The 55,555-nt window shown below is 46.9% G+C and overlaps 3 protein-coding genes and 1 non-coding gene across 5 annotated transcripts; 1 reads left to right on the forward strand and 3 right to left on the reverse strand.

The window, feature by feature from the left end:
- Positions 1–6,369: 6,369 nt before the first annotated feature.
- On the reverse strand, positions 6,370–6,442 carry TRNAR-CCG (transfer RNA arginine (anticodon CCG)). Its single transcript has one exon. It is a non-coding gene; the product is annotated as a tRNA-Arg (tRNA).
- Positions 6,443–17,459: 11,017 nt separating this feature from the next.
- ERP27 (endoplasmic reticulum protein 27) lies at positions 17,460–23,286 on the reverse strand. Its single transcript, XM_075286760.1, has 7 exons — positions 23,190–23,286; positions 20,111–20,202; positions 19,891–20,028; positions 19,423–19,539; positions 18,954–19,079; positions 17,694–17,885; positions 17,460–17,492 (listed from the first exon to the last, which is right to left on the reverse strand). Exons 1-7 carry the CDS (start codon positions 23,284–23,286, stop codon positions 17,460–17,462), a joined length of 795 nt encoding a protein of 264 aa, XP_075142861.1.
- Positions 23,287–27,607: 4,321 nt separating this feature from the next.
- On the reverse strand, positions 27,608–43,454 carry ARHGDIB (Rho GDP dissociation inhibitor beta). Of its 2 annotated transcripts, XM_075287243.1 has the most exons (7): positions 43,364–43,454; positions 37,184–37,367; positions 35,896–35,979; positions 35,650–35,726; positions 29,093–29,156; positions 28,363–28,578; positions 27,608–28,332 (listed from the first exon to the last, which is right to left on the reverse strand). In XM_075287243.1, exons 2-6 carry the CDS (start codon positions 37,359–37,361, stop codon positions 28,379–28,381), a joined length of 603 nt encoding a protein of 200 aa, XP_075143344.1. In that variant the 5' UTR covers positions 37,362–37,367; positions 43,364–43,454; the 3' UTR covers positions 27,608–28,332; positions 28,363–28,378. The 2 variants fall into 2 exon arrangements, with proteins under 2 accessions (XP_075143344.1, XP_075143343.1); XM_075287242.1 differs by having other exon boundaries at positions 27,608–28,578.
- Positions 43,455–53,810: 10,356 nt separating this feature from the next.
- Positions 53,811–55,234, forward strand: PDE6H (phosphodiesterase 6H). Its single transcript, XM_075287600.1, has 3 exons — positions 53,811–54,015; positions 54,375–54,415; positions 54,832–55,234. Exons 1-3 carry the CDS (start codon positions 53,867–53,869, stop codon positions 54,906–54,908), a joined length of 267 nt encoding a protein of 88 aa, XP_075143701.1. The 5' UTR covers positions 53,811–53,866; the 3' UTR covers positions 54,909–55,234.
- Positions 55,235–55,555: the final 321 nt, after the last annotated feature.

Raw genomic sequence — 55,555 nt, forward strand, 5'->3', positions numbered from 1 at the left:
AATGTATGTACACAGTGACTGCACCAGCAGAATAGTGAGCGCAGCTCTGGAGTATAATACAGGATAAGTAATGTAATGTATGTACACAGTGACTGTACCAGCAGAATAGTGAGCGCAGCTCTGGAGTATAATACAGTATAAGTAATGTAATGTATGTACACAGTGACTGTACCAGCAGAATAGTGTGCGCAGCTCTGGAGTATAATACAGGATAAGTAATGTATGTACACAGTGACTGCACCAGCAGAATAGTGAGCGCAGCTCTGGGGTATAATACAGGATAAGTAATGTAATGTATGTACACAGTGACTGCACCAGCAGAATAGTGAGCGCAGCTCTGGAGTATAATACAGGATAAGTAATGTAATGTATGTACACAGTGACTGTACCAGCAGAATAGTGAGCGCAGCTCTGGAGTATAATACAGGATAAGTAATGTATGTACACAGTGACTGCACCAGCAGAATAGTGAGCGCAGCTCTGGGGTATAATACAGGATAAGTAATGTAATGTATGTACACAGTGACTGCACCAGCAGAATAGTGAGCGCAGCTCTGGAGTATAATATAGGATAAGTAATGTAATGTATGTACACAGTGACTGCACCAGCAGAATAGTGAGCGCAGCTCTGGAGTATAATACAGGATAAGTAATGTAATGTATGTACACAGTGACTGCACCAGCAGAATAGTGAGCGCAGCTCTGGAGTATAATACAGGATAAGTAATGTAATGTATGTACACAGTGACTGCACCAGCAGAATAGTGAGCGCAGCTCTGGAGTATAATACAGGATAAGTAATGTAATGTATGTACACAGTGACTGTACCAGCAGAATAGTGAGCGCAGCTCTGGAGTATAATACAGGATAAGTAATGTATGTACACAGTGACTGCACCAGCAGAATAGTGAGCGCAGCTCTGGGGTATAATACAGGATAAGTAATGTAATGTATGTACACAGTGACTGCACCAGCAGAATAGTGAGCGCAGCTCTGGAGTATAATACAGGATAAGTAATGTATGTACACAGTGACTGCACCAGCAGAATAGTGAGCGCAGCTCTGGAGTATAATACAGGATAAGTAATGTATGTACACAGTGACTGCACCAGCAGAATAGTGAGCGCAGCTCTGGGGTATAATACAGGATAAGTAATGTAATGTATGTACACAGTGACTGCACCAGCAGAATAGTGAGCGCAGCTCTGGAGTATAATACAGGATAAGTAATGTAATGTATGTACACAGTGACTGTACCAGCAGAATAGTGAGCGCTGCTCTGGGGTATAATACAGGATAAGTAATGGAATGTATGTACACAGTGACTGTACCAGCAGAATAGTGAGTGCAGCTCTGGAGTATAATACAGGATAAGTAATGTAATGTATGTACACAGTGACTGCACCAGCAGAATAGTGAGCGCAGCTCTGGAGTATAATACAGGATAAGTAATGTAATGTATGTACACAGTGACTGCACCAGCAGAATAGTGAGCGCAGCTCTGGGGTATAATACAGGATAAGTAATGTAATGTATGTACACAGTGACTGCACCAGCAGAATAGTGAGCGCAGCTCTGGAGTATAATACAGGATAAGTAATGTAATGTATGTACACAGTGCCTGTACCAGCAGAATAGTGAGCGCAGCTCTGGAGTATAATACAGGATAAGTAATGTAATGTATGTACACAGTGACTGCACCAGCAGAATAGTGAGCGCAGCTCTGGAGTATAATACAGGATAAGTAATGTAATGTATGTACACAGTGACTGTACCAGCAGAATAGTGAGCGCAGCTCTGGAGTATAATACAGGATAAGTAATGTAATGTATGTACACAGTGACTGTACCAGCAGAATAGTGAGCGCAGCTCTGGAGTATAATACAGGATAAGTAATATAATGTATGTACACAGTGACTGCACCAGCAGAATAGTGAGCGCAGCTCTGGAGTATAATACAGGATAAGTAATGTAATGTATGTACACAGTGACTGTACCAGCAGAATAGTGTGCGCAGCTCTGGAGTATAATACAGGATAAGTAATGTATGTACACAGTGACTGCACCAGCAGAATAGTGAGCGCAGCTCTGGGGTATAATACAGGATAAGTAATGTAATGTATGTACACAGTGACTGCACCAGCAGAATAGTGAGCGCAGCTCTGGAGTATAATACAGTATAAGTAATGTAATGTATGTACACAGTGACTGTACCAGCAGAATAGTGAGCACAGCTCTGGAGTATAATACAGGATAAGTAATGTAATGTATATACACAGTGACTGTACCAGCAGAATAGTGAGCGCAGCTCTGGAGTATAATACAGGATAAGTAATGTATGTACACAGTGACTGCACCAGCAGAATAGTGAGCGCAGCTCTGGGGTATAATACAGGATAAGTAATGTAATGTATGTACACAGTGACTGCACCAGCAGAATAGTGAGCGCAGCTCTGGAGTATAATACAGGATAAGTAATGTAATGTATGTACACAGTGACTGTACCAGCAGAATAGTGAGCGCTGCTCTGGAGTATAATACAGGATAAGTAATGTAATGTATGTACACAGTGACTGCACCAGCAGAATAGTGAGCGCAGCTCTGGAGTATAATACAGGATAAGTAATGTATGTACACAGTGACTGTACCAGCAGAATAGTGAGCACAGCTCTGGAGTATAATACAGGATAAGTAATGTAATGTATGTACACAGTGACTACCAGCAGAATAGTGAGCGCAGCTCTGGAGTATAATACAGGATAAGTAATGTAATGTATGTACACAGTGACTGCACCAGCAGAATAGTGAGCGCAGCTCTGGAGTATAATACAGTATAAGTAATGTATGTACACAGTGACTGTACCAGCAGAATAGTGAGCACAGCTCTGGAGTATAATACAGGATAAGTAATGTAATGTATGTACACAGTGACTGCACCAGCAGAATAGTGAGCGCAGCTCTGGAGTATAATACAGTATAAGTAATGTATGTACACAGTGACTGTACCAGCAGAATAGTGAGCGCAGCTCTGGAGTATAATACAGGATAAGTAATGTATGTACACAGTGACTGCACCAGCAGAATAGTGAGCGCAGCTCTGGGGTATAATACAGGATAAGTAATGTAATGTATGTACACAGTGACTGCACCAGCAGAATAGTGAGCGCAGCTCTGGAGTATAATACAGGATAAGTAATGTAATGTATGTACACAGTGACTGCACCAGCAGAATAGTGAGCGCAGCTCTGGAGTATAATACAGGATAAGTAATGTAATGTATGTACACAGTGACTGCACCAGCAGAATAGTGAGCGCAGCTCTGGAGTATAATACAGGATAAGTAATGTAATGTATGTACACAGTGACTGTACCAGCAGAATAGTGAGCGCAGCTCTGGAGTATAATACAGGATAAGTAATGTAATGTATGTACACAGTGACTGTACCAGCAGAATAGTGAGCGCAGCTCTGGAGTATAATACAGGATAAGTAATGTATGTACACAGTGACTGCACCAGCAGAATAGTGAGCGCAGCTCTGGGGTATAATACAGGATAAGTAATGTAATGTATGTACACAGTGACTGCACCAGCAGAATAGTGAGCGCAGCTCTGGAGTATAATACAGGATAAGTAATGTATGTACACAGTGACTGCACCAGCAGAATAGTGAGCGCAGCTCTGGGGTATAATACAGGATAAGTAATGTAATGTATGTACACAGTGACTGCACCAGCAGAATAGTGAGCGCAGCTCTGGAGTATAATACAGGATAAGTAATGTAATGTATGTACACAGTTACTGTACCAGCAGAATAGTGAGCGCTGCTCTGGGGTATAATACAGGATAAGTAATGGAATGTATGTACACAGTGACTGTACCAGCAGAATAGTGAGTGCAGCTCTGGAGTATAATACAGGATAAGTAATGTAATGTATGTACACAGTGACTGCACCAGCAGAATAGTGAGCGCAGCTCTGGAGTATAATACAGGATAAGTAATGTAATGTATGTACACAGTGACTGCACCAGCAGAATAGTGAGCGCAGCTCTGGGGTATAATACAGGATAAGTAATGTAATGTATGTACACAGTGACTGCACCAGCAGAATAGTGAGCGCAGCTCTGGAGTATAATACAGGATAAGTAATGTAATGTATGTACACAGTGCCTGTACCAGCAGAATAGTGAGTGCAGCTCTGGAGTATAATACAGGATAAGTAATGTAATGTATGTACACAGTGACTGCACCAGCAGAATAGTGAGCGCAGCTCTGGAGTATAATACAGGATAAGTAATGTAATGTATGTACACAGTGACTGCACCAGCAGAATAGTGAGCGCAGCTCTGGGGTATAATACAGGATAAGTAATGTAATGTATGTACACAGTGACTGCACCAGCAGAATAGTGAGCGCAGCTCTGGAGTATAATACAGGATAAGTAATGTAATGTATGTACACAGTGCCTGTACCAGCAGAATAGTGAGCGCAGCTCTGGAGTATAATACAGGATAAGTAATGTAATGTATGTACACAGTGACTGTACCAGCAGAATAGTGAGCGCAGCTCTGGAGTATAATACAGGATAAGTAATGTAATGTATGTACACAGTGACTGTACCAGCAGAATAGTGAGCGCAGCTCTGGAGTATAATACAGGATAAGTAATATAATGTATGTACACAGTGACTGCACCAGCAGAATAGTGAGCGCAGCTCTGGAGTATAATACAGGATAAGTAATGTAATGTATGTACACAGTGACCAGCAGAATAGTGAGCGCAGCTCTGGAGTATAATACAGGATAAGTAATGTAATGTATGTACACAGTGACTGCACCAGCAGAATAGTGAGCGCAGCTCTGGAGTATATTGCCTCATTAAGGCACTAGCGAGGCTGGCTGTAATGATCACATGTATTGCTATGATGTTATCGCCGCTTCCTTGCGGGTTGATTCAGTTCTGTGACGTTGGATCTAATAAGTTGGTAATTTTTTATTTCTGACTTTTCCTCCATTGCCTTATATCTGATTTCTGGGCCGGTGATCGGGGGTCAGTGAGGAGACTTTGGGGTTCAGGTTATTCTGGTCACTGCAGTATTTGCTCTGGTTTCAGTATAAATAATAATATTCCACTCTGTTTCCCGCTGTGCGGCGGCTGCGGATGGTGGGAGTGATACCATTAATAACCTGCACATTTCCTCTGGGGTCCTGTTCTTGGCACCGCTCGTCCACCACCCACTTTGGGGAGAAGCGTTGCCCCCGGCTCTAGGCTGTGAGTCAAACATCCGTGTGCGCGCTGGCATCCTCTCCGGTTCCTTCAGGTCACTCACACAGAACGCTGTTTATGTCTTATTTATTCGCTCCTCCACCTTGAGCAGATCTTGGACCAGGACGCCGCAGATGGAAGGAATTAAAGGCGAGGAGAAAATATCTGGAGACAGGTCGATGGCGAGGCCGATGATACAGGAACATAATGGACTCTTATATAAATGGGAAAACTCGGGGGAGGGGATAGCAACCGGCCGTGAAGACCCCAGACCAAGAAATAGCTGAAAGGGTTAATAACAAGGAGAACTGAAGGAAGTTACAAATAAAGAATCTCCTCTAAAATGGATTGTCACTTTTTGGTAAATCTGACAAGTAAATGAGCAGATATACAGCGGGGGAGGGGAATCACTGTCTATGTACACAGATTAACCACTCAGTAGTCTAGGAAAGCTGAGTGACAACCCTTAAAAACGCTGTATTGGCAGCCATATTGGTTGTTAGACCGGGGTTTCAATTGCAGACGCAACTAGCACAGTGTCCGAAGACGGCGCCAAAACTGACTGGGGTGAGTTATAGATTTCAAGGGTAGGTCAGCACAGTCTCCTGAAATCCTCTGTACAGCTGTGACCCTGCTCCTTCACTATGTAACACTCACCCTGTGACCTCCTCTATAAGATGAGCACACTCCTCCCCTGACATACTCTGTGCTGCTGTGACCCTGCTCCTCTCACACTCCTCTCCTGTGACCATAGAGCAGGCAGTGTATATTCATTCTATATACTACTACTCCTATCATCCAGTAAGGTCACATGACACCCTTGTAGTAGGCGGGACTATGCAGATAAAATAAATCCAATATCCTAATTTTTGCCCTTACAGTCATTTCCCATGATGCCTCATGTCCGTCCTCCTCTGTCCAGTCTCTCCTGCCCTGGGTGGGGCTTGTGGTGGGTGTGTCTTCCTAGGGGGGGAGGGGCACTAAACCTTTGTATTATTAAATGACACATCAGACAGGTCACATCTATTATCAGTTATTAATGACACAAGAATTCTCCGGAATGTTCCTTATTTATTGTTTATATTTTACAAATTATTAAAACTTGCGACCCAGGTGGGACTTGAACCCACAATCTCCAGCTCCGGAGGCTGGCGCCTTATCCATTAGGCCACTGGGCCAGCTGCATGTGAGGGAGGGTCTGCACTGTGTGACACTCACCAGGAACCATAGTGAGCGAAATAATTGATACTGTAATGTAAAATAGTCTGCTACTACCCCAGATTTACCACAGTGACTGATAATACTCCAGATTTATCACAGTGACTGATACTACACCAGATTTATCACAGTGACTGATACTACACCAGATTTATCAGAGTGACTGACAGGGCCGCCGATAGGCCAGTACTACTGCTACTGGCGTCAGGGGCCCGGCCAAATTTTAAAATGGGGGGGGGGGGGGGGGGGGGGGCGGGCCCCCTGGCGCCGGCAGCAGTCATTATATGTCCTGTTTCAACTCAGATCTGCGTCCAGAGGACGCAGATCTGAGTTGAGCACATAACGCGGCTGAAGCGAGGAGCTGACACAGGTCAGCTCCTCGCTTCGCCGCTGCCGCCTGTCTCGCTGACACATATGCGGCTGAAGCGAGGAGCTGACCTGTGTCAGCTCCTCACTTCGCCGCTGCCGCCTCTCTCGGTGACACATATGAGGCTGAGCCGGAACCTGGCTCAGCCGCATATGTGTCAGCGAGAGAGGCGGCAGCGGCGAAGCGAGGAGCTGACACAGGTCAGCTCCTCGCTTCAGCCGCATATGTGTCAGCGAGAGAGACACCCAGCGGCGAAGCGTGGAGCTGACCCGTGTCAGCTCCTTCCTTCAGCCGCATGTGTCAGCGAGAGAGACGCGCAGAGAGCGGCGAGGGAGCGGAGGAGAAGGTAAGTTTAATGTGGAGGTGGAACGTGAATCTGGGAGCAGATGAAGGAGAGGACGGCATGACACTGGGGCAGATGAAGGGACGGCATGACACTGTGGGGACATGAATCTGGGGGCAGAGATGGAGAGGACATGAATCTGGGGGCAGAGATGGAGGGGGGACATGAATCTGGGGGCAGAGATGGAGGGGGGACATGAATCTGGGGGCAGAGATGGAGGGGGGACATGAATCTGGGGGCAGAGATGGAGGGGGGACATGAATCTGGGGGCAGAGATGGAGGGGGGACATGAATCTGGGGGCAGAGATGGAGGGGGGACATGAATCTGGGGGCAGAGATGGAGGGGGGACATGAATCTGGGGGCAGAGATGGAGGGGGGACATGAATCTGGGGGCAGAGATGTGGGGACATGAATCTGGGGGCAGAGATGGAGGGGGGACATGAATCTGGGGGCAGAGATGGAGGGGGGACATGAATCTGGGGGCAGAGATGGAGGGGGGACATGAATCTGGGGGCAGAGATGGAGGGGGGACATGAATCTGGGGGCAGAGATGGAGGGGACATGAAACTGGGGCAGATGAAGGGTGTATATGAAACTGGGGGAGAGATAGAGGGGGGACATATAATTTACGGGTGACTGTAGGAGGATTATACTGTGTGCGGGCACATGAAAAATTAACGAGTGGGCGGAGTCAACACAAAAGTGGGCGGGGCTAAATTTGCTGCGGCGCACTAAGCGCGCCACACATTTTGTCCATCTTTTAGTTCTTCAAAAGTTGGGAGGTATGGAGATGGGGGGACATGAATCTGGGGGCAGAGATGGAGGGACATGAATCTGTGGGCAGAAATGTGGGGACATGAATCTGGGGGCAGATGAAGGGTGTATATGAAGCTAGGGGAGAGACGGAGGGGGACATATAATTTATGGGTGACTGTAGGAGGATTATACAGTGCGCGGGCAAATAGAAAATTAATGAGTGGGCGGAGTCACCATAACAGTGGGTGGGGCTAAATTTCCCGCGGCGCGCAAAGCGAAAATGGCAGGGGAGGGGGGGGGGGGCCCAGACACTTAGGCTGTATGGGGCCCCAAAATTCCTGATGGCGGCCCTGGTGACTGATACTACAACAGATTTCTCACAGTGACTGATACTACTCCAGATGTATCACAGTGGCTGATACTACAGTAGATTTATCATAGTGACTGATACTGTGCCACATTTGTCAAAGTGACTAACGCTACACCAAATTCATCATAGTGACTAAAACCACACCAGATTTATCACAGTGACTGACACTACACCAGATATATCACAGTGACTTTTACTACACCAGCTTTAGCTCAGTGATAATACTACACCAGATTTATCACAGTGATTTCTACTACACCAGATTAATCACAGTTACTGATGCTACACTAGATTTATCTCAGTGACTGATGCTGGATGATAAATCTGACATATCTTTACATTGTCTAGTCTATGTTTATGCCACCTTTTAATTGGTTCAATTTGTACCAGAATTTTTGACGCTATTTTAGCACATTTAAGCCACGCCCCAAACTACATTGTACCAAAATATTTTTGCCTCTGTCTAGTTGTAAGAGTAAATCTGGGCGATTTTGAAGGTACCTTTGTGGATTCACCTTCTTCTATATAGGGATACAAGTATACATGTATTATTATTTTCTAGCTTCCCCTCCATCCCGACCACATGTTATTTTTTTCATTACTGACAACCACACCTTTAAAGCTAGGATGACATAACACCGCATTGTCACTGTACAGCAGCGTACATAATATTGGTGAATGTGGTTGTGCGGTGACTTACAAGGCTCTGAGTGCACAACTCCGCTATGTTCATTACCATTGGCTGCATAGTGGTGCACAACCAAAAGTTGCCATTTAACCCTTGCCTAATGCCTAGTGAAACAGAGCGGGGCCCTTGTTGTCATTATGAGTCGGGCCTGTACACCAGAGATCTGGATCACTTGTCCTGTGATGTTTCTGGTCAATCCCTTTAAGTCTCCCCACGGCCGCCTCTGCTCCTGATTCCGTCTTTCGTGTTTCCCCCGTTACATGGAAATGAGATTTAGCCACATAAAAGCAAACACTGCGGCTGATTTCATTTCCATCGTCCTCCGCCCGGGAGAAGGAATTCGCTGTCCTAATGTTCCATGAAGGAATGGCTGGAACACCGCCAACGTTGAGTCCGACCGCCCCGTCTGTCTGCGCGAGCAACAGAATCATCGGCTCCAGATTGTCGTAAACGGTCTGAGCAATGTCACAATCAGGAGCAGGATCGGGGCGTTAGAGCTCTTAAAGGGACCCGGCCTAATATCAGGGCATCTGTGCAATGTCTGGGGGTACAATGTAACAAGTCGTGGAGAAATCAGACGACAAGAAAACTAAGCCCCACCCCCTGGACCTCTTACAAATAGGAATATCACATGACCACTGTGAGACGGACAAGAGGGAGGGGCATAAGGGCCACAATTCTTTCCGGCAAATTTAACTGCAGAAGCTTTTCAGTTCAGAACTCTAGGAAAGCTGGGTGGCAGCCATGTTATCTGTGTATCAGATGATTCAGATGTAGGAGGGCGCCATCAATAACAGGAAAGGAGAAGACGATATTTTTAGCTTTCCCTAATAATAATTGTCAGATGTTACAGAGTTGCGCACACGCCGCGGTGACTCACACAGCAGGGGGCAGTAAGCCGCAGTCATGGCCTCCGGGGCCAGTGGGTTTACTCCACAGGAAGGACACATGGCTTCCAGCAAATATAAATCCTCCTCTATTAGTTACATCTGTTCCTGGGAAAGCTGGGTGACTGGAAAGCAGTCTGGTCATTATCAAGCCTCAGTGTTGGTTGTCGCCCAGTCCTAAAGGTGATTCTGCAGAATTGTTTGACAATACAACCTCATAAAGACGCAAATGTGCCATTCCGAAGTATTGGAAAGCTGAGTGACAAGCAAAACTGCAACAGACGAGAGAAGTAAGACAGTTCAGTATATGACAATACAGTCCCGAATAACTAGGAGGATCTGCTGGTCAGGACTGCAGAAAAGCTGGGAGAGATGATGTCAGACTGGTAATCACTCAGCTTTCCCAAAGAGAGACAGAACATAAATGTATTAAGGTAAGTCTGTCCCAGCTTTCGTGGATTTCTGAATAACAAATCCATCTAGTTTTATATCGTGCCCCATTCCATATCGCTGCAACACGAGGCAGATTGATTATTCCATATTGGGCACCCAACTTTCCAGGATTGTAGATAATGAACAGCTGAGAATAATATTGGATAGGCAGTAGATTATATCTGGTCGCGGTCAGTGAATGGAAACATGTCTGGAAGAGCCTGGAGGCAAAGGTGACAGTGTGTGTCAGGGCAGGTAGAGGGCGCTGTGTACGGGGAGCAGAAAAATCTGAGGGGGCGCTAAAATCTGAGGGGGCGCTAAAATCTGAGGGGGCGCTAAAATCTGAGGGGGCGCTCCACTGCTAATAAGCTGCAGATGACTGGTGAATATACAGTAGACTCTGGCTTGATCCTGTTTTCTTCCAACCTGCTGCCTGTGAGACGCCTTCCCCGCTGCAGAACATTCCTCTATATTGTGACATTATTATCCCGTGTTCACACATGGCAGAGGCTCCAGATGGAATCCGTCCTGTGATATTCGAGGCTCCCGGTGACGGCTCCATGTTGTGTCTCCTCCATAAGAAGGGAACCGAGAAGACATCGGAAATTACAGCCAAGAGCACAAACCCAATATATAACACAAGTGACCAATTTGGAATTTGTCTAACTAGAATGGCCGCCGCGCATAAATTATTCTAATACAGAAGAAAAGCAGAAGGAACCGGAGAGGAGACAGAGAAAAGAGACATTTCTAATCACTGTCCATCTCATCTTCTGGGCGTCCTCACATTTGGTGATCCTCCAGGCAGACGACATCATGTATACTGGGTCACCACTGAGGCACACCATGTATTACCCTGTACTGTGACATCACTGTGTGTATTATCTCTGTACTGTGACATCACTGTGTGTATTATCCTGTACTGTGACATCACTGTGTGTATTATCTCTGTACTGTGACATCACTGTGTGTATTATCCTGTACTGTGACATCACTGTGTGTATTATCCCTGTACTGTGACATCACTGTGTGTATTATCCTGTACTGTGACATCACTGTGTGTATTATCCTGTACTGTGACATCACTGTGTGTATTACCCCTGTACTGTGACATCACTGTGTGTATTATCCTGTACTGTGACATCACTGTGTGTATTATCTCTGTACTGTGACATCACTGTGTGTATTATCCTGTACTGTGACATCACTGTGTGTATTATCTCTGTACTGTGACATCACTGTGTGTATTATCCTGTACTGTGACATCACTGTGTGTATTATCCTGTACTGTGACATCACTGTGTGTATTATCTCTGTACTGTGACGTCACTGTGTGTATTATCTCTGTACTGTGACATCACTGTGTGTATTATCTCTGTACTGTGACATCACTGTGTGTATTATCTCTGTACTGTGACATCACTGTGTGTATTATCTCTGTACTGTGACGTCACTGTGTGTATTATCCTGTACTGTGACATCACTGTGTGTATTATCTCTGTACTGTGACATCACTGTGTGTATTATCCTGTACTGTTACATCACTGTGTGTATTATCTCTGTACTGTGACATCATTGTGTGTATTATCCCTGTACTGTGACATCACTGTGTGTATTATCCTGTACTGTGACATCACTGTGTGTATTATCCCTGTACTGTGACATCACTGTGTGTATTATCCTGTACTGTGACATCACTGTGTGTATTATCTCTGTACTGTGACATCACTGTGTGTATTATCTCTGTACTGTGACATCACTGTGTGTATTATCCTGTACTGTGACATCACTGTGTGTATTATCCTGTACTGTGACATCACTGTGTGTATTATCCTGTACTGTGACATCACTGTGTGTATTATCCTGTACTGTGACATCACTGTGTGTATTATCCTGTACTGTGACATCACTGTGTGTATTATCCTGTACTGTGACATCACTGTGTGTATTATCCTGTACTGTGACATCACTGTGTGTATTATCCTGTACTGTGACATCACTGTGTGTATTATCTCTGTACTGTGACATCACTGTGTGTATTATCTCTGTACTGTGACATCACTGTGTGTATTATCCTGTACTGTGACATCACTGTGTGTATTATCTCTGTACTGTGACATCACTGTGTGTATTATCCTGTACTGTGACATCACTGTGTGTATTATCTCTGTACTGTGACATCACTGTGTGTATTATCTCTGTACTGTGACATCACTGTGTGTATTATCTCTGTACTGTGACATCACTGTGTGTATTATCCTGTACTGTGACATCACTGTGTGTATTATCCTGTACTGTGACATCACTGTGTGTATTATCTCTGTACTGTGACATCACTGTGTGTATTATCTCTGTACTGTGACATCACTGTGTGTATTATCTCTGTACTGTGACATCACTGTGTGTATTATCCTGTACTGTGACATCACTGTGTGTATTATCCTGTACTGTGACATCACTGTGTGTATTATCTCTGTACTGTGACATCACTGTGTGTATTATCCTGTACTGTGACATCACTGTGTGTATTATCCCTGTACTGTGACATCACTGTGTGTATTATCCTGTACTGTGACATCACTGTGTGTATTATCTCTGTACTGTGACATCACTGTGTGTATTATCTCTGTACTGTGACGTCACTGTGTGTATTATCCTGTACTGTGACATCACTGTGTGTATTATCTCTGTACTGTGACATCACTGTGTGTATTATCTCTGTACTGTGACATCACTGTGTGTATTATCCTGTACTGTGACATCACTGTGTGTATTATCTCTGTACTGTGACATCACTGTGTGTATTATCTCTGTACTGTGACATCACTGTGTGTATTATCTCTGTACTGTGACATCACTGTGTGTATTATCCTGTACTGTGACATCACTGTGTGTATTATCTCTGTACTGTGACATCACTGTGTGTATTATCTCTGTACTGTTGCTCCGGCCGCCTGTGACTTATCATTAGCATCAGCCATATGCCAGGCGGCTATCAGGTGAGGGGTCAGCAGGGTGCACCAAGTGGCTCCCAGAATAGTAGCCCGGCCTGCTGCCTGTGGCTCGGGGATTTGTCTGTGGTGTCTGATATTTCCGCAGTGAATATTAATAAGACGAGCGCACACAGCGCCATTGTCCACAAATACTCTGCTGTAAACCTGTGACCCTGAGAACCGCCGACCCCGGTGCTCTATAAACACTGAATATTTATCCCTGGCCCTGGAGAATCGCCCGGCTCTGCTACATCAGCAAAGCCAAAACTAACTGAGGAGCCCGGCTAGTAAGTCATAAGACCTCAGTGTTTGCTGGCAGGATTCTGTGTCTGGTTCATCCAGAGCTGCCTGGTTCATTGATATCATGCTAGGACTAGAGATGAGCAAATTGAAGCTGATGAAGTTGAATTTGATCAGATTTTCAGGAAATATTCAGTTTGCATTACACATGTTAGGACAAGAGGCAAGGAAGTCTGGGAACGCGGGATCACCCACAATGCCGTGTGCAGCCAATCAGCAGCCAGCCGGCCCTGTGATGTCACAGCCCTATAAATACCGTCCGCCATCTTGGATTCAGGTATTTCACATTGTACTTAGTGCAGGGAGAGACATCAGCAGGCGCCGGGGAAAGTGGGAGAACATGTAAGAAAACTGAAGTGTATGGAAAGGACAGGGAGGGATTCATACAGAATAGTGAAGCAGAACAGGGATCATGTGGGGAGTTACAATCCTACTGCCCCCCTGCTGCACTGACTGCAGTAATTCAGATTATTGGGGTCTTATCAGTCCTTGTGCGCTACAGTTTTATGTTGTAAAGACTCGGCGAATATTAGTGGGGAAAATATAAGGGGCTTATTCACCGTGTCGAAGGGAGAAAATTACAGGAATCTCTGTTGTGCATTAGTGGCTTAAAAAAACGATTTCTTCAGGCTCCCTGCCCCAGCTACTATAATACTGCCACATACAGATGCCAAGTCCTCCTTCTTATAGCCGCCATCATCAGCGGGAACTGTTTATGCCACCCATCCCCCCTCTCTGTCCCGGGGTCACTCTGTGGCCTCCTAAGGCTGCTGCTATCTCCCTTCTCTGTCCTGAGGTCACTCTGTGGCCTCCTCATGCTGCTGCCACCTCCCCTCTCTGTCACCGGTCACTCTGTGGCCTCCTCATGCTGCTGCCACCTCCCCTCTCTGTCCCGGGGTCACTCTGTAGCCCCCTAAGGCTGCTTCCACCTCCCCTCTCTGTCACCGGTCACTCTGTGGCCTCCTCATGCTGCTGCCACCTCCCCTCTCTGTCCCGGGGTCACTCTGTAGCCTCCTCATGCTGCTGCCACCTCCCCTCTCTGTCCCGGGGTCACTCTGTGTCCTCCTAAGGCTGCTGCCACCTCCCCTCTCTGTCACCGGGTCACTCTGTGTCCTCCTAAGGCTGCTTCCACCTCCCCTCTCTGTCACCGGGTCACTCTGTGGCCTCCTAAGGCTGCTGCTATCTCCCTTCGCTGTCCTTGGGTCACTCTGTAGCCTCCTCAGGCTGCTGCCACCTCCCCTCTCTGTCACCGGGTCACTCTGTAGCCTCCTTAGGCTGCTGCCACCTCCCCTCTCTGTCACCGGGTCACTCTGTAGCCTCCTTAGGCTGCTGCCACCTCCCCTCTCTGTCCTGGGGTCACTCTGTAGCCCCCTAAGGCTGCTTACACCTCCCCTCTCTGTCACCGGGTCACTCTGTAGCCTCCTAAGGCTGCTGCCACCTCCCCTCTCTGTCACCGGGTCACTCTGTGGCCTCCTAAGGCTGTTTTCACCTCCCCTCTCTGTCCTGGGGTCATTCTGTAGCCCCCTAAGGCTGCTTCCACCTCCCCTCTCTGTCACCGGGTCACTCTGTAGCCTCCTCAGGCTGCTGCCTCCTCCCTTCTCTGTCCTGGGGTCACTCTGTAGCCTCCTAAGGCTTCTGCCACCTCCCCTCTCTGTCACCGGGTCACTCTGTGGCCTCCTAAGGCTGCTGCCACCTCCCCTCTCTGTCCTGGGGTCATTCTGTAGCCCCCTAAGGCTGCTTCCACCTCCCCTCTCTGTCACCGGGTCACTCTGTGGCCTCCTAAGGCTGCTGCTATCTCCCTTCGCTGTCCTTGGGTCACTCTGTAGCCTCCTCAGGCTGCTGCCACCTCCCTTCGCTGTCCTTGGGTCACGCTGTAGCCTCCTCAGGCTGCTGCCACCTCCCTTCGCTGTGCTTGGGTCACTCTGTGGCCTCCTCATGCTGCTGCTATCTCCCCTCTCTGTCACCGGGTCACTCTGTAGCATCCTCAGGCTGCTGCCACCTCCCTTCGCTGTCCTTGGGTCACGCTGTAGCCTCCTAAGGCTTCTGCCACCTCCCCTCTCTGTCCCGGGGTCACTCTGTAGCCTCCTCAGGCTGCTGCCACCTCCCTTCGCTGTCCTTGGGTCACGCTGTAGCCTCCTCATGCTGCTGCCACCTCCCTTCGCTGTGCTTGGGTCACTCTGTGGCCTCCTCAGGCTGCTGCCACCTCCCCTCTCTGTCACCGGTCACTCTGTGGCCTCCTCAGGCTGCTGCCACCTCCCCTTTCTGTCACCGGTCACTCTGTGGCCTCCTCATGCTGCTGCTATCTCCCCTCCTAAGGCTGCTGCTATCTCCCTTCGCTGTCCTTGGGTCACGCTGTAGCCTCCTCATGCTGCTGCCACCTCCCTTCGCTGTGCTTGGGTCACTCTGTGGCCTCCTCAGGCTGCTGCCACCTCCCCTCTCTGTCACCGGTCACTCTGTGGCCTCCTCAGGCTGCTGCCACCTCCCCTCTCTGTCACCGGTCACTCTGTGGCCTCCTCAGGCTACTGCCACCTCCCCTCTCTGTCACCGGTCACTCTGTGGCCTCCTCATGCTGCTGCCACCTCCCCTCTCTGTCACCGGTCACTCTGTGGCCTCCTCAGGCTGCTGCCACCTCCCCTCTCTGTCACCGGTCACTCTGTGGCCTCCTCAGGCTGCTGCCACCTCCCCTCTCTGTCACCGGTCACTCTGTGGCCTCCTCAGGCTGCTGCCACCTCCCCTCTCTGTCACCGGTCACTCTGTGGCCTCCTCAGGCTGCTGCCACCTCCCCTCTCTGTCACCGGTCACTCTGTGGCCTCCTCAGGCTGCTGCCACCTCCCCTCTCTGTCACCGGTCACTCTGTGGCCTCCTCAGACTGCTGCCACCTCCCCTCTCTGTCACCGGTCACTCTGTGGCCTCCTCATGCTGCTGCCACCTCCCCTGTCTGTCACCGGTCACTCTGTGGCCTCCTCAGACTGCTGCCACCTCCCCTGTCTGTCACCGGTCACTCTGTGGCCTCCTCATGCTGCTGCCACCTCCCCTCTCTGTCACCGGTCACTCTGTGGCCTCCTCAGACTGCTGCCACCTCCCCTCTCTGTCACCGGTCACTCTGTGGCCTCCTCATGCTGCTGCCACCTCCCCTCTCTGTCACCGGTCACTCTGTGGCCTCCTCAGACTGCTGCCACCTCCCCTCTCTGTGGCCTCCTCAGGCTGCTGCCACCTCCCCTCTCTGTCACCGGTCACTCTGTGGCCTCCTCAGGCTGCTGCCACCTCCCCTCTCTGTCACCGGTCACTCTGTGGCCTCCTCAGGCTGCTGCCACCTCCCCTCTCTGTCACCGGTCACTCTGTGGCCTCCTCAGGCTGCTGCCACCTCCCCTCTCTGTCACCGGTCACTCTGTGGCCTCCTCAGGCTGCTGCCACCTCCCCTCTCTGTCACCGGTCACTCTGTGGCCTCCTCAGGCTGCTGCTATCTCCCCTCCTAAGGCTTCTGCTATCTCCCTTCTCTGTCCTGGGGACACTCTGTAGCTCTGTATCCTAAGCTGTGCTTCCCTCTAGTGTGCGCCCCTGGTACTGCAGGACACACATCACCATTATTCTTATAGCGCCATCATACTCCGCAGCGCGGTACACACATTGTCACTCACATACACGGCTCACAATCTACATTCACTATCAGGATGTCTTTGGAGTTTGGGAGAAAAACTGGAGGAACTGGCCAAGTGCAGGAGGACATACAAACGCCACACAGAACACTAGGGGTTAATGACAAAATTTTTTTCCATAAACAAAGTTTTATTTTAAAATCGTAAAAACGTAAAATGAAGGAAAAAAATAAAAGTGTAAACGTCACAATTCTGTCTTCACGTTGTCGGACTCGTCCTGGAAGAGAAGGAGATTTCTGTCAGTAGATCAGCAGGCCCCTCCCCCTCTGAGCCCCCTCAGTCACATGATCTGAGTGGTAGGAGTCCAGGGGGCGGGGCCTGTAGCCCTCTCATCTCTGAGAGCTGTCTATTGGATGAGTATTTGGGGCTCCCCTTTAAGCCTCGCTGTCACCCCCTGTACCCAGTGACTACTCACCGCCTCTCCGGACAGGAAATCTAAGCAGAACGTCTTCACGCTCTCGGCGGTTATTTCACCGGATTCCTTGAAGCGTTTCCTCTTTGTTTCGGTGTCGATTATGGAGATGAGCGGGAGGTCGCTTCTCTTCAGCCTGAAGAACCCGACAATCTTCTGGTTACTTCTCATGTCCACATCGATCTTCACAAACAGAACCTGAAATAATGGAGGTGAAGCGAGGAAGCCATTACTGATAATGTGCGCCAAGAGCAGCTAGTCATGTCTGCTCTGACATCCCATGTAATGTCTCTGGATCAACTATTCATGTCTGCTCTGTCATCACATGTAATCCCTGAATGATCGGCTAGTCATGTCTGCTCTGTCATCACATGTAGTCCTTGAATGATCGGCTAGTCATGTCTGCTCTGTGATCACATGTAGTCCTTGAATGATCAGCTAGTCATGTCTGCTCTGTGATCACATGTAATGTCTCTGGATCAATTAGTCATGTCTGCTCTGTCATCACACGTAATGTCTCTGGATCAACTAGTCATGTCTGCTCTGTCATCACATGTAATCCCTGAATGATCGGCTAGTCATGTCTGCTCTGTGATCACATGTAGTCCTTGAATGATCGGCTAGTCATGTCTGCTCTGTGATCACATGTAATGTCTCTGGATCAATTAGTCATGTCTGCTCTGTCATCACATGTAATCCCTGAATGATCAGCTAGTCATGTCTGCTCTGTCATCACATGTAATTCCTGAGTGATCGGTTAGTCATGCCTGCTCTGTGATCACATGTAATCCCTGAATGATCGGCTAGTCATGCCGGCTCTGTGATCACATGTAATACCTGAATGATCGGCTAATCATGTCTGCTCTGTGATCACATGTAATGTCTCTGGATCAACTAGTCATGTCTGCTCTGTGGTCATATGTAAAGTCTATGGATCAACTAGTCATGCCTGCTCTATCATCACATGTAATCCCTGAGTGATCGGCTAGTCACGTCTGCTCTGTGATCACATGTAATGTCTCTGGATCAACTAGTCATGTCTGGTCTGTCATCACATGTAGTCCCTGCATGATCGGCTAGTCATGTCTGCTCTGTATTTAGTGGGGTTATATAGGACTCTATTCACCCTGCGGGGGGCGCTATAGGGAGACATGAACCTTTGCATGTTATGTGTTAATATCTACAGTTTCTCTGGTCCGTGTATTCTGGGGTGTACAGACACCTGCGTGCTGTGATTTTCGGGGTGTGGGTATATTTGGAACTCACCTGCCCCCGGAGTTCCTTTGCCACTTTCCGTAACTCCTTCATTATTTCTTCGTGTCCTTCCACATTATCGTGCGTGAAGAAGAGCAGGTGGACTTGGACTTTGCTGGCGATAAGTCCGATGGCCGTCTGAAGAGAAACAGAGACAGCGCGAACTACAACTCTCATAGTCAGGGGATAGATCTGCCACTTCTATACAGGCCTCTGTGCTTCCATGCTAACAGACTACATACAAGCCCCGTGTAGTCTGACGCTGCCGTCGTCTGTCACTTCCCTCCCACAATCCACGACTAATCGCCCTAATTGTACTAATTGTGATTTATCAGCGTTTATTACTGTGCGGACTATAAGGGGCTGCAAAACCCAATTTATTAAGAGTCTCCGTGTGCGGGCCATGAAAGACGGCGGCGGCGGACAAGACGCGCGACCGTAACAAGACTGCCCTGTATCTGACCACAAGCAGAGGCCTTACCATGGGGTTGTAGTCGGTGACCAGTCTGAGCTCGTTGATTGTAAGGAATCGGTAAAGTTTTGCAGTATTAAGTTCTGGGGTCTCGTCCACCACTAAATCGTCACGGAAATTATCTGCCTGAAACCAGTGAGAAAAAAATAACGTCATTTTTCTTTTCATTTTTTAAGTCACAACCAAAGCTGCATTCACAATTCATTCACAACCAGAGCTGCATTCACAATTCATTCACAACCAGAGCTGCATTCACAATTCATTCACAACCAGAGCTGCATTCACAATTCTGCATAATCCTAAACCGTAAGGAAAAACATAATCTACTCTGTGCACTACTGAACCAGCAGGGGGCAGCGCTGAGATCTGACAGCGAGGGAGCAAAGAATTGCAACATTGTACATAGAAAGTATATAATAATAATAATAGTAACAATAATATTGTAGCAATAATATATAATAATAACACGCTCATTACCTGCCTGAAGATGGTTATGGCGTTGCTCCGTATCTTGTAGTGTTTCAGGACGTCTTGGCTGGTCGTCAGCCCGTAGTCCCATTCAGGATGGTTTTTTACAAGGGTATTAAAATACTCAAATTCCGGCAGCTCCGGATCCTGCGAGAACAGAAGAGTCAGGAAAATAAGATCCCACCAAAATATCCAACACAAACACCAAGAGAGCGGAGAGCGAACTCACCACGAAAAAACCGACAACGGCGATATCAGTGGAATCAACAAAGGCTTTAGCAGAAGGAACATCCGGTAATATGACAGCGCCCCTCTGAGGAACTGGAGGGAAAACAAGAAGAGAGACTCAGATACTGAAGAGAAGAACAAAGATGTCATCAAATGTAATCCAGAAGATGGAAAAACCACCAGATATCATTCACCAGAGAAAAGTGTGAAGACCCTGAACAAGCAGGAAGATGGCAGAATAGTGAGTGCAGCTCTGGAGTATAATACAGGATAAGTAATGTAATGTATGTACACAGTGACTGCACCAGCGGAATAGTGAGCGCAGCTCTGGAGTATAATACAGGATAAGTAATGTAATGTATGTGCACAGTGACTGCACCAGCGGAATAGTGAGCGCAGCTCTGGAGTATAATACAGGATAAGTAATGTAATGTATGTACACAGTGACTGCACCAGCAGAATAGTGAGCGCAGCTCTGGAGTATAATACAGGATAAGTAATGTAATGTATGTACACAGTGACTGCACCAGCAGAATAGTGAACGCAGCTCTGGAGTATAATACAGGAGAAGTCATGTAATGTATGTACACAGTGACTGCACCAGCAGAATAGTGAGCGCAGCTCTGGAGTATAATACAGGATAAGTAATGTAATGTATGTACACAGTGACTGCACCAGCAGAATAGTGAGCGCAGCTCTGGAGTATAATACAGGATAAGTAATGTAATGTATGTACACAGTGACTGCACCAGCAGAATAGTGAGCGCAGCTCTGGAGTATAATACAGGATAAGTAATGTAATGTATGTACACAGTGACTGCACCAGCAGAATAGTGAGCGCAGCTCTGGAGTATAATACAGGATAAGTAATGTAATGTATGTACACAGTGACTGCACCAGCAGAATAGTGAGCGCAGCTCTGGAGTATAATACAGGATAAGTAATGTAATGTATGTACACAGTGACTGCACCAGCAGAATAGTGAGCGCAGCTCTGGAGTATAATACAGGATAAGTAATGTAATGTATGTACACAGTGACTGTACCAGCAGAATAGTGAGCGCAGCTCTGGGGTATAATACAGGATAAGTAATGTAATGTATGTACACAGTGACTGTACCAGCAGAATAGTGAGCACAGCTCTGGAGTATAATACAGGATAAGTAATGTATGTACACAGTGACTGCACCAGCAGAATAGTGAGCGCAGCTCTGGAGTATAATACAGGATAAGTAATGTAATGTATGTACACAGTGACTGCACCAGCGGAATAGTGAGCGCAGCTCTGGAGTATAATACAGGATAAGTAATGTAATGTATGTACACAGTGACCAGCAGAATAGTGAGCGCAGCTCTGGAGTATAATACAGGATAAGTAATGTAATGTTATTCTTGCCCGGACATTATATCGGGGATGACACAGGAGCGGTTACATCTGATGTTTCTTTCTCTGCAGATGATACTTTGTTATCTTGGGGATTATTAACGTCTTGGGTATAAACATTTGTGGAAACTTTTACAATCTCCGGTCTCTGGGTCTTTTGCTGCTGGTTCGGTCTCTGGGGACTCCTGGTAGATAATAAGCCCCCGGTGACTCTCCCCTTGGGGTCTTCACTTGGTTTTGGTTTAATGATGATAATTATATTAATTACCATTTTCCACCCGGGACATTACAGCAGAGATCGGTGTCTTCCACCTGACGTTCGCAGCTCTGAGAGTCACCTGAGAAGCAGAACAGCTGCTATTTACCCTACAACACAGCGGAGACATGGGGGGGGGGGGGGGGACGACTTCTGGCCAAATCCGACGCCATTCATAACTAATATTTTTACTGAAGTTTAAGGAAAACTTTTTTTGTCATTTCTAATAAAATATAAAAAATGGAAAGATTTTAAATCTATAAATTTTTAGAAAAAATTTCCTACCAAAAATGAAATTGAGAATTGTAAGAATGAATCAGAGTCCCGGAGACATTGGCGGGTACAAGACGATTCCTGGGACCAGGCGCAGGTTACTGTGACGCTGATGTGGAGGGTTCGGGGGGCGGCAGATGATATTTGGGATGTCTGAAGAGTCTCTTAAAATTGGCACAAAAAGAAAGTCAATGCTGTAAATTTGCCACTTTTTGGGAGCCTGGTGGACTCTACAGACCTACAACTGCTCTCCATGGAAAGGGAAGGTCCCTGATCCTGTGTCCACATGTCGGCCCGGACCCCGTGGTCAGCATTGCCCTTTGAGACATCGGCAGTTATCAGTCTGTTCTAAGGAACCTAAAGGCATTGAACCTGTTACTGGTGAATTGTCTCTTCCATTGACTTCTATAGGACGGTGCTGGAGACCGCAAGGACACAATGATGTACAAGGACAGAGAGGACACAATGATGTACAAGGACAGAGAGGACACAACGATGTACAGGGACAGAGAGGACACAATGATGTACAAGGACAGAGAGGACACAATGATGTACAAGGACAGAGAGGACACAACGATGTACAAGGACAGAGAGGACACAATGATGTACAGGGACAGAGAGGACACAACGATGTACAGGGACAGAGAGGACACAACGATGTACAGGGACAGAGAGGACACAACGATGTACAGGGACAGAGAGGACACAACGATGTACAGGGACAGAGAGGACACAACGATGTACAGGGACAGAGAGGACACAACGATGTACAGGGACAGAGAGGACACAACGATGTACAGGGACAGAGAGGACACAACGATGTACAGGGACAGAGAGGACACAACGATGTACAGGGACAGAGAGGACACAACGATGTACAGGGACAGAGAGGACACAACGATGTACAGGGACAGAGAGGACACAACGATGTACAGGGACAGAGAGGACACAACGATGTACAGGGACAGAGAGGACACAACGATGTACAGGGACAGAGAGGACACAACGATGTACAGGGACAGAGAGGACACAACGATGTACAGGGACAGAGAGGACACAACGATATACAAGGTGCCTTTATGCTACACCACATGCAGTTATGTCCAGTGAAGGGTAATATCCTGGCGGTCCCATCTCTATCCCCCCTTACAGTCACAGCAGGACTCACCTTCAATTTCGGTGGCGTTACCAGTTTCTGTAGCCAGAGAAATATTCACTAAAAGGAGAAGCAATGAAGCTGTGATAGAGCAGGAGGGTCGTGTCATTGTGTCCCCCGGCGGCGTCCTCTCTGCTGTGCGGTGCTGGAGTCTTGTAGTGAAGTGATGACGACTTGTTCAGCGAGGCTGTAAAGATGACGTGAGGCTCCGAGGCCTGAGAACCGCACACCTGCCACCACTGATAAGGGATCCCGGTCATCGGAGCTGGAACGTGTCCTTGGATCCTCGTCCCAGGTCCTGCCATGGCCGGTGGTTATAGGGAAAGGTCAGAATGTCATGTGGACACGTTAGAAGAATATAATATTAGAAAACCGCAGGAGCCAGAACCAGCTGGTGCATGAGTGTGTACAGATATGAAGGACACCAGGGCAAAGAGTATGGGGGTATGGCCGAATGTAGGGAACAAGAGGGTGCGGGATGTGTTATAGGACGCACTGATATGGTCAATAACTTTGCAGAAAAGTCTCATTTAATAGATCATGTGATTTTGGACCAGAATGTAATGCACTTTATGTAAAATGTTGCTCTTCTCTGGCTGCAAAACTTCTAAAAAGTTCCAGCCACTCTTGCTGATTTGCAGTTCACCCCCTGGTGCTAGGGAATCTCTGTCTTTAAAAATCAGCAAATACAAAATAGGAACAAAGTGAGGTGAGGGGGAAGGGCAGGTCTCTCGTCACAGCCTCTACATGTTTATAGCTTTCCCTGTATCTACACTGCTCAGAGAGGAGTCTGCAGCTTCTCACTATCTACGTCTGACTAGCTCCTTGTGATATTGATGGGATGTCAGATAACTGGCAAAATGATGGTGATGGGGAGGGCAGAGGAGATGGATGAGGGAGGAGATGTAGAGAGATGAAGACCTGCAGCTCTATAGCTTAGGGTGAGAAATGTAAAATGTATTCTATAGGACTGATACAGACTGGTGACCGCTGTAGTGACTGGTACAGACTGGAGACATCGGTGTAGTGACTGGTACAGACTGGAGACATCGGTGTAGTGACTGGAGACATCGCTGTAGTGACTGGTACAGACTGGTGACATCGGCGTAGTGACTGGTACAGACTGGTGACATCGGCGTAGTGACTGGTACAGACTGGAGACATCGGCGTAGTGACTGGTACAGACTGGTGACATCGGCGTAGTGACTGGTACAGACTGGAGACATCGGCGTAGTGACTGGTACAGACTGGAGACATCGGTGTAGTGACTGGTACAGACTGGAGACAGCGGTGTAGTGACTGGTACAGACTGGTGACATCGCTGTAGTGACTGGTACAGACTGGTGACATCGGCGTAGTGACTGGTACAGACTGGAGACATCGGTGTAGTGACTGGTACAGACTGGAGACAGCGGTGTAGTGACTGGTACAGACTGGTGACATCGCTGTAGTGACTGGTACAGACTGGTGACATCGGCGTAGTGACTGGTACAGACTGGAGACATCGGTGTAGTGACTGGTACAGACTGGAGACAGCGGTGTAGTGACTGGTACAGACTGGTGACATCGCTGTAGTGACTGGTACAGACTGGAGACATCGCTGTAGTGACTGGTACAGGTATAGACATCGGTGTAGTGACTGGTACAGACTGGTGACATCGGTGTAGTGACTGGTACAGACTGGTGACATTGGTGTAGTGACTGGTACAGACTGGAGACATCGGTGTAGTGACTGGTACAGACTGGAGACATCGGTGTAGTGACTGGTACAGACTGGAGACATCGGCGTAGTGACTGGTACAGACTGGTGACATCGCTGTAGTGACTGGTACAGACTGGTGACATCGCTGTAGTGACTGGTACAGACTGGTGACATCGCTGTAGTGACTGGTACAGACTGGTGACATCGGCGTAGTGACTGGTACAGACTGGAGACATCGGTGTAGTGACTGGTACAGACTGGTGACACCGGTGTAGTGACTGGTACAGACTGGTGACATCGGTGTAGTGACTGGTACAGACTGGTGACCGCTGTAGTGACTGGTACAGACTGGAGACATCGGTGTAGTGACTGGTACAGACTGGAGACAGCGGTGTAGTGACTGGTACAGACTGGAGACATCGGTGTAGTGACTGGTACAGACTGGAGACATCGGTGTAGTGACTGGTACAGACTGGTGACATCGGTGTAGTGACTGGTACAGACTGGAGACATCGGTGTAGTGACTGGTACAGACTGGAGACATCGGTGTAGTGACTGGTACAGACTGGAGACATCGGTGTAGTGACTGGTACAGACTGGAGACATCGGTGTAGTGACTGGTACAGACTGGTGACACCGGTGTAGTGACTGGTACAGACTGGTGACATCGGTGTAGTGACTGGTACAGACTGGTGACCGCTGTAGTGACTGGTACAGACTGGAGACATCGGTGTAGTGACTGGTACAGACTGGAGACAGCGGTGTAGTGACTGGTACAGACTGGAGACATCGGTGTAGTGACTGGTACAGACTGGAGACATCGGTGTAGTGACTGGTACAGACTGGTGACATCGGTGTAGTGACTGGTACAGACTGGAGACATCGGTGTAGTGACTGGTACACACTGGAGACATCGCTGTAGTGACTGGTACAGACTGGTGACATCGGTGTAGTGACTGGTACACACTGGAGACATCGGTGTAGTGACTGGTACAGACTGGAGACATCGGTGTAGTGACTGGTACAGACTGGAGACATCGGTGTAGTGACTGGTACAGACTGGAGACATCGGTGTAGTGACTGGTACAGACTGGAGACATCGCTGTAGTGACTGGTACAGACTGGAGACATCGGTGTAGTGACTGGTACAGACTGGTGACATCGGTGTAGTGACTGGTACAGACTGGAGACATCGCTGTAGTGACTGGTACAGACTGGAGACATCGGCGTAGTGACTGGTACAGACTGGAGACATCGGCGTAGTGACTGGTACAGACTGGAGACATCGGCGTAGTGACTGGTACAGACTGGAGACATCGGCGTAGTGACTGGTACAGACTGGAGACATCGGCGTAGTGACTGGTACAGACTGGTGACATCGGCGTAGTGACTGGTACAGACTGGAGACATCGGCGTAGTGACTGGTACAGACTGGAGACATCGGCGTAGTGACTGGTACAGACTGGAGACATCGGCGTAGTGACTGGTACACACTGGAGACATCGGCGTAGTGACTGGTACACACTGGAGACATCGGCGTAGTGACTGGTACACACTGGAGACATCGGCGTAGTGACTGGTACAGACTGGAGACATCGCTGTAGTGACTGGTACAGACTGGTGACATCGGCGTAGTGACTGGTACAGACTGGTGACATCGGGGTAGTGACTGGTGACATTGGTGTAGTGACTGGTACAGACTGGAAACATCGGTGTAGTGACTGGTACAGACTGGTGACATCGGTGTAGTGACTGGTACAGACTGGAGACATCGGTGTAGTGACTGGTACAGACTGGAGACATCGGTGTAGTGACTGGTACAGACTGGAGACATCGGGGTAGTGACTGGTACAGACTGGTGACATCGGTGAAGTGACTGGTACAGACTGGAGACAGCGGTGTAGTGACTGGTACAGACTGGTGACCGCTGTAGTGACTGGTACAGACTGGTGACATCGCTGTAGTGACTGGTACAGACTGGTGACATCGCTGTAGTGACTGGTACAGACTGGTGACATCGCTGTAGTGACTGGTACAGACTGGTGACATCGGTGTAGTGACTGGTACAGACTGGTGACATTGGTGTAGTGACTGGTACAGACTGGAGACATCGGTGTAGTGACTGGTACAGACTGGTGACATCGGTGTAGTGACTGGTACAGACTGGAGACATCGCTGTAGTGACTGGTACAGACCGGAGACATCGGTGTAGTGACTGGTACAGACCGGAGACATCGGCGTAGTGACTGGTACAGACTGGTGACATCGGCGTAGTGACTGGTACAGACTGGAGACATCGGCGTAGTGACTGGTACAGACTGGAGACATCGGCGTAGTGACTGGTACAGACTGGAGACATCGGCGTAGTGACTGGTACAGACTGGAGACATCGGCGTAGTGACTGGTACAGACTGGAGACATCGCTGTAGTGACTGGTACAGACTGGTGACATCGCTGTAGTGACTGGTACAGACTGGTGACATCGGTGTAGTGACTGGTACAGACTGATGACATTGGTGTAGTGACTGGTACAGACTGGTGACATCGCTGTAGTGACTGGTACAGACTGGTGACATTGGTGTAGTGACTGGTACAGACTGGTGACATCGCTGTAGTGACTGGTACAGACTGGTGACATTGGTGTAGTGACTGGTACAGACTGGTGACATCGCTGTAGTGACTGGTACAGACTGGTATTAGATATTCTTACAGATTCTTTTTGACACTTACTGACTTTATTACTATGACATTCTCCATGTGGTATACTCGTCCTGTATATACTGTGTATATATATATATATACTACATCACCATAGAGGGCGCCGTACAGCTCAGCCCTGCAGGTGATACACAAGCGGAAGCCTTAGACACGTGATATATCGCCCTGAGCGAGCAGCAGATACTTTGTAGCTCGCCGTGTTTACTGTAACATCTTTGGCTTCCGGTTTTATTACATTGTTGTTCGGTATTTATTACTCCGGACGCCGTTCACATTGGGGCGGTCGCTGCGCACACAGGAGACGCCATCTATAAGGCCAATAGTGAGTGCTGGAGGGGCAGGCTGGCAGGTCTCCTCTAGGTGGCGCTCTGACTGTAACACAAGCGGGGATATCAGGGGATGCTAGAAGCCGGGGAGGGGGTGCAGACAATTGCAGGACACATTGTAAAGGGCGTCTCTGGCTACACGTTATATCCTGAGAAACACACAGCAGAAAGGATTCAGAGCAGAAATCTCACACAACCCGCAAGACTCGCAAGATCTAATACCCTGCCCACTAACAGATCTGTAATATCACTGCCCCACCACTAGGGGGCAAGCTACATCCAGTTGTATAGACTCTCAGAGCTAGGAACTGCTCACAGCTCGCCCCCTAGTGGTCAGACAGGAGACCCAGAGATTTGGGCAGGGTATCAGGTCATTGCTCGGATCATTCTTGCTGACGGTTTCCCAGGAGTAATGATGTGGCCTTTGTTTCGGTATCAGGTCGCAGGGCGGCGTTTCATTCGTTCCACTCCTTGCGGATGGACAGACACCACTCCCAGGTCAGATGGTTGTGGTTGTCGTCGTCGGTGAAGAATGACTTGTTGTGATAGCTTCCTCGAGCCAAAATTCCCTTTGGAGATTCTTCTATAGGGGTCAGGAACTCGTATTCTTCAGGGCGGGGGCCGTAGCTGCCCACCATAAACGTGGCCTTAGCGACTGGACGGAAGAAATGGGAGAAGTCGTCAGGAAGAGAGAAGGTAACAAGTAACACAACCCCCCGCCCAGCCTGAGTCAAGCTCAACATGCTATATGTCCTGAGGACAATATCTGCACCCTCAGGACCCCGATACAGCTGAGAACAATGAGGCAGCTCTCCGCCATTCACCTGGGGACTCCGCGTCATCCTTACTATATGGGGGCGCTCCGAGGGTGACTTTACTGCGCCACTCTGGGGTATCACTAATATATGGAAGAAACTTATCCTTATTATACTGGGGCACCACAAGGGCGCAACTGAGCACAGAACACTGCTACACCCACAGTCACAGTCAGGGGGCAGCAGTGCACGAAACATCCAGATATATGCGGGGGCGGCGACCACAAGGAGAGAGGATGAGCAGATACCTGCCCGCCCCAGCTGATCTACAGGTGTGTGTGCGACACTAGTGTAATAATAGCGGACCCCTCCAGACCCCGAACTGCCCAAATAACTAAGACATGTTCAGATTACCTTTCACCCCGGCCCGGTACGTGTGCTGCACATACTTCAGCCCCGAGACAATATCTCTGTATACCTGAGGAAAGAAGAACCAGAATAGTGAGCGCAGCTCTGGAGTATAATACAGGATAAGTAATGTAATGTATGTACACAGTGACTGCACCAGCAGAATAGTGAGCGCAGCTCTGGGGTATAATACATGATAAGTAATGTAATGTATGTACACAGTGACTGTACCGGCAGAATAGTGAGCGCAGCTCTGGAGTATAATACAGGATAAGTAATGTAATGTATGTACACAGTGACTGTACCAGCAGAATAGTGAGCGCAGCTCTGGAGTATAATACAGGATAAGTAATGTAATGTATGTACACAGTGACTGTACCAGCAGAATAGTGAGCGCAGCTCTGGAGTATAATACAGGATAAGTAATGTAATGTATGTACACAGTGACTGCATCGGCAGAATAGTGAGCGCAGCTCTGGAGTATAATACAGGATAAGTAATGTAATGTATGTACACAGTGATTGTACCAGCAGAATAGTGAGCGCAGCTCTGGAGTATAATACAGGATAAGTAATGTAATGTATGTACACAGTGACTGCACCAGCAGAATAGTGAGCGCAGCTCTGGAGTATAATACAGGATAAGTAATGTAATGTATGTACACAGTGACTGCACCAGCAGAATAGTGAGCGCAGCTCTGGAGTATAATACAGGATAAGTAATGTAATGTATGTACACAGTGATTGTACCAGCAGAATAGTGAGCGCAGCTCTGGAGTATAATACAGGATAAGTAATGTAATGTATGTACACAGTGACTGCACCAGCAGAATAGTGAGTGCAGCTCTGGAGTATAATACAGGATAAGTAATGTAATGTATGTACACAGTGACTGCACCAGCAGAATAGTGAGCGCTGCTCTGGAGTATAATACAGGATAAGTAATGTAATGTATGTACACAGTGACTGCACCAGCAGAATAGTGAGCGCAGCTCTGGAGTATAATACAGGATAAGTAATGTATGTACACAGTGACTGCACCAGCAGAATAGTGAGCGCAGCTCTGGAGTATAATACAGAATAAGTAATGTAATGTATGTACACAGTGACTGTACCAGCAGAATAGTGAGCGCAGCTCTGGAGTATAATACAGGATAAGTAATGTAATGTATGTACACAGTAACTGCACCAGCAGAATAGTGAGCGCAGCTCTGGGGTATAATACAGGATAAGTAATGTAATGTATGTACACAGTGACTGTACCAGCAGAATAGTGAGCGCAGCTCTGGAGTATAATACAGGATAAGTAATGTAATGTATGTACACAGTGACTGCACCAGCAGAATAGTGAGCGCAGCTCTGGGGTATAATACAGGATAAGTAATGTAATGTATGTACACAGTGACTGTACCAGCAGAATGGTGAGCGTAGCTCTGGAGTATTATACAGGATAAGTAATGTAATGTATGTACACAGTGACTGCACCAGCAGAATAGTGAGCGCAGCTCTGGAATATAATACAGGATAAGTAATGTAATGTATGTACACAGTGACTGCACCAGCAGAATAGTGAGCGCAGCTCTGAGGTATAATACAGGATAAGTAATGTAATGTACACAGTGACTGTACCAGCAGAATAGTGAGCGCAGCTCTGGAGTATAATACAGGATAAGTAATGTAATGTATGTACACAGTGACTGTACCAGAAGAATAGTGAGCGCAGCTCTGGAGTATAATACAGGATAAGTAATGTATGTACACAGTGACTGTACCAGCAGAATAGTGAGCGCAGCTCTGGAGTATAATACAGGATAAGTAATGTAATGTATGTACACAGTGACTGCATCAGCAGAATAGTGAGCGCAGCTCTGGAGTATAATACAGGATAAGTAATGTAATGTATGTACACAGTGACTGTACCAGCAGAATAGTGAGCGCAGCTCTGGAGTATAATACAGGATAAGTCATGTAATGTATGTACACAGTGACTGCACCAGCAGAATAGTGAGCGCAGCTCTGGAGTATAATACAGGATAAGTAATGTATGTACACAGTGACTGCACCAGCAGAATAGTGAGCGCAGCTCTGGGGTATAATACAGGATAAGTAATGTAATGTATGTACACAGTGACTGCACCAGCAGAATAGTGAGCGCAGCTCTGCAGTATAATACAGGATAAGTAATGTAATGTATGTACACAGTGACTGTACCAGCAGAATAGTGAGCGCAGCTCTGGAGTATAATACAGGATAAGTAATGTAATGTATGTACACAGTGACTGTACCAGCAGAATAGTGAGCGCAGCTCTGGCGTATAATACAGGATAAGTAATGTAATGTATGTACACAGTGACTGTACCAGCAGAATAGTGAGCGCAGCTCTGGAGTATAATACAGGATAAGTAATGTAATGTATGTACACAGTGACTGTACCAGCAGAATAGTGAGCGCAGCTCTGGAGTATAATACAGGATAAGTAATGTAATGTATGTACACAGTGACTGTACCAGCAGAATAGTGAGCGCAGCTCTGGAGTATAATACAGGATAAGTAATGTAATGTATGTACACAGTGACTGTACCAGCAGAATAGTGAGCGCAGCTCTGGAGTATAATACAGGATAAGTAATGTATGTACACAGTGACTGCACCAGCAGAATAGTGAGCGCAGCTCTGGAGTATAATACAGGATAAGTAATGTATGTACACAGTGACTGCACCAGCAGAATAGTGAGCGCAGCTCCGGAGTATAATACAGGATAAGTAATGTAATGTATGTACACAGTGACTGTACCAGCAGAATAGTGAGCGCAGCTCCGGAGTATAATACAGGATAAGTAATGTAATGTATGTACACAGTGACTGCACCAGCAGAATAGTGAGCGCAGCTCTGGAGTATAATACAGGATAAGTAATGTAATGTATGTACACAGTGACTGCACCGGCAGAATAGTGAGCGCAGCTCTGAAGTATAATACAGGATAAGTAATGTAATGTATGTACACAGTGACTGTACCAGCAGAATAGTGAGCGCAGCTCTGGAGTATAATACAGGATAAGTAATGTAATGTATGTACACAGTGACTGCACCAGCAGAATAGTGAGCGCAGCTCTGGAGTATAATACAGGATAAGTAATGTATGTACACAGTGACTGCACCAGCAGAATAGTGAGCGCAGCTCTGGGGTATAATACAGGATAAGTAATGTAATGTATGTACACAGTGACTGCACCAGCAGAATAGTGAGCGCAGCTCTGGAGTATAATACAGGATAAGTAATGTAATGTATGTACACAGTGACTGCACCAGCAGAATAGTGAGCGCAGCTCTGGAGTATAATACAGGATAAGTAATGTAATGTATGTACACAGTGACTGCACCAGCAGAATAGTGAGCGCTGCTCTGGAGTATAATACAGGATAAGTAATGTAATGTATGTACACAGTGACTGCACCAGCAGAATAGTGAGCGCAGCTCTGGAGTATAATACAGGATAAGTAATGTAATGTATGTACACAGTGACTGTACCAGCAGAATAGTGAGCGCAGCTCTGGAGTATAATACAGGATAAGTAATGTATGTACACAGTGACTGCACCAGCAGAATAGTGAGCGCTGCTCTGGAGTATAATACAGGATAAGTAATGTAATGTATGTACACAGTGACTGCACCAGCAGAATAGTGAGCGCAGCTCTGGGGTATAATACAGGATAAGTAATGTAATGTATGTACACAGTGACTGTACCAGCAGAATAGTGAGCGCAGCTCTGGAGTATAATACAGGATAAGTAATGTAATGTATGTACACAGTGACTGTACCAGCAGAATAGTGAGCGCAGCTCTGGAGTATAATACAGGATAAGTAATGTAATGTATGTACACAGTGACTGCACCAGCAGAATAGTGAGCGCTGCTCTGGAGTATAATACAGGATAAGTAATGTAATGTATGTACACAGTGACTGTACCAGCAGAATAGTGAGCGCAGCTCTGGAGTATAATACAGGATAAGTAATGTAATGTATGTACACAGTGACTGTACCAGCAGAATAGTGAGCGCAGCTCTGGAGTATAATACAGGATAAGTAATGTAATGTATGTACACAGTGACTGCACCAGCAGAATAGTGAGCGCAGCTCTGCAGTATAATACAGGATAAGTAATGTAATGTATGTACACAGTGACTGCACCAGCAGAATAGTGAGCACTGCTCTGGAGTATAATACAGGATAAGTAATGTAATGTATGTACACAGTGACTGCACCAGCAGAATAGTGAGCGCAGCTCTGGGGTATAATACAGGATAAGTAATGTAATGTATGTACACAGTGACTGTACCAGCAGAATAGTGAGCGCAGCTCTGGAGTATAATACAGGATAAGTAATGTAATGTATGTACACAGTGACTGTACCAGCAGAATAGTGAGCGCAGCTCTGGAGTATAATACAGGATAAGTAATGTAATGTATGTACACAGTGACTGCACCAGCAGAATAGTGAGCGCAGCTCTGGGGTATAATACATGATAAGTAATGTAATGTATGTACACAGTGACTGTACCGGCAGAATAGTGAGCGCAGCTCTGGAGTATAATACAGGATAAGTAATGTAATGTATGTACACAGTGACTGTACCAGCAGAATAGTGAGCGCAGCTCTGGAGTATAATACAGGATAAGTAATGTAATGTATGTACACAGTGACTGCATCGGCAGAATAGTGAGCGCAGCTCTGGAGTATAATACAGGATAAGTAATGTAATGTATGTACACAGTGATTGTACCGGCAGAATAGTGAGCGCAGCTCTGGAGTATAATACAGGATAAGTAATGTAATGTATGTACACAGTGACTGCACCAGCAGAATAGTGAGCGCAGCTCTGGAGTATAATACAGGATAAGTAATGTAATGTATGTACACAGTGACTGCACCAGCAGAATAGTGAGCGCAGCTCTGGAGTATAATACAGGATAAGTAATGTAATGTATGTACACAGTGATTGTACCAGCAGAATAGTGAGCGCAGCTCTGGAGTATAATACAGGATAAGTAATGTAATGTATGTACACAGTGACTGCACCAGCAGAATAGTGAGTGCAGCTCTGGAGTATAATACAGGATAAGTAATGTAATGTATGTACACAGTGACTGCACCAGCAGAATAGTGAGCGCTGCTCTGGAGTATAATACAGGATAAGTAATGTAATGTATGTACACAGTGACTGCACCAGCAGAATAGTGAGCGCAGCTCTGGAGTATAATACAGGATAAGTAATGTATGTACACAGTGACTGCACCAGCAGAATAGTGAGCGCAGCTCTGGAGTATAATACAGGATAAGTAATGTAATGTATGTACACAGTGACTGTACCAGCAGAATAGTGAGCGCAGCTCTGGAGTATAATACAGGATAAGTAATGTAATGTATGTACACAGTAACTGCACCAGCAGAATAGTGAGCGCAGCTCTGGGGTATAATACAGGATAAGTAATGTAATGTATGTACACAGTGACTGTACCAGCAGAATAGTGAGCGCAGCTCTGGAGTATAATACAGGATAAGTAATGTAATGTATGTACACAGTGACTGCACCAGCAGAATAGTGAGCGCAGCTCTGGGGTATAATACAGGATAAGTAATGTAATGTATGTACACAGTGACTGTACCAGCAGAATGGTGAGCGCAGCTCTGGAGTATTATACAGGATAAGTAATGTAATGTATGTACACAGTGACTGCACCAGCAGAATAGTGAGCGCAGCTCTGGAGTATAATACAGGATAAGTAATGTAATGTATGTACACAGTGACTGTACCAGCAGAATAGTGAGCACAGCTCTGGAGTATAATACAGGATAAGTAATGTAATGTATGTACACAGTGACTGCACCAGCAGAATGGTGAGCGCAGCTCTGGAGTATAATACAGGATAAGTAATGTAATGTATGTACACAGTGACTGCACCAGCAGAATAGTGAGCGCAGCTCTGGAATATAATACAGGATAAGTAATGTAATGTATGTACACAGTGACTGCACCAGCAGAATAGTGAGCGCAGCTCTGAGGTATAATACAGGATAAGTAATGTAATGTACACAGTGACTGTACCAGCAGAATAGTGAGCGCAGCTCTGGAGTATAATACAGGATAAGTAATGTAATGTATGTACACAGTGACTGTACCAGAAGAATAGTGAGCGCAGCTCTGGAGTATAATACAGGATAAGTAATGTATGTACACAGTGACTGTACCAGCAGAATAGTGAGCGCAGCTCTGGAGTATAATACAGGATAAGTAATGTAATGTATGTACACAGTGACTGCATCAGCAGAATAGTGAGCGCAGCTCTGGAGTATAATACAGGATAAGTAATGTAATGTATGTACACAGTGACTGTACCAGCAGAATAGTGAGCGCAGCTCTGGAGTATAATACAGGATAAGTCATGTAATGTATGTACACAGTGACTGTACCAGCAGAATAGTGAGCGCAGCTCTGGAGTATAATACAGGATGTAACTCCGGATCAGTAATGTCTAATATATTTCTGTAGTTTATTATGTTCTCACTTTGAAGCAGATCTTCACTCTGTATTCTACTCCTTCCTTTAATGCGAATGTTTCTTTCTTCAGGTTTGTCAGGTCTCCTGAGACAAGAGACATTACAGATGATAAGTTCATGAATGACAGAGTTTGATGCTTTTTCAGCAACATATTGATAACCATTCACTAAAATACTCTGTGCTGCTGTGACTTCTGCTCTTTAACAGAATTTTATTGCATTAGAGAAAACCAAGCTGCTCCATTGTCACCTACCAGTGAGATCCATTGTAATTGGTCTGGGAGCCGCGTCACACACTAATGTCAGACGTGTTACAACCACATTTGGAGTTGAAGGATCTGAAAAGCATTAAAATAGAAGATACAATGTCAGTATATCAGTGATGTCAGTAACGGGGCGGGGCTGTGACTACCTCTCAGACATGATATATACAGCTGGTTGTCAGTAACAGGGGGCGGGGCTGTGACTACCTCTCAGACATGATATATACAGCTGGTTGTCAGTAACAGGGGGCGGGGCTGTGACTACCTCTCAGACATGGTATATACAGGGGGCGGAGCTGTGACTACCTCTCAGACATGATATATACAGGGGGCGGGGCTGTGACTACCTCTCAGACATGGTATATACAGGGGGCGGGGCTGTGACTACCTCTCAGACATGATATATAGAGGGGGCGGGGCTGTGACAACCTCTCAGACATGATATATACAGGGGGCGGGGCTGTGACAACCTCTCAGACATGATATATACAGGGGGCGGGGCTGTGACTACCTCTCAGACATGATATATACAGGGGGCGGGGCTGTGACTACCTCTCAGACATGATATATACAGCTGGTTGTCAGTAGTAATAGCTGTACTGTATATAAGGGGTGGATCTCATGGACATGTTGTCTCAGTATATGGATTGATGACAATATAACTATAGTATTGTAGATTGGGGCGCAGTCATGGAGGGGTTGCAGGTATTTTTGCCTCCGTTGTGCTGATCTTTGCTCTCACTTTGCTTCCCTGGCCGGCTGCAGTCGGGAGTTCAGCTCTGTGGCATCTGCTGGTTACAGGAACTATTGTGAAACTTTCCATCTGCTATTTTTTCACATTTCCGGATTGCCGCTGCAGCTCATTGCGCTCTCCACAACCACTTCCTCTATAGACCTCCCATCGCACACCCGCTGCCTCTACGACATGAGCCCTGACTGCAGTGATGGCGATAAACTTGTCATAGATGAGCTGATAGAGAGTACAATTATAATTCACTCATCCAGAGCTGCCTGATTCAGGAATTAAATTCTAGACATACAGTGAAGACTGACACACAATGATATCAGTAGGTAGAGCCTAAGTATATAGTTATATGTTGTTCAGGGTGTGTAGAAAGATGGATGACAACTCCCCTGAGCACAGTAAAGGTGAGCGTCAGGGGTTGTCACTCTGTGTCTGCGGCCTGTGAGGTGACCCTGGAATATGCAGAACTGCCTGAACCCAAGTCATAAAGGGAGACTCTGATGTGGGGTGGGGGCGACACTGCGGCCTCCTCACCTGTCACCACCGGCACTTCCCCCAGCAGAGACTTCTTGTACTTTGCTAAACTCTCATCGTCCTTGTCCAGCTCTTGGATTTCCTGCAGTGATTTCTGGGGCGGAGGTTTGTAGTTCAGTTTTCCATCCAAATCATCTTCATCCTCCAAGTCATGGACGACGTCCTCCTTCTCCGTCATAGTGATCTGTGGGGGGAAGTATATGAGAAACAGATCAACAAAATATATATATGTAATATACACAGATCACTATGGCTCCCCTATATACTGATATACAGATCACTATGGCTCCCCTATATACTGAGGCACAGATCACTATGGCTCCCCTATATACTGATATACAGATCACTATGGCTCCCCTATATACTGATATACAGATCACTATGGCTCCCCTATATACTGATATACAGATCACTATGGCTCCCCTATATACTGAGGCACAGATCACTATGGCTCCCCTATATACTGAGGCACAGATCACTATGGCTCCCCTATATACTGATATACAGATCACTATGGCTCCCCTATATACTGAGGCACAGATCACTATGGCTCCCCTATATACTGAGGCACAGATCACTATGGCTCCCCTATATACTGAGGCACAGATCACTATGGCTCCCCTATATACTGATATACAGATCACTATGGCTCCCCTATATACTGAGGCACAGATCACTATGGCTCCCCTATATACTCAGGCACAGATCACTATGGCTCCCCTATATACTGATATACAGATCACTATGGCTCCCCTATATACTGAGGCACAGATCACTATGGCTCCCCTATATACTGATATACAGATCACTATGGCTCCCCTATATACTGATATACAGATCACTATGGCTCCCCTATACACTGAGGCACAGATCACTATGGCTCCCCTATATACTGAGGCACAGATCACTATGGCTCCCCTATATACTGATATACAGATCACTATGGCTCCCCTATATACTGAGGCACAGATCACTATGGCTCCCCTATATACTCAGGCACAGATCACTATGGCTCCCCTATATACTGATATACAGATCACTATGGCTCCCCTATACACTGAGGCACAGATCACTATGGCTCCCCTATATACTCAGGCACAGATCACTATGGCTCCCCTATATACTGATATACAGATCACTATGGCTCCCCTATATACTGATATACAGATCACTATGGCTCCCCTATACACTGAGGCACAGATCACTATGGCTCCCCTATATACTCAGGCACAGATCACTATGGCTCCCCTATATACTGATATACAGATCACTATGGCTCCCCTATATACTGATATACAGATCACTATGGCTCCCCTATATACTGAGGCACAGATCACTATGGCTCCCCTATATACTGATATACAGATCACTATGGCTCCCCTATATACTGAGGCACAGATCACTATGGCTCCCCTATATACTCAGGCACAGATCACTATGGCTCCCCTATATACTGAGGCACAGATCACTATGGCTCCCCTATATACTGATATACAGATCACTATGGCTCCCCTATATACTGATATACAGATCACTATGGCTCCCCTATATACTGAGGCACAGATCACTATGGCTCCCCTATATACTGAGGCACAGATCACTATGGCTCCCCTATATACTGAGGCACAGATCACTATGGCTCCCCTATATACTGATATACAGATCACTATGGCTCCCCTATATACTGAGGCACAGATCACTATGGCTCCCCTATATACTCAGGCACAGATCACTATGGCTCCCCTATATACTGATATACAGATCACTATGGCTCCCCTATATACTGATATACAGATCACTATGGCTCCCCTATACACTGAGGCACAGATCACTATGGCTCCCCTATATACTCAGGCACAGATCACTATGGCTCCCCTATATACTGATATACAGATCACTATGGCTCCACTATATACTCAGGCACAGATCACTATGGCTCCCCTATATACTGATATACAGATCACTATGGCTCCCCTATATACTGAGGCACAGATCACTATGGCTCCCCTATATACTGATATACAGATCACTATGGCTCCCCTATATACTGAGGCACAGATCACTATGGCTCCCCTATATACTGAGGCACAGATCACTATGGCTCCCCTATATACTCAGGCACAGATCACTATGGCTCCCCTATATACTGATATACAGATCACTATGGCTCCCCTATATACTGAGGCACAGATCACTATGGCTCCCCTATATACTCAGGCACAGATCACTATGGCTCCCCTATATACTGATATACAGATCACTATGGCTCCCCTATATACTGATATACAGATCACTATGGCTCCCCTATATACTGATATACAGATCACTATGGCTCCCCTATATACTGAGGCACAGATCACTATGGCTCCCCTATATACTGATATACAGATCACTATGGCTCCCCTATATACTGATATACAGATCACTATGGCTCCCCTATATACTGATATACAGATCACTATGGCTCCCCTATATACTGAGGCACAGATCACTATGGCTCCCCTATATACTGATATACAGATCACTATGGCTCCCCTATATACTGATATACAGATCACTATGGCTCCCCTATATACTGAGGCACAGATCACTATGGCTCCCCTATATACTGATATACAGATCACTATGGCTCCCCTATATACTCAGGCACAGATCACTATGGCTCCCCTATATACTGATATACAGATCACTATGGCTCCCCTATATACTGAGGCACAGATCACTATGGCTCCCCTATATACTGATATACAGATCACTATGGCTCCCCTATATACTGATATACAGATCACTATGGCTCCCCTATATACTCAGGCACAGATCACTATGGCTCCCCTATATACTGATATACAGATCACTATGGCTCCCCTATATACTGATATACAGATCACTATGGCTCCCCTATATACTCAGGCACAGATCACTATGGCTCCCCTATATACTCAGGCACAGATCACTATGGCTCCCCTATATACTCAGGCACAGATCACTATGGCTCCCCTATATACTGAGGCACAGATCACTATGGCCCCCCTATATACTGATATACAGATCACTATGGCTCCCCTATATACTGATATACAGATCACTATGGCTCCCCTATATACTGAGGCACAGATCACTATGGCTCCCCTATATACTCAGGCACAGATCACTATGGCTCCCCTATATACTGATATACAGATCACTATGGCTCCCCTATATACTGATATACAGATCACTATGGCTCCCCTATATACTGAGGCACAGATCACTATGGCTCCCCTATATAATGAGGCACAGATCACTATGGCTCCCCTATACACTGAGGCACAGATCACTATGGCTCCCCTATATAATGAGGCACAGATCACTATGGCTCCCCTATATACTGAGGCACAGATCACTATGGCTCCCCTATATACTGATATACAGATCACTATGGCTCCCCTATATACTCAGGCACAGATCACTATGGCTCCCCTATATACTGAGGCACAGATCACTATGGCTCCCCTATATACTGAGGCACAGATCACTATGGCTCCCCTATATAATGAGGCACAGATCACTATGGCTCCCCTATATACTGAGGCACAGATCACTATGGCTCCCCTATATACTGATATACAGATCACTATGGCTCCCCTATATACTGAGGCACAGATCAGCGGTGGAGACTTTTGCACGAGACTGTGGTGACGTATAATAGTGAGGCGGCAGCCGGACGTCGTCCTCACCACGAGCCCCGTGTCACTGCGGTCCATGAGCGGGCTGGAGAGGTGTGTACAGGTATGAGGGGGCAAATACTTATACCCACCCCCAGGATTCCCAGTGTCCTGCTGAATTGTTCTTATATGGGGCAATTTACCTGAAGCGGTCACCACTATCCACCGAATTCTGTCACATCACTAGGCCGTCATCTACTGGAGACTCCGGGGCCTTAAAGGGGCACTCCATGATAGACATTCATAGCATACAAACCAGGAGTGGCTCATGAAGGACCTGAACTCCGCTCTGTCCTGGCCTCTGACCTCCGCTCTGTCCTGGCCTCTGACCTCCGCTCTGTCCTGGCCTCTGACCTCCGCTCTGTCCTGGCCTCTGACCTCCGCTCTGTCCTGGCCTCTGACCTGGCCTCTGACCTCCACTCTGTCCTGGCCTCTGACCTCCGCTCTGTCCTGGCCTCTGACCTCCGCTCTGTCCTGGCCTCTGACCTCTGCTCTGTCCTGGCCTCTGACCTGGCCTCTGACCTCCACTCTGTCCTGGCCTCTGACCTCCGCTCTGTCCTGGCCTCTGACTTCCACTCTGTCCTGGCCTCTGACCTCCGCTCTGTCCTGGCCTCTGACTTCCACTCTGTCCTGGCCTCTGACCTCTGCTCTGTCCTGGCCTCTGACCTGGCCTCTGACCTCCACTCTGTCCTGGCCTCTGACCTCCGCTCTGTCCTGGCCTCTGACCTCCGCTCTGTCCTGGCCTCTGACTTCCACTCTGTCCTGGCCTCTGACCTCCGCTCTGTCCTGGCCTCTGACCTCCGCTCTGTCCTGGCCTCTGACCTCCGCTCTGTCCTGGCCTCTGACCTCCGCTCTGTCCTGGCCTCTGACCTCCGCTCTGTCCTGGCCTCTGACCTCCGCTCTGTCCTGGCCTCTGACCTCCGCTCTGTCCTGGCCTCTGACCTCCGCTCTGTCCTGGCCTCTGACCTCCCCTCTGTCCTGGCCTCTGACCTCCGCTCTGTCCTGGCCTCTGACCTCCGCTCTGTCCTGGCCTCTGACCTCTGCACTGACCTGGCCTCTGACCTCCCTTAGGTCTCCCCATTGTTCTCTGCTTCTTTGGGGGGCTGGTTGCCCTGGGCACGGTGGGTGAGGGTGGCACCTGCGCCGCTGCCTCGTGAGCTCTGACTTTTCCCTGCTCTTTTCTTAGCTCGGGTTGATCCTTTAAGTGGATGACGGCCATAAGTGAGAATTAGCGAGCGCGGCCTGAACATCCCGATCCGAGATACTAAGAGCCAGGAAATCTACTGTGTAGCAACAGTGAATACAATGCGAGTGACCGAGCAACATAGAATGTCTGACAGGAGGAGCAGCAGTGCCCCCCCCCCCCTCTGCCGCACAGCAGAGCCCGCTCTGTACAGACACTCGATTAACAAACGAATTGTGACCGCAGCTCTGGCTGTGACTGCAGTATAAGATATGGTATAAAAGCAGCTCTGGCTGTGACTGGAGTATAAGATATGGTATAACAGCAGCTCTGGCTGTGACTGGAGTATAAGATATGGTATAGCAGCAGCTCTGGCTGTGACTGGAGTATAAGATGTGGTATAGCAGCAGCTCTGGCTGTGACTGGAGTATAAGATATGGTATAGCAGCAGCTCTGGGTGTGACTGGAGTATAAGATATGGTATAGCAGCAGCTCTGGCTGTGACTGGAGTATAAGATATGGTATAGCAGCAGCTCTGGCTGTGACTGCAGTATAAGATATGGTATAAAAGCAGCTCTGGCTGTGACTGGAGTATAAGATATGGTATAACAGCAGCTCTGGCTGTGACTGGAGTATAAGATGTGGTATAACAGCAGCTCTGGGTGTGACTGGAGTATAAGATGTGGTATAGCAGCAGCTCTGGGTGTGACTGGAGTATAAGATATGGTATAGCAGCAGCTCTGGGTGTGACTGGAGTATAAGATATGGTATAACAGCAGCTCTTGGTGTGACTGGAGTAGAAGGCATAATGCAGCCCTGAAAGTATAGAACAATTATCACAAAAGGGCAAGTGGTGACAGCAGATACCACTATATATATATATATCTATATATATATATATATATATATATATACTCCCATCATGGTGGGCCAGGTCTTCACAACACAATGGGAGTGATTATCGGGGTCCTAAGGACAACATCTGTGTAGTTTGTATGTTCTCCCCGTGTTTGGCGTTTTTTTTCAGTTTTCTCTCACACGCTAAGACACCCTGATAGTGAATATAGATTGTGAGCCCCATATGGGACAGTGACAATGTGTGTACAGTGCTGCGGAGTATGATGGCAATATATAAATAAGCTAAATAAAACTTATTCTGGCATGTGCTCCATGTGATGTGTCTCCAGGGGATGCTGAGACTTGTAGTCCCACAACTCCAGGCAGTGAGCAGCGTCTGACCTAAACCGTCACATCACACTCGCCCCCCACTCGCGTCCACATAAAGCCGCTTACCAAGCCCTGGCCTGCGCCGCTCCGGACAGAAAGCTCCTTAATCTCACCGTGGTGACTGACAGTTAAGAAAGGGAAGGAAGAACAAGACGAAGACGACACCCCCCCCCCCCCCCCCCGAAACCGCCGCACAGGAAACGCTGCACAAGCATCACAAACTGCCACTAATGGAGGAATAATACTGGGGGCAACAAGGAGATTAGATACACTGCCCAGGAGCCACAATCTATAGGATTAGATACATCAAATTGGTAGATGGAATCACATACTGTATACTAGACATGGAGAGGAATAATACACACAGTGATGTCACAGTACAGGATAATACACACAGTGATGTCACAGTACAGAGATAATACACACAGTGATGTCACAGTACAGAGATAATACACACAGTGATGTCACAGTACAGGATAATACACACAGTGATGTCACAGTACAGAGATAATACACACAGTGATGTCACAGTACAGGGATAATACACACCGTGATGTCACAGTACAGGGATAATACACACAGTGATGTCACAATACAGGGATAATATACACAGTGATGTCACAGTACAGGGATAATACACACAGTGATGTCATAGTACAGGATAATACACACAGTGATGTCACAGTACAGAGATAATACACACAGTGATGTCACAGTACAGGATAATACACACAGTGATGTCACAGTACAGGATAATACACACAGTGATGTCACAGTACAGAGATAATACACACAGTGATGTCACAGTACAGAGATAATACACACAGTGATGTCACAGTACAGAGATAATACACACAGTGATGTCACAGTACAGGATAATACACACAGTGATGTCACAGTACAGGATAATACACACAGTGATGTCACAGTACAGGATAATACACACAGTGATGTCACAGTACAGGATAATACACACAGTGATGTCACAGTACAGGGATAATACACACAGTGATGTCACAGTACAGGATAATACACACAGTGATGTCACAGTACAGGGGTAATACACACAGTGATGTCACAGTACAGAGATAATACACACAGTGATGTCACAGTACAGGATAATACACACAGTGATGTCACAGTACAGGATAATACACACAGTGATGTCACAGTACAGAGATAATACACACAGTGATGTCACAGTACAGGATAATACACACAGTGATGTCACAGTACAGGGATAATACACACAGTGATGTCACAGTACAGAGATAATACACACAGTGATGTCACAGTACAGGATAATACACACAGTGATGTCACAGTACAGGATAATACACACAGTGATGTCACAGTACAGGATAATACACACAGTGATGTCACAGTACAGGATAATACACACAGTGATGTCACAGTACAGGATAATACACACAGTGATGTCACAGTACAGGATAATACACACAGTGATGTCACAGTACAGGATAATACACACAGTGATGTCACAGTACAGAGATAATACACACAGTGATGTCACAGTACAGGGATAATACACGCAGTGACGTCACAGTACAGGATAATACACGCAGTGATGTCACAGTACAGGATAATACACACAGTGATGTCACAGTACAGAGATAATACACACAGTGACGTCACAGTACAGGATAATACACGCAGTGATGTCACAGTACAGGGATAATACACACAGTGACGTCACAGTACAGAGATAATACACACAGTGATGTCACAGTACAGGATAATACACACAGTGATGTCACAGTACAGAGATAATACACACAGTGATGTCACAGTACAGGATAATACACACAGTGATGTCACAGTACAGGATAATACACACAGTGATGTCACAGTACAGGATAATACACACAGTGATGTCACAGTACAGGATAATACACACAGTGATGTCACAGTACAGGATAATACACACAGTGATGTCACAGTACAGGATAATACACACAGTGATGTCACAGTACAGAGATAATACACACAGTGATGTCACAGTACAGGGATAATACACACAGTGATGTCACAGTACAGAGATAATACACACAGTGATGTCACAGTACAGAGATAATACACACAGTGATGTCACAGTACAGGATAATACACACAGTGATGTCACAGTACAGGATAAAACACACAGTGATGTCACAGTACAGGATAATACACACAGTGATGTCACAGTACGTTGCAGGATTAGATAGGTTTATTGCCGGTGACATGTTGTATTACTGTACAGTACTTGTGGTGCCGCCATTATCTGTGACTCATTCTTCTTTGTGTGATCTGGAGATTTTGGGTTTAGCGTCTGGTGATTTCTTCTTCCTGTTGTGGCCGGATCAGTGATGTCTTGTTCTGATCACAGAGATAAGAGTCAGTGGGGGCGGGGAGGGGGGAGGGGTGGTGGTGTTATATACAGATAGCTCAGTGTTATACACCTGTAGGGGATGCGATGCTCTGCACAGGATGGTGACGTTCCTGGCCTCTGGGGTGGGGGTGGGGGGTGATTATTAGAATATATTTCATGTATGTCATAATTAGAGATCAGCAAATCGAAGTTGACAAAGTGGAATTTGATTCAAATTTTAGGAAATCTTCGATTCGCACTGAATCCGTATTCCCGATCTCTGGGGTAGAACTGGCTAATGATTTGGTGGCCAAAACCTGGAGTGAGCACAGAATCCAGAGACCTGCAATCATCCCGTTCACGTGCCGTCTCTGTTTTGGATCCTGTTTATTTTCGGTATCTCATTACTGATGGATTACTGACCAAATCCTGACCCAGAGACGGCGGACGCTCAGCAGACAGGAGCCGTTTTTTTTTTTTTGGGGGGGATTATTGTTCTGACGCATCAGAGGAAGGACAAAATAATCAGAGACGTCACCACAGCCTTACTGCTGAGCCCTCTCCGCTCTGTCGGGGGCGCTACTTGTATAAGTGTTACTAGAACCACTTCTGTAGACATCTGTGGGGTGTCAGCAGGCGGGGGTGTAACAGGAGGCCTCAATCACTACAGGAGGGTCCCGGACCTCTGCGCCGCCGCTCTGTATGCTCGCCACTAATACCGCCCTGGAACGCTGAGCTCACACTTCAGTTAGTTAGTCAGTTTTGAGCTCATATACTATATACACCACTATATATACTATATATATACTATATATATATACTACTAGCCTCTGCCCACAACTTCGTCTGCGTGTTGTCGGGGTCGATGATCCGCCTATATTCAGCATATTGCTGCCGTCGGTGGTTCGCCTGCTCCGGTGTTCCGGCGGCTCTCATGCTGTCCTGCTGCTGAATTCATTCCTCGCGCTGTGCCTGTGATTGTTCCGGTATCTCAGCAGCTCGCTGGGCCTCCATATAATGAGCGTGTTGTGGGCACCGATGATCCCCTGTCAGCTCTGCTTGAGGAGACCTCTGTGACTTCTGGCCCCTTCATAGATCTCGGTGTTTGTGACAAATTAGATTTTCTTTTTCCCGCCATGTGTAATATCAGCAAACTGCCAATGTGGAGTAAAGGTGCTTCCCCCTCCAGTGTGTCAGCACTGCCTGGAGCAGATCAGATAATATGCAGATGCTTGTACACAATGGACTGAGGGTTAGCTGAGTGTTACATAGAGAGATAACAGACCTGGGACCTGAGATAAGCGGCTGCAGGAGCAGTGTAATATAGTATGTGACCATAAATCCAGAACAGTAGTGAAGCCATGTCATGTACTGGGATACAAAGTAGCCGATGTGTTACTCCAGATTACAGAGTATCTATGGGACATGTAATATAGTATGTGACCATAAATCCAGAACAGTAGTGAAGCCATGTCATTTACTGGGATACAAAGTAGCCGATGTGTTACTCCAGGTTACAGAGTATCTATGGGACATGTAATATAGTATGTGACCATAAATCCAGAACAGTAGTGAAGCCATGTCATTTACCGGGATACAAAGTAGCCGATGTGTTACTCCAGGTTACAGAGTATCTATGGGACATGTAATATAGTATGTGACCATAAATCCAGAACAGTAGTGAAGCCATGTCATGTACCGAGATACAAAGTAGCCGATGTGTTACTCCAGGTTACAGAGTATCTATGGGACATGTAATATAGTATGCGACCATAAATCCATAACAGTAGTGAAGCCATGTCATTTACCGGGATACAAAGTAGCCGATGTGTTACTCCAGGTTACAGAGTATCTATGGGACATGTAATATAGTATGCGACCAGTGGCGTAACTAGGAATGGCAGGGCCCCGTGGCGAACCTTTGACATGGGCCCCCCCCCCCCAGCTGACGTCGAAAACCCCGATCGACGCCGAAAACCCCGACCGACCCTACTCCCCGCATTCCTGCACACACTATTACGCCCCATAGTGGCCCCTGCACACATTATTACGCCCCATAGTGGCCCCTGCACACATTATTACGCCCCATAGTGGCCCCTGCACACATTATTACGCCCCATAGTGGCCCCTGCACACATTATTATGCCCCATAGTGGCCCCTGCACACATTATTACGCCCCATAGTGGCCTCTGCACACATTATTACGCCCCATAGTGGCCCCTGCACACAGTATTACGTCCCATAGTGGCCCCTGCACACATTATTACGCCCCATAGTGGCCCCTGCACACATTATTACGCCCCATAGTGGCCCCTGCACACAGTATTACGTCCCATAGTGGCCCCTGCACACAGTATTATGTCCCATAGTGGCCCCTGTACACATTATTATGCCCCATAGTGGCCCCTGCACACAGTATTATGTCCCATAGTGACCCCTGCACACAGTATTATGTCCCATAGTGACCCCTGCACACAGTATTATCCCCCATAGTGGCCCCTGCACACAGTATTATCCCCCATAGTGGCCCCTGCACACAGTATTATCCCCCATAGTGGCCCCTGCACACAGTATTATCCCCCATTGTGGCCCCTGCACACAGTATTATGTCCCATAGTGGCCCCTGCACACAGTATTATCCCCCATAGTGGCCCCTGCACACAGTATTATGTCCCATAGTGACCCCTGCACACAGTATTATCCCCCATAGTGGCCCCTGCACACAGTATTATCCCCCATAGTGGCCCCTGCACACAGTATTATCCCCCATAGTGGCCCCTGCACACAGTATTATCCCCCATTGTGGCCCCTACACACAGTATTATCCCCCATAGTGGCCCCTGCACACAGTATTATGTCCCATAGTGGCCCCTGCACACAGTATTATCCCCCATAGTGGCCCCTGCACACAGTATTATGTCCCATAGTGACCCCTGCACACAGTATTATCCCCCATAGTGGCCCCTGCACACAGTATTATCCCCCATAGTGGCCCCTGCACACAGTATTATCCCCCATAGTGGCCCCTGCACACAGTATTATCCCCCATTGTGGCCCCTACACACAGTATTATCCCCCATAGTGGCCCCTGCACACAGTATTATCCCCCATTGTGGCCCCTACACACAGTATTATCCCCCATAGTGGCCCCTGCACACAGTATTATCCCCCATTGTGGCCCCTACACACAGTATTATCCCCCATTGTGGCGCCTTCACCCACTATTATGCCCCGTTGTGGACACCCATTAACAATTATTATACTCTGGAGTCTTTTCAGACCCCAGAGTATAATAATCGGAGACCCAGGGGAAGAACAACATAAAAAAAAAAAACACTGTAACTTACCTGTCTCCCGACTCCCCGCTGGCGGCCATCTTCAATGACGTCAGGGACGTCATGTGACCGGGAGCCTGCGTCGCGACGCACAAGGACGCAGGCCCCGATCATGTGACGTCTGAGACGTCACACAAGTAGGCCGAAGCCTGCGCGGAGCCTGGAGAGGTAAGTATATGGGGCCCGTTAGCGGCTGGAGTAACTCCAGCCGGTAACGGCCTATTAAAAAAAAAACAAAAAACGCAGCGGTAGCGGCTGTCACCGGGCCCCTAATGTCCCGGGCCCTGTGGCAGCTGCTACTGCTGCTACCATGGTAGTTACGCCACTGTATGCGACCATAAATCCATAACAGTAGTGAAGCCATGTCATTTACCGGGATACAAAGTAGCCGATGTGTTACTCCAGGTTACAGAGTATCTATGGGGCAAATCTCATCCAAATCCGCTCAGTGGTTATTGTGTGATCGAGGAACAAACACACAAACTGTCACATGTATAATAGTAGTAGGATAGGATATATATATAATAATAATAATAATAATAATACATTTTATTTATATAGCGCCAACATACTCCGCAGCGCTGTACAATTTATAGGGTTCAGATACAGACATACATAACAAAGAACGTTATTTCACACAATGGGACTGAGGGCCCTGCTCACAAGAGCTTACAATCTATGAGGTAGAGGGGGTGACACAAGAGGTAGCAGGGGCGGCATTGCTTATACAGTGTTCAGACAATTTTGTGCATTAGGAATTGTGATAGGCTTGTCTGAAAAGATGCGTCTTTAGTTTGCGTTTGAAACTGTAGAAGTTGGGAGTTAATCTGATTGTCCGGGGTAGAGCATTCCAGAGAAGTGGTGCAGCTCGGGAGAAGTCTTGTATACGAGCATGGGAGGTTCTGATAATAGAGGATGTAAGTGTTAGGTCATTGAGTGAGCGGAGAGCACGGGTTGGGCGGTAGACAGAGATGAGGGAAGAAATGTAGGGAGGTGCGGCATTATGGAGAGCCTTGTGGGGGAGGGGGAGAACTTTATATTTTATTCTATAATGAATAGGCAGCCAATGTAGCGACTGGCACAGACCGGAGGCATCGCTGTAGCGTCTAGCCTGATAGATGAGCCTGGCCGCTGCATTCAGAATAGATTGTAGAGGAGAGAGTTTAGTGAGGGGAAGACCGATTAGTAAGGAATTACAGTAGTCAAGGCGAGAATGAATCAGAGAGACAATAAGTGTCTTTAGTGTATCTCTGGTAAGGAAAGGGCGTATTCTGGAGATGTTTTTGAGGTGGAGGTGACATGAACGTGCGAGTGATTCAATATGAGGGGTGAAGGAAAGGTCTGCGTCAAATATGACCCCAAGGCAGCGGGCATGCTGCCTAGGAGTTATAGTAAGGCCTGAGACTGCAATGGATATATCAGGGACAGATCTGTTAGATGGTGGAAACAGTAGTAGTTCAGTCTTAGAGAGATTTAGTTTCAGATAGAGCGAGGACATGATATTAGAGACAGCAGAGAGACAGTCACTGGTGTTCTGAATGAGTGCAGGGGTGATGTCACGGGAAGATGTGTATAATTGGGTGTCATCAGCATAAAGATGGTACCTGAAGCCAAATCTGGCGATGGTTTGTCCAATATATACTGTCACATGTATAGTAGTAGTAGGATAGGGTATATATATATATATACTGTCACATGTATAATAGTAGTAGGATAGGGTATATATATATATATATATATACTGTCACATGTATAATAGTAGTAGGATAGGATATATATATATATATATATATATATATATATATATACTGTCACATGTGTAATATTACTAGGATTTGAGTCTCTGTAAATATTAAAGGGCACCTCCACCAGGTGATGAGACCTTCCCCCATTTCACGCTCTCCTGCAGTCAGTGACCAGGGACATTTTTGTTCTAGGCCTTTCATTAGCTGAAGGGCCGTCACAATGTATCAGAGCAGATCCAAAGCTCTTAATCTGGAGGTCATGACGGGAGGGATTTCTGATGTCATCTGCGCAGATACAATGTAACAAAAGCTCAGCTGTGAGTACGATAAGGTCGGAGGTCTTTTCTGCCTCTGGTGTTCCCATTTAGTCACATTGTGCAGGGGACTGTTCTGACTTGTTCTATTATGTTTAGGTCCCATTTGGGGGGGGGGGGTCACATAGTTTAGCCTTGGTAGTAAATAGATTGATGTGTAGCTGAGTCTCCATCTGTCAAAGGTCGTGGAGCTGAGGATTTAGTAATTGGCTGCTGGAGATAATCCGCCGATAAGCGTCTTATTGTTCCAGGAGTATATCTACGGGATCAGCGGCGGGAACGCAGGAAACCGCCATAGAGAAGTGCGAGGAGCAGCAGCAGCGTGAGTATCAGCCCAGGAGGGGAGGTCGCCTATGGTCTATATGATCTGTCATATTCCATCTACACCAAGATCTGATTGTCCCAATATGGCGTCTGAGGATCGTGTGATCAATATCTCAGAAATCCCCCATCACTGATTACAGCGGGGATTGTAGGAATTATCTTCTATGGGATGTGGCGGAAAATGTCCAAAGAGCGACTGTAGAGGAGAGCGGCGGTAATAAGAGTGCGGTGTAATACGTAATATGGAGTAATATGTAACAATATACCAGGATATAATATGTAATATAATGTTACCAAATCTATTCTAATATACTAGAGCTATACAATGTAATCTAATGTGACTTAATAGTATATGAGATCATGTAATATAATTTATCATTGTATTGTATAATATACACATGTGCATGTAATATAATATAGCGTAATATAGTGTAACAGTGTGCCAGGGGATATATATAATGTATAATATACTGCCACATAATAATACTGTAATACAATATATATATATCATATGAAATAATGGAGCGTTATACAATCTTGTATACTATAATATAATACCATGTGGTGTAACATAATCTAATACCACAGAGTCCTATAATGTCACATAATGCAATAATAAATACATAAATATAATATGCCCAAACCTAATAGAATAGAATGGAAAGTGTTACATAACGTAACAATACAATCTGATACAATGTAACACTATAATATAACATAAGGGAATGGCATAAAATAACAGAACACACAACTCACTACAATATAAGAGTGTAATGTAATACAATGTATCATAGTGTAATATACACAGGGCTGCCTCAGTGTCCAGTTTGTTATAGGTGATGCCCCCTGTTGGATGCAGAAGTAATGGCACCCCCAAACCTCTCACCTATTTTTTCCATGTCTGTCCATAGATTCTCAGCAGCATCCACAGGGGGCGCCGGCATTTTGCTGTACATTTAGCTTGTATGTTTGGGGTCTAGTGAGTCTTATGAACATAGCTGAGAGGAGGAGACTTTGGATCAGGAACTAAAGTGTGGCCCCTGCTGGTGCTGTCACACCCCTCTCCCCAAATACTACTCACTGGTCTCATACAGTGTCTGTTCCTGTGGCCCCGCTCCTACGGGGGCCCATTGCTGGTGCCTCTATACAATAGCTCAGCCCCTTCCCCTGTATTATCCCGCATCGCTGCTGAGAACAATCAATGGTGACACAAGAGATAGAGATTACCGTTATCTGCAGCGTCCTCCTGACCCCGGGAATAATAAGATCTGATGATCCAGAGAGGAGATTACCGCCAGCCTGAAAGTCCTGTGTATTAGATACAGCATGTATCTAATCCTATCATGTGTGAAACCGCCTGCCTTGGGGCTGTATATAATCCTCTCACATGTAATACTTACTGCTTGGTTGCTGTATCTAAGCCCAGTACACATCATAATGGCTGTATCTAAGTCTCTCATGTGTGATATGGTTTGTTTTGGTGCAGTATCTAAACTTTTTATGTGTGATAAAAATGCCTATGATGTGTGATACTGTATCTGAGCCAGGCTATCATACTCTCTGTCCTTCAAACTGTATCCCCCCGGTGGGTTTGTCCCCGGCTCGGTCTGTCTGGTCACAGAATTCTGGATTTACAGATTTTAGGGTTTTCTGGGACTATAACATTGATGACTGATCCTCAGGTGAAGGTGACGTCACAGGCGTCCATCCTCATCCTCATTGCCTTGTACACGGCTGGTCCTGCCTCAGCTGAGGGTTTGTTACAGTTGTATGGGTCTAGCCAATGCTCTGTGAGCCGCCTGGTCTGTGCTCTGGTACATTGGAGAGAAGTGTGTGGTCGCTCTTGTGTTTGGCTTACACCATGTTCACACTAGTATTCGGGATTCCCTACTTCTGGGCCACGTGAGGACCCTAAAAACGAAAACCCTCTCTGCTTAGAAAGCGGAGACCTGCGGACCCATAGACTAGAATGGGGTCTTCTCGAGTCCCCCCTTGCAGGTCTTTTCTCTCTTCATATTTTAAGCAGACTGGGGGGCGCCGTTCCTAAATGGTCACCTAACACTAGTGTGACCAGAGACGTATAGAACATTGTTCAGATTGGATGGAATTGTAACGAATCCTCAGCTGAGAGCAAGACGAGCCCGGTATAATGTCACTGTCCCGACTGTATCCGACATAGTTATCGATATAGGAGAAGAAATGTAACAAAATCTATTAATTGTATCATTTTATATAAAACTGTAAAGACCAGAGATCAGAACTGCGCACTGAGAGTATGAGAACACAGAGGGATATTACTAAGGTCCAACTTACTGACGGTCTCCATGTATCAACAGTATACAGTATAGAATGTTTGGGGTTACAATATATATAGCATAGAATGTATCAGGATACAATGTAGCAATCCTGCACCAGCTGTGTGTAACTCACTACACGTTCCATCTCCTTTCGTCTCTGACAGTGTCGTACAAGACGGACTGATATGAATTCCAGCTCACCCGCATCCAGCGCCTTGGCCCCTGCAAGCAACAATAACGCGGGCCCCACCACACCTCGTAAGGGACCACCCAAATTCAAGCAGAGGCAAACCCGTCAGTTCAAGAGCAAGCCTCCAAAAAAGGGAGTTAAAGGGTAAGGTCATGTATGTCAAGGGTCAGGTCATGTATGTCAAGGGTTGGGTCATGTATGTCAAGGGTCAGGTCATGTATGTCAAGGGTCGGGTCATGTGTAGATCCGGGGCGATGACCTCCTGTACACATAGACCTTGGGCTCCTCAGCTGTTGTGGAACTACAACTCCCAGCCATGGCTTGGGGATACCTTGTAATGGGCATCTCATGGTAAATAGGGATCTGGTGATGGGGTCACTATGACTCCCTATATTGTAAAGCAGATACACATACAGGAGGTGGAGGTGGGTTGGGGTTCTCCTTTAATCATGTGATCTATCAATACTCTCTGATCTCGCTCTGATTTCACTTTTTTCTCGCAGATTCGGAGATGATATTCCCGGGATGGAAGGACTTGGGACAGGTGAGGAACCTTATACATCACCAATCATAGCCTGGACCCTGCCCTAGACCGGAGAGGGGCAGATTGGCCCCCGACCCCTCACAGATTCCTGGCTCCATGACGCTGGTTCATGTGGCCCCTATGGTTGATAGTCACGTCCTGTAGGGCCCCCCACAAGCCTCAGGGCTCCTCAGATACAATGGCACTTACCAACATTGGGTCATTATGGGAACATTGTCAGGTCCAGCCATGTCCCATATATGTTTGGCTGCACCCTCAGGACATTGTTGTGCCCCTTTTGCATATCGACAAGCCCCCTCTGACCTGCCCTCTTTCTGGACATGAACTGCATATAACGTGGCCATGTCATATATGAAGTGTTACCACTGACAATGAATGGACGTGCGGCACATAACACATTGTCTTGTCTTCTGCAGACATCACCGTCATCTGCCCCTGGGAGGCCTTCAGTCACCTCGAGCTACATGAGCTGGCCCAGTTTGGAATCATCTAGAATTTCTCTAGACGTCTTATTTGCAGATGCCTTAGGCGAAGACGAGAAGGAAACTAAGTAACATTTACTACTTAACCAAGTAAACCAGCGATACCAGCGACACCAGTGCCCGGCGCAACCGTCGCACTTCACTGGACCGCCAGGAGGAACGCTCATTCCTCAAGACAGACAATAAAATCATTTGTTGCCATGATGATTATAGACAGAGACTCCCTTTGTGATGAACTGGTAGAACATGGTGTTCCCGCAGCGGCCGCCATCTTGCTTTTCATATATAGGAAATGTAGTTTTTGCACAAACAAGTGAATCTCCTGCGTGTGGTGTTATTAGAGGCGGTGGAGATCAAATATATATAGAAAAGACGAATAAATCCTAATAAATGCGATAAAGCGTTCAATGTAGCGAGTGATACTTCCAGAACAGTAATAATGATACATTGTATATAAATGTAACCGATGGAAACTGACAACAAGCAGAGAAGGAAAGCCTGACGAATATCCGGCCCGGCTCACATCTGCCTTTGGGTTTCTGCTCGGTGAGTTCGCTTGGGGACCCCTGAACCGAAACCTATACGTATTAAAAAGGGGTTACCTGGGAATCCCGCGGACTCCATAGACTATAATGGGGTCCGTGTGGTTTCCGTTCGG

Source organism: Leptodactylus fuscus, chromosome 9 (assembly GCF_031893055.1).
Source record: "Leptodactylus fuscus isolate aLepFus1 chromosome 9, aLepFus1.hap2, whole genome shotgun sequence".
In the NCBI taxonomy this organism is placed as follows: Eukaryota; Metazoa; Chordata; class Amphibia; order Anura; family Leptodactylidae; genus Leptodactylus; species Leptodactylus fuscus.

Coding starts and splice junctions, on each gene's coding strand:
- ERP27 (XM_075286760.1), bottom strand. CDS start 23,286: ATGACACGACCCTCCTGCTCTATCACAGCTTCATTGCTTCTCCTTTTA. Junction 19,540..19,890: donor CCATAACCATCTTCAGGCAG/GTAATGAGCGTG, acceptor CACTGGTTTCAG/GCAGATAATTTCCGTGACGA. Junction 19,080..19,422: donor TCACCGACTACAACCCCATG/GTAAGGCCTCTG, acceptor GTTTCTCTTCAG/ACGGCCATCGGACTTATCGC.
- ARHGDIB (XM_075287243.1), bottom strand. CDS start 37,361: ATGACGGAGAAGGAGGACGTCGTCCATGACTTGGAGGATGAAGATGAT. Junction 35,980..37,183: donor GGAAGTGCCGGTGGTGACAG/GTGAGGAGGCCG, acceptor AATGCTTTTCAG/ATCCTTCAACTCCAAATGTG. Junction 28,579..29,092: donor GTACCGGGCCGGGGTGAAAG/GTAATCTGAACA, acceptor TCTTCCGTCCAG/TCGCTAAGGCCACGTTTATG.
- PDE6H (XM_075287600.1), top strand. CDS start 53,867: ATGAATTCCAGCTCACCCGCATCCAGCGCCTTGGCCCCTGCAAGCAAC. Junction 54,016..54,374: donor CCAAAAAAGGGAGTTAAAGG/GTAAGGTCATGT, acceptor TTTTTCTCGCAG/ATTCGGAGATGATATTCCCG. Junction 54,416..54,831: donor GATGGAAGGACTTGGGACAG/GTGAGGAACCTT, acceptor TGTCTTCTGCAG/ACATCACCGTCATCTGCCCC.